Below are 70,059 nucleotides of genomic sequence, written 5' to 3' on the forward strand. Positions count from 1 at the left end.
AAAAGCACATCACTTTTGCCTTGAGCTTTTGCTGTGTAGACACTCTCTTTCAAAAGAAGTTTTACCGGAAGATCTTTTCCAGAAAAGCTTCTTCTGAAAGAAGCCTGCAGTCTAGACATAGCCAGAGAAAGCTCACACCTTAATGGGAGCACTGGGGTTCTGGCTCATCTCTGTGCTCTCTTCTGTTCTGCATTTTCTCTTTTGCCTCTTCTTCTTGTTATACAGTCTGGATTCCCAGGTTTCTCCACTCCAGCTCATCTGAAGAAGCAGGGTTTGCCCACAAGAGCTCATATTATATATATTTTTGTTAGTCTCTAAGGTGCAACAGGACTGCTCGTTGCTTTCTGCATTGAACGTAAAACTCATGGAAGGTTGGCTGCAGCTGCTTCCTTGTGCCAGTCCAGTTTTGTTTCGGGACGCGCCTGTGCTACCTTCTCCCCAAGGAGCCCTTCCCACTTCTCTGCTAGTATCCTCTAGTCCACAGAGATTATGACACCAGCAGTTCCTTCGCCGAGCCCTGAAATGATCAGCCTGCACTAACTCTTCGCTGTGAATTGCAATTCCCTTTGTGTCTCTTCCTTGCTCAAAGCAAGAGCTGCCTCTAGCGTCCACTGGACAGAACAACAGGTTCAAATCTCGGCACTTACACGGGGGCTCAGGAAATTGCTTCCAAGGTGCGTTGGTTGGTCTGGGTAACATCGATACAGACACATTAGACTGCAGCCTCTTTACTACACCTGCCTGGAGGAAGGTGCACTTAGGAGACGGCTTGGCTTCCATCGGCTCATACAGCCCCATAGGCTACTGTGCTGTCCATGTAGGCAAGCATCTCCCTCACCCTTCCCCTAATAGCTCTTGGCTGACTGCAGTACCTTTGCAGGTTTACTCACTGGCTTGCCAACGTTAAGCACAGCTTGAGCCTGGCTAAAACCTGCGCTCCAACCCACTCGGCACCTCAGTGACGTTTGGATCCAGGTTTTAGCATTTAAACCCCAGCTTGGGGTCGTAGACTAGAAAACAGACACCAGGCCAGCTCCGTGCTTGCCCAGTTCCAGGGTGTTTGGATTGGACGCAAAGCTCTGGCGCGGCAATGCGGTAACTCAGGCGAGATCAGCCGGGGTTCACGGGCAATGAACTGGCTACTGCAGAAGCACGGTGCCTCTCTCTGGGTCTGCACTGTCTGTCCATCGTCTGTAGGGACGTAACACACTAACCATCTAAACGGTTAACCAATAAGCATGAGCTTATCGGTTCCCGTAACAGTTACATGCCAGCTCCTGGCCCCACTCCCAGGGAGCCGGCTGCCACCCTGCGCTGCTGGCTCTATAGCAGAACCCGCAGGGTGGGGCAGCAGCCAGCTCCATGGGAGGAGGCCTAAGATCTGGTTTTCAGGCAGTAGTGCGGGGCGGCAGCTAGTTCCCCCAGGAATGGAGCTACAGGCGGGACCTGGTACATGCTGGGGAGCCGGCTGCTGCCCCGTACTGAAGGCTCTACAGCCGTGGTGTCCAACACACTAGCCTCTAGCCTCATGTGGCTATTTGGCCGGTTGAGCGTGGCTAGGCGGCTTGAACAATGTGGCTTTTTGGCCAGCTGAGTGTGGCTTGTTTGCTCTAGCAGTATTCCCCATAGTGGCTACTGCTTCAGAACCGGTTAGACACCACGGCTCTACAATATAAGCTTTATACTGCAGAGCCTGCAGCAGGTAACCGTTAAGATTTGCAGCGGCTACAGGGTTATTTAATTAACCACTTTTTAACATCCCTAGTCCCCTTTATATCAGCGTCTGAGGATAAACACAATCCTCTAATGATCGCGAGTCTCTAAAGGCCTGCTAAAAGCAGGGAAAGCAATTGTCCACCTCCATTCTGGAGCACAATATAATGCCAGCTGTAGCATAGCCACAGAACCCTGCCTGCAGTTAGGATCCAAGCTTCACTGAAAATGTGACGGTGTCATATTCCCTCCCGCTGAGCTCGGGGCATAGTTTGTGCCAGACTCCTGCAAACCGCGAGGCACTTGCTTAACTTGAAGCTAGTGAGTAGATCCATCAACTGCAATGGGACTAACTGATGTGCTTGAAGCGAGGCAGACACGCACCTGTCTGAGGGATAGCTAATGGGGGGGGGGGAGGGTCTCACGTTCAAGAGACTGAAAAGCTTCTGAAAAGGGCAACAGACAGGGAGGTCTAGCGAGCGCCAGCGACAAAATGCTGTGACGATCCAGTCTGGAAATGAGATTTGATTGAAGCCCAGTGAAAACATTTACCGCGGCTCGAGTACAAGCGCACAATGGAATGAAAAGGCATAGAAGAAACTCGATTTATCGCTAACCTCTCATTTGAGATTACAGCCAGATTGTTGGGGCCTTTTTTTTCCTAGAAGGAATTGATCTTTTTATGCTCACTAACGACATTTGCAGCTCTGCACTTTAGGGCAGGGATAAGGGTAATCAAGCTGTCATACCTTAACACAGACGAGAAGCCTGCAGGAGGCAGGCAGTAATCCCTCTTTCCCTTGTGCTGCATGTTACTAATATTTCTTTTAGTGCCGCCACACCTAAGCCCCACAATCAGGAAGCAGGGCCTCCTTGTGCGAGGGGCTGTACAGAGAAGGAACACACGGGACAGTCCTTGCCCAAGGGAATGAATTCCCAGGGTTGTATAACTGGCTGGGTGCATCCCATTGACTAGTTTGATTTGCCTACCTTCCTCTCCCGCGCCAGGTTTTGGACACTGCAGAAGACAGGATCCTGGGCAAGCTGGAGCCAGCGTGGCAACCCCTGTGCTATATCCCCCTAAGCCTAAGGCCGCTTCGTTAGTCATGAAGAGACAACAAAATAGGGATGCTAGATATGGTGCGTGTTAGTAATCGTGAAGCTGCAACAATTGTTAGCAGTTACACGGTTTCTACAATGCACTCCAGTGTGCTCCTGGCTCCGCCGGCCTCACTCCCAAGCAGCCCCCTGCCAGCCTGTGCTGCTGCCTATCACAAGGGCGCCAGCATCCTGCCCTTCCCCCCACCTGTGCTGCTGCCTCTGATACAGAGGCAGCAGCATGGGGAGGAGGGGGAAATGGCTCTGCGGGAACCTGTATGTGCAGCATGGCAGTTTAAAAGCCACCTCCCCCTGCTGCCTCTGATACAGAGGAAGAAGGGGAGGGGGGGTGTTGCAGGCAGTTGTTTGGATTAACCGATAAATCCAGGTTTATTGGTTAATTGTTTAAACGACTATACGGTATCATCCCTACTACAAAATATGAAAGATTTAAAAACCAGCCCACCAAAGGGGACAGACTGCAGCTGGCACAGGAGGAGGGAGGGAGGTTTAGGGAGATTTCTTAACAGGGCAGGGGGATGGTGAAATCTAGCCCTCTTCCTTGCTACACCAAGCCAAGCTGTCAGGCTCTGTGCAGAGAGCTGAGCGGAAGCATTGTACAAGTCATTGCATAGCTCGATGGGGGGGGAAGGGGCTACAGCTCAGCCCCTTTCTGGATGCCCACCCCAGAGCTGGTATGGTGGGTACTGTCTAAATATAGGCTGGATCCAGTTCATAGGGTTCCAGATCTCTGGGGTTTGTGTCTCTGGCCTCCCTCGGGGCGTTGACTCGCTCCAGGCTAAGGATGTTCATTACCATTAAAAAAGTGAACCGGCTAAATGCTGCGTGAAACTGGTTAACCCTGGAGATCCCCTCACCTGCGGCTGCTGTGGGCAGGAGCTGCTCCAGCCCAGTGGAGCCCACTGCATCGCTCTGCAGGAGGGGGTGCTCCAGCCAGGCTGGGTCTCCGGTTAATGGTAAGCATGCCGGTAAAGCTCATGCTGACTAGGTAACCGGTTAACCCTTGACATCCCTACTGGAGGCAGGTTGCTCTCCCTGTTGGGACACAGCATGCAGGCTGCTTATGGGGTGCTCTTTGCCACGGGTGCACACGCATCCCCGGTGGGATGGACTGGCTAGAGCAGACTGCCAAAGGCGGCCACTGTGAACTGATTTTTAACCGAGTTAGCCAAGTGTTTCGAGGGACTAATCACAGGCTACAAACGCGGGACAGATGGGTGGCTAGAGCCAGCTGGCCTCTTTCCTTTTCTGAAGGGCAGAGGCAATGCAAGGAGAATGCTTCCAAGCCGAAGAGCCACACTCTTATTCCTTTTAAATTAAGGACAAAAATAACCACCGAGAAGGAACATGGACTCAGTACCTACTCAGGGGGCTAGCCTGAGCCACGGCAGAAACAGCTATTTTGAGCATCCTAGCGTCTGTTCTCCCAGGCTGGGAAGCACCCGACATGCTGCCATGTAGCAACCCCTTTGTGCCTGTTCAGGGGGGTAACAGCACGGCTCTACCTCCCAGGTGGTGGCTCGCTGTGCTGAAGGCGGTGAGATGTTCAGGTACTGTGGCAATGAGACGCGCACTGGAAGCTTTTAGAACACGGATATTTGGTTCAGTCGCAATGCAGAGGATGAAAGGGACCTTTCAAGCCCTCCATTTCTATGACACTGGTCATGATGTTCTTCTGACCCACAGTTCATGGATTATTCTCCCCGCCTCCTGGTGCTAGCCACTGTCCATGCACACAACAAAAAAGAAAGTCTCTGCCCCAAAGAACTCCCAGTCTAAGAATACCAGCTCTCCTCTGGCCCATTCATGTCTCTCCCCCCGCTCCTCTCTTTAGACATCTTTGACTAGCTTCCTTTCCCCTGCTATCTGCTCCCCAGATAGCACTAGTGAGGCGCACAACCATGCCAACCTGCTGTGTCTTCTTCCATCCTTGTTTTCTTGGTGGTGCAAGGTCACCTTAATTAACCCAACCCAGTCTTTGTCCACAGCCATAACCTTTATTGCCCAGTGATGCTTTCTTAAGCTTCGAATGACAATAAAATCCCACCCATAAAAAAGCTCTAAGGGATCTGGCAGTTAATTAGGTTTATGATCAAAGAGCCACTGTCCAGTAGCAAAAGACAATCCTGCGCAAATAGTTAAACTTGGCTAGCCAAGAAATCCTAGCAGCAAAACGACCTCTTTGACCGGCAGGACCATATTTCCACCTTCCCCCAAGCCCATTAAATGACTTTTGCAGCATGCCTGAAAGGTCACCAAATAATAAAGCACTTCAGATCTTGTAAGGGAGCTGCACTGGCACCTGCTGTGAAAGACTGGCTGTCAAAACCAACTATCAGTCAAGGGGAGGTGATGCATGCAGTTCCCGTAAGAAACCGAGGTTCTAACCTCAGATGGCTGAATGAAGTATTTCCATCTGTTCTCGCAAACCCCCTCCCCGCATTTCTCATCCTTGAAAGTTAAGAAGACAAAAATAGGACACAATGGCCATGAGGAACATCCAAAATGCAGCTAATTGATGCAGCAATGTGCACTGCAGATGGCAAAGATGTGGTGACATATTGAATAGTAAGAGAACATGGTAGAACCCGGTTCTTTGGACACCCAGGTGGACGTTTTCCACCCCACAGAGAGGATTTTCAGACAAACAGAAGACATCTTTGCAGGGGAAATGCTGTGACCCATGGAGCTGCAGGACATGTTATGTTATTATTGGAGGAGACATTTTCTGAAGGCGAGACACACTGTAGATTCTAAACTAAAAGAAGCTGAGTGTCCAACAAGTTAGGTGGACAAATGCATGCCCAGTTTGCAGTCACCCAATTTACCTGTATAATCACCAGAGGTGGCGCTAGGCATAAGCAGGCTTAGCAACCGTGTAGGGCCTGAGTAGCTCAAATGGGTCCCCTATTAATTAGTAATATGTTGTATACAGGGCAATATCCCGCAATGGGCTCTCTCTCTCTGATGATCACAGTTGCTCCAATTTTGTGCTTGGACATAGCTGCTAGTTTCAGCTAACTTACTCTCTGGTCAGTTCAAGTAGCAGAAAGCCTATTTTGACTTTCCTTGCCGGTATAAAGTCCATAACAGAGCTTACATAAGAGGAGGATCAGACACAGCAGAACAAGGAGAGCTTCCCCCCAGCTATTTCTGGCTGTTCTAAGGCCAGATCATGTGTCATGAAGCATCCTTGTAGAACCAGAGAGTCTGGCCTGATATACATGAGGCTAACTTGTTTAAACATCAGGCCCAAAGTGTGAAAATGGTTTCAAAAGTGAGACTAAATCGCCCCCATTTGATCCCACTTTAATGGCTGTCTGACAGGCTGGATTTCACAGGCATGGCTGATGTGTGTATATTAAGAACCTAAGAATAGCCATACTGGGTCAGACCAAAGGTCCATCCAGCCCAGTACCTTCTCTGCTGACAGTGGCCAATGCCAGGTGCTCCAGAGGGAGTGAACTGAACAGGTAATGATCAAGTGATCTCTCTCCTGCCATCCATCTTCACCCTCTGACAAACAGAGGCTAGGGACACCATTCCTTACCCATACTGGCTAATAGCCATTTATGAACTTAAGCTCCATGAATTTATCTAGTTCTCATTTAAACCCTGTTATAGTCCTAGCTTTCACAACCTCCTTAGACAAGGAGTTCCACAGATTGACTATGCGCTGTGTGAAGAGGAACTTCCTTTTATTTGTTTTAAACCTGCTGTCCATTAGTTTCATTTGGTGGCCCCTAGTTCTTATATTATGGAAACAAGTAAATAACTTTTCCTTATTCACTTTCTCCACACCACTCATGATTTTATAGACCTCTATCATATCCCCCCTTAGTCTCCTCTTTTCCAAGCTGAAAAGTCCCAGTCTCATAAATAATTAAATTAAGTATTAATTAAATATTAACATTATGGTAGCTATTGTGCAGACCAGGCTCTAGCATATAAAAAAATCAAATTGGTAGACAGAGGCCCACTATGAAGAGCAGAAATGTTGGCTTTGATGGACACATCTATCCTTGGATTCCAGTTTAATGCTGTACTTGATTTGTGACGTGTGAGAGCTGCCTCACACAATGCTGTCCCGGCCTCTAAGTGCTACTACAATACAGTATACCAGTTGCTGTGAACATCTGCTGCTGAAGCAAACTGATCTCCCGGAGAAAGTATCCATTCTGCTTCCAGATCCTTGACAGCAGATAATACCCATACCAACACGAGTGAAAAATTCATTCCTACCCCTTGAAAAGGCAGCCAGCCGCCAGCTCGGATCCCGTCTGGAACCTGTAGGCAGATGGACGGACACACATATAATCTACATCTCTATCTGCTGACGTAAGTGTCCCAGGGCAAGCATTCGTGCTCAAGTACGTGGCTGGAATTTGGAACACCAGAGAATTTTTAGTCCATAAAATAAATAAATGTTAGTATCTTGAGATAAACATAAGCCTACGCATTTTCATGAAACTAATTAGTTGTTTGCACAGGGTTTTGAAAAGGGAAGCATCATTGCTCAGTGTTATGATAATCATCGTCAGACTAGACTCCGCAAAGCGCGGGCATCTCCTGACATTAATCCACTTTGATAGAGCAGACTTTTTCTTGACATTGCAAATATCTGGCACGAACCAAACAGTGATATTGTTTTTGAGCATAAATGAAGACTTTGTTGTGATGTGTGGGAGCAAGGGGCCATGTCACAGCAGCGAATCAAGGGCAGATTCTCGGTGGTGTCACCTACCATAGTTTAATGGAAGTAAATGGACTACTGTGAAACGCTCTTTCATTTTCAATTCCCTCTTGTTACCGTGTTCAAGGAATTTGTTTCTAATAGATAGACACATACAGGGCTACAAGTAAGTTATTGACTGAACACTGACCTAAGACCTAATTTGTGTGGATTTGATATACATTCAGATGCCAGATCCACCCAGTAAAATCCACACTGCAGGTGGGAAAGGATTACGATTGAATTCCACTGTTCTACATACATAGACATTGACAACTGGAACCTCACTTTTAGAACACTGATCAAAACAGACGGTCAAATACTGCTTTAATAAAGCTGCTCCAGTGTCCAGCAGTGACAGATGCTCTACAGATTGCATAAAACGTTGAGGATAGATCTGACCGCGCTTCTCAGTGCTGGACAGTTCCATTCACGCTACACTAGCCTACAGGCAACACCCAAAACTTCAGGCCCTGCAGAAATTGTGTGCGCGCTGCTACTCCACTTTATGGATGCAGACAACTTCCCACGTGCCACAATGGCCTGCAAATAGGGAGGGCGGAGTCACGGTCCCGTTTTTGCTGTGTCTCAAATGTAGGGAGGAAGCAGCCCATGCACTTCTCTGAGTGCAAGAGCTGGGAGTATGCCAGGCCCTGTGTGAGCTTTTTATGCCTCCCTACTCCTCACTGGCATAGCGAGGCAGAATCTGTCCCTTGAAGTTTTAATTACTCCAGCTGTAGATTTGTGTTGTATTAGTTACGTGTCTCCTTCTGTGGCAGGGAAGCTGTGTCAAACCCCAGGAAAAAGCCTCCCAAAATCTAAGAAGATTAGAATAAATACAGAACAGAACAATTGTCTCTATGGGTGTGGAACAGCAAATATAGGTTTGAGGAGGCAACGACTGTAATTTGTAACCACTGTTTTAGCTTGCTGTAAGAAGCAATAAAGAAACCAAAGACCTTATTGAAATAATTTCAGGGCGGCTGTTCTGTAGCCATCTGTTTACGCAGCTGGTAAGAATTGTTACAGATGGTCATGGGGACTCTAGGACATTATCAAATGACAAATCAAAGATGTTATGTCACAAATTGTCTTGCATATAATCAGATAGACAGGCAACCTTTACCAGTTTGCCTAACAGCTTTGCTGGCATTAGCTGAAGACAGCTGTTTATTAACTCTTTATAAAGAGCCACGGTTCCCCCCTTCCGATGCAAGAGAATTTAAATAGATCATAAAATGCATAAAATTTTGCTAAATTTATTCTGCCAATCTACCAAGTAATTTTATGAAAGTGTGAACCATATGTTGTTACATAACACAGTCACATTACAATAGAATACAAATAACCAGGACGTTACTTTTAGATACGATCTTGCCTAACAAGTACAATTTACAGTACAAAAAAATGAGGTTAGGAAGATAAAACAGCCTTGTGATTGTCAGAGATGTTAGTTTAAGACATGAAAAAACCTGTATGGTTTACAAGGAGTTTAACACTCCCCCCCTCCTCCAACTTGTTTGAGTAATCTTCAAAATAAACATTAGATGTATAAAAAATTTTTTTTTCAAGCAACAGCAGATACTCCCCATGTTTGCAATAAGTCACCAGCCTGTTTGGAAACTACCATGTCAGGGGGTTGTTATTTGGAAATTATGGGTTCTACACATCAGTGTTATCCTGCTTCCAGTGTCACAGCACTCATGAATATCATATTAGGGTTCCAACCCTGCTCTGATTAAGTTCAGTGGAAATAAGCGTGGGACATGCATGTCATAAATGCTACTTATGTACAGAAAAAACTACAAAGCAGCCTCCTTCCAGAAGTGAAATGACTTGTCACTATTACAAATTGACCACTTCATTTTGTATTTTTTTTTGGTCATCATTTCTGCATTTTCTGGCCTTGTGGAACAAGTCCTTTCTCTCTGCTACTCAGACACCAAATGAAACAGACACACACAGACGTGATTCAGCAAGAACACTGTGTTACCTACATGAACTGTACAAATGAAAGAACAGATTCGGTTAACGAGGGAGCTGTTCTCTTACATTGATCTCACATGGCTTGTGTCATTTTGTTGCATGCAAGCTGCCATTTTTGAGGAGACATCTGTCAATCATTATTGCACATCTGCTGGTTTGGAAGTATTTAAAAGGAGCCCTGATTTTACGGTTGTGTCTCCAAACTGCATTTACAACACGGGGACAAAAACAGCAAGGATGCTGCCACCGTCTGGAGGGTGACAGTTTGACAGAAGGGCACATCTAGCTTCTCTGAAAGACAGGCAGGGTGATGTGGAAACCTATGGCTTGGGGGATGCTTAAAGAAAGATCACACGGCCATTCCTTCCGGCCTGAACATCTTTGAGCTATGACATTCAAACTCGACCCAAGGAAATTGTCTCCCCCAGGATGCAGACTTAGCCAGAGGCCAGCAGCTTCGCAGGATTCCAAAGGATTGGCCATTTAGCTGAATAACAGGAACAACCAGAGTTACAACCAGGACTGTTAAAAAATAAATAAAGGGCTGAGGAAGGAATATAAACCTGTAAAACGAAGAGGGGCATAAACCAACCTCTAGTTATAGAAGGGTGAGGAAGAATCTATCACTAAGTGCAGCTTATTCTAGAAATACCTATTGCAGGACCTATTCTTCTGAAGCACAGCCCAGTGTCAGAAACAGGAGACTGGAGCAGATGGATGACCGGGCTGATCCAGTCAGAAACTCCTATGGTCCCAATAAACAAAGGCCTCTCAGCCAAGACAAGGTCTGCTAGACCTGCACTGCTTGTGATTGGCTTCTAAAGCTACTAAGCAAAGAACTTAAAAATGTTTCAGCTTCTAGTTGCCTAATACTGTCACATAAATATGATTCAGTCACTCTATTTGATACAAGGACGTCTTACCGTAGATGACCCTGCTTTGTAGAATGGCTCTTCTATGCCCGTGTGTCATCCACTTCCACTCCTGTAAACATAACCTTAAAACCTCTTAAGAATCTTAAATGTTCCTTCCAGAAACCACTTGTTCAAGTCACCTTTCAAAATGAGGAAGCAAAGAAAGAGATGCGGGAAGCTAAACAGTGCTGTTGTGGCCAAGCTGTTACTATTCTGTGGCACTATGCTTCCAGCAGGTGTAAGAAATTAATTTGTGGAGTGCTTACAAGCCTTACATAGATTTAAATCTCACCTCGAAATAAAATACTATTTAAGTGATACGCTATAAATGTAAAATAGAAAACAAACAAAAAAAGGAAAAGATCAGCACCAAAGAGTGAAAGTAGGGGTCAGAGTCTCTTCTATATTCCAGTTCCTAGAACTGGGTCTCTTCCACTGAGGCATCTTCTCGCATGGGAGAGTCCCTAACTAGCGCAGGGCAAGTACAGTCAGCTCTCGTACTATACCTCCTTGCAGCTCTCACCATGGGTCTTGCTGGAAATGGAAGGAGGCATGGCCAGAGAATTACCGCATTCCAGTAATCTCTGGCAAACAGCACAACCTGGGAGCCATAACTAGTTCCTTTGTGGCTTCCTTCCCTTGCTGCACACTAGCCACAGCTGAGAATCTGGCCTGAAGCCCCCATCTCTTTTCTTGTTAATATTGTTTAGAAACAATGGCCTGAGACATTTGACCTGTAGATTTATTTTAGGAGAAACAACTACCAACTAGTCATCTCTTGCTAATGGCAATGTAAAATAATTGTTTGGATTTTCTGCAGTGAGTAAAGTCAATCAAGTCCAGGAACAAATAAGACCAGCTGTGCTGCTTTCCTGTCTAGCCATGTAAACCAAACAGGGTAAGGCAACTGGCAATATCGGTCATTTAACTATGGTGTTGATTACGTCAAAATCAAGATGTAATTTTCCATATTTTACAACAGCATTTTGGTAAGTTTCTGCAAAATTTGAGAGCTCTGATTAGTCCATAAACTGCTTTGAAATGCTGGGAATTAACGTAATCTAGATGCACGGTCTGGCACTATTCCTTACTCTAACTAAAGTATGTTTTGAGGGCAACACAGAGCAAAATACACAAAGCAGACAAAGCCTACAGGTCTGATGGGCTGCACACATCAAGAAGCAATTCAAAAAGCGCACGTCTCAAATCGTCATCATCATAATAATGCAAGCACACTTGAATAAGAAATAATTTAGATTTCTGAGTGTATATGAAGAAACAGTTCACAAAGGAAAGAATTCTATGGCAGGTGTTTAGCTTAATTTAGCCACCTCTGAAACAGTAACTGAGGCAACCAAGAAGTTGAGTGTGAATCATCCCCTTTGTGAAATGTTTCCAGTTGAGTATGTTTGCTTAACAAAACTATTGCAAAAGAGTATTCCAAATGGCCTCATCTAAGCAGGCTTTAAATCTGCAGATCAACACCGAAAAACACAAATGAGGAAATACACTGATCACAGAGAATAGTTTTGACACCTCATATTCTGGAAAAAAAGCATTATTTCTTGTGCACATTTGATTATCGCTCGAGGGCCTAGTTCCTTTTCTCTTGATGGCCTACAGAAATCAGATGCAGCTGCAATAATTCCACCTAGCAGGATTCAGCAAACCTCTTCTTCGGAAGGTACAGAATTGCAGCTGTCATGGGAAACAGTGCCAATGCTTTGTATTTCTGACTGAAGGTGGACTGATACTTGGACTGCTATTTCTTGACCCTGCTCATTCACAGAGCCATCATCCGAGTCTCCTGCTGGTGAATTACTGCGCTTGAGCTCTGGATTGATGGGGTAGATTGCATCTTGGGTAGTAAGAGCTTGGGTCTGTTTGGTTTCCTCGCCAACTTCATCTGGATCATCAACTCGCACTGCTTCAAAGATCTCCTCCATGAATGCCCTACAGTTAAGGATTAGAGGTGGGAGGGGAATGCTTCTAGCAAGTTCTTCAATGTATCGAGCAAATTCCATGGTTTTAAACTGGGTGACTTTGGCCAGCTCCAAGGTTTTGGCAGAGGTGATGATAGGGATGCGCTTGGCGATCTCAAAGGCCTTCTGAAGCTTCTCAGCCCCTTCTGTCCTGAAGAACTCATTGATGGCCTTCTCTGTCTTGCGGAGGTGACTACTCATCATACACAGACGGGTTATGTTTAAAATGAGGATGATCGTAAAAGCAACCAGACACACAATCATGTAGTAGATGCTCATATCCCCCGATGTGAAGATAACCCTCAGGGTGACTGTGTAGTAGGAGGTGCCATTATGATTAGTGGCTGCACAGGTGTACCGTCCACGGTCACCAAACCTTACATCGGTAATGTTAAGGATATGGTCAGTGATCAACCATCTTCCACCTAAAGATCCAACAGAAACAAGTACAGTAATGAAACATAGGCTGTGTCTTTAAACAGCTAGTTCCTTGGGGCATGGATCCCAGGATAAGTTCAGCACTTTTTACCCACTGTACAGTGCTGTGTTTGTTTGCTGCTCTATATAACTACAAGGTCCAATTTTCCATGCGGGTTGACTAAGACAAAAGTTAAGTGACCCATGGAAAGAGTCACGGGACTCTGTTTCCAAGCCCAGGCTTGAGCGTTCACACTGCATTATAATCCTGGATTAACGACTACTGACCCGTGTCTCAAGACATACTAACGTCTCCATACCACACTGCACAGACCTTCTGACTTGATCTGCATTCACACTGCAAAATGACAGGCCTGGAATCTAAGTCACAGTGGCACTTATACTTGGCTCTGATTCCTCTCCCCTCCCCACATCTCCAGCAAGGTTGTAGCACCTGACAGCTTGCTGACCAGAGTCAGACTGAATCGCATCTGGACGGGAGAGGGGGTTGGACTCGAAACCCGAATCACAGTCCAGGTGGAGTGTGTAGAGTAGACACATCTAAGTGATTCAGCTGGCATTAAAACCCAGGATATCCCTGGAGACAGAGTCTTTTGCTTTAAGCACTACACAACTGTGCCTCTTCTACTGAGTGACAGAACTCTTGTAAAACAAACAAACAAATAATAAGAAGAATGCTGGCTTCATAGGCTATTTTCTACATTTACTATATTAGGGAAGAAACATTTGCTTTCATAATTCATTCTCTTCATATACTCTGCTTTCAATTAATTTCCAGATGACATCCAAAGATTATTTTAGTTGCACATAAGCTGGATAATACCCCAAATTAATATGCACCGCATTAACAGGATACTGTCAGGTAGCTCAGTTTACAATTTGACCTAACTTAAAACTTGTTCTCTATTGAATAATGTTCTCCAGATTCTGTAAAGAGTATTATTTAAAAAAATTAAACACTTAATGGCTAAGAAAGTGCATCTTCCTCTGTAGCGATGGTTAATTTGTAAAACCATTCCCTGAGCAGGTAAAAGTTGTAATTAATTAATGTATTTATTTATTTAAAATATTTTATCCCGCCTCTCTATTTAAAATATTCAAGGCGGTAAACTTCCTGTTGATTTCCATGAAGTTGCTGGTACCTAAACCAGGAAATAAATGTAATCAAATCACCTCTCCTTTAGAAAGGCCAAAAAGAAAGATTACTGTTTGCCAGCTAGAAAAGGTCACAATTTGAGAGAAGTTATTTTTTAATTCATGCCCCTAACATGTAAAGAGCAAGACAAAAATGAAAAATCAGTTATGTAGCTGATACGATATTTATTATGTACCTATGAAGCAAAACAGGTCAGCTGTATGAAATTATGCAGCACAGCAGAAAGAATGGGCCAGCGGTTAAGGCATTAGAATAATAGAATCCTAGGGCTGGAAGAGACCTCAGGAGGTTATCAAGTCCAGCTCCCTGTCCAAAGCAGGACCAATCCCAACTAAATCATCCCAGCCAGGGCTTTGTCATGCCCAAACTTAAAAACCTCTAGGGATGGAGATTCCACCCCTTCACTAGGTAACCCATTCCAATACTTCACCACCCTCCTAGGAAAATAGTTTTTCCTAGTTAGCCTGGGATGTAGATTCAATTCCCTGCTCTGCTGCAGATTTCCTGGGTGACCTTGGGCAAATCACTTTGCCTCTTTGCTCAGGTCCCCATGTGTAAAATAGGGATAAACATCTCATGAGAGTTATGAAGAAAAATATGTGAAAAGTGGTGAGGTGTTCAGACACTGCCTAAGACAGCAGCAGAGCTTACCTTCATCTCTTTGCTTGAGCAGCTGTGCTTTTGAATTGTACCAAAGGATAAATTCATACCGGCTGAGGTTCAGTTTACATTCAATTAACACACTGCTCCCTTCCTTTGCTATGATATCATGATGTGCTGGAGAATTTGCCATGACTCGGAAGACTGGATGAAGTGAAGCATTTGGAGAAACGGATCTTGACCCAGGTGTAATTGTCCTGTTAGAAGCTACATTTTCCAGTGCAAAAGCAGCAGGCAGAACAGCAGTAATAATCAAAGTTAACAGGCAACAACTGAGCTTCATGGAAGACTAGAGAAAATGTTTTTTTCATTTAAACATGGAGTAAGGAACAGGATGCGTAGTATCCAGGTATTTGCATTAAACTGAGATCAGTGAGGGTCTTGATTTGTTCAAAGATCAAGTTTTTCTTGGAAATATCGGAATCAAGATCATTGACGTCAACAGCAGAAATGGAAAATCCAACTAGAAAAAAAAAGAAGAAGAGAGAATTAGGTTTGTTATAATACCAAGCTTATGTGGTTTTCAAATCTCATTTCCAGTAAACAGATTTCAGACTAAATTAATTTAAACCGTTAGCTGAGAGGTTTGACATCAGAGATGAGCTCAGGGCATGCCAGCGGGGTAAGGGCAAGAAGGTTTTAGCATGATCACTACTCCCGTCACAAAGTTTAGATGTATGCTTGTCCTCCCATCCAAAACAACACATCTCAGCAAGGCGAGACATGGGCAAAAAGAATGTAAGAAAAGGGCCAAAATAGTCAACCTACTGGAAATGTGTAGCTCCCACTGGGACCAAAATGTGGATTGGGAATATGGCAGACAAAGAAAAACAGTTTTCACAACAGGGGAAAAGGAAGGATGAAAATGTAATTTTTTTAAAAATAGTAATTTCACATCCTGATTTTCCAAAAGTATCCACTCAGCCTCTTGCTCTGTAGCTACAGATAACTGTGGGTGCATTTTACAGCACTCAGGCAACTAATTACCTGATTTTCAGGTACAATTGGTAGTTAGCTCCCTAAGTACTATAAAACAAACCCTCAAACTGTATCTGCAATTATTTGTAGGCACAAAATGGAAGAGCACTTCTGAAATCTGGTCCTTAATGTCCAGATAGTCTTCCTCATGACAACTTTTCTTGCTGCCACATTATCAGACTCCACATTTTTACTGAAATCTGTTGCTGAAAATACTGCTAACCACTACTACTATTCAGCACTTACAGTATGTTTTTCATTTCTGAAGTGCTTTAAAAGCCATGAGTGCCAAATTCTGCTCTGCATCTCTTACTAATGTCAGGGGGTATTTTGACTAAGGACAAGACCCACAATTTTTAAAATGAAGATGTGTGCAAAATAATGGATGGCATTAGAATAAGAAACCAATAGCAATGCTTCTGGTATATATCAGTTATTTTCCCTACAACCAAGAGGCAAAACATTTCAGTAAATACACTGAACTTGAAGAATGAGTTGGCATGAGGAAGGTTCACATTTGTATATAATTTTCATGAAACCTGACATGATCGAGTACGTGCTTCTTGGACTCATACTTCCTTCCAGACTGTTCCACGGCAATGAAAACAAATTTCTGAAGGGAAGAGCACAAACTAAGACAAATTAGGGATGTTAAACGAATGTTTGTGTCTCAGAGGGGTAGCTGTGTTAATCTGTAACTGAAATTTTTTAAAAAACCACAAATAGTTCTGCAGCACCTTAGAGACTAACAAAAAACATAGATGCTTTCATGGGCACAACCCGCTTCTTGTGTAAATGTGTAACCGCTGGATTTTTTAGTGGTTACACATTTACACACAAGGGGGCAGGCAGGAGCCGGTTCTTGTAGTGAGGCAGCAGCAAGGGGGGCAGGTGGTTCCATGGGAGCTGGCTCCCCACGTGTACCAGCTCCCGTCTGCTGCCCCCACCCCGGGCACTTCTGCCTCTCTATCAGAGGCAGCAGCATGGGGGCGGGAGGACAGGCAGCTCAATGGGAGCCAATGCTCATGGGGAGCCGGATCCTGCCAGCCTCCCCACGCTGCTGCCTCTGTGGGAGACAGCAGGCGAGAGAGTGAGGGGGAAGCTCCGTGGGAGCTGGCACACACGAGGAACAAGCTTAAAAGCCAGCTCCTCTCAGGCACTGGCTCCCACTCTCCCCTGCTAACTCTGATACAGGCAGGGGTGCGTGTAACTGTTAGAATTAACCAATGAGCCCAGGTATACGCTATCATCCCTAGGACGAATATCTTACTTCACTCTGTTGAATATCTGACTTCAGACTTTATCTTTATCATCTGATCTTCTACCAATAACAAATGCCAATAGAGTTGTCCTTCATAACTAGGACAGCACAAAGGATTAAGTGATTCACAAATATATATTTTTATAAATAATGTAGCAGGCACTTGATACATTTCTCTCATTATCCCAACATTACTAAATAACACTGTTTATAAGACTTTAACACAGCAGTTCTCAACAAGGAAATTGAGGGTCCCCTGGGAGGGGACGGGGGCTGTGAGGAGGTTTCACAGGGTCCATCAAGCAGGATCACATTAGATCCACTGGGATCCATGGCAGAAAACCAAAGCCGCACCAACCCACATGTTGAGTTAGGAACAAAAGATTTCCATTTGTTTTCTACATAGGTATAATTAAAAAATAGCCACACTCTATGCGTGCTATGCCCTCCTTCCAGAGAAATAGTAACTAGGGCCCTGGTCTTGCACTAACTTACATGTGTTTATCTTTACACACTGTAGGCCAGATTCTGCATCACTAATGTCAGTGACAATTTTGAAATTTACTTAAATAGAGATAGGACAGGACCTTGTGAGCAACCCCAATGACTTCAACAGGATTACTCCCAGGCTGCGTCTACACTGGCAGCTTCTTGAGCAAGATCTCTTTTGTGGAAGAGTTCTTGTGCAAAAAATCTTCCACAAGAGTGTGCCCACACTGCCATGTGCTTTTGCGCAAGAGTATCCATGGCAGTATACAGGGGGAGTATATGGAGGGAGGGATAACTCAGTGGTTTGTGCATTGGTCTGCTAAACCCAGGGTTGTGAGTTCAATCCTTGCAGAGGCCATTTAGGGATTTGGGGCAAAAATTTGTCAGGGGTGGTACTTGGTCCTGCTGTGAAGGCAGGGGACTGGACTTGATGACCTTTCAAGGTCCCTTCCAGTTCTAGGAGATAGGCAATCTGCATTAATTTAGTGTAGACACTTTCTTGCACAAGAAAGCTCTGATGGCCATTTTAACCATAGGGGCTTCTTGCGCAAGAAATTCATGTTGCCTGTCTACACTGCCCTCTTGTGGAAGAGCTCTTGTGCAAGAGGGCTTATTCCTCGTGGGGAGAGGAATAACTCTTCCAGAAGAAACCCTACACGCTCGTGCAGTGTAGACAGCCGGCAAGTTTTTGCGCAAGAACAACTGTTCTTGCACAAGAAGCTGCCTGTATAGACATAGCCTCAGTGTACGAAGTTAAACATGTGCTGAATAAACTTCTGTATGACTGAAGCCCAGAAAGAAAAGTATAGGATAAGAAATGAAGAACAAATGTAGAGAACAGGATGAGGGGATGGACTGCACCCTCACCAAGTTTGCAGATGACACTAAGCTAGGGGGAGAGGTAGATACACTGGAGGGCAGGGGTAGGGTCCAGAGTGACCTAGACAGATTAGAGGACTGGGCCAAAATAAATCTGATGAGGTTCAACAAGGACAAGTGTAGAGTCCTGCACTTGGGATGGAAGAATCTCAAGCATTGTTACAGGCTGGGGACCAAATGGCTAAGTAGCAGTTCTGCAGAAAAGGACCTGGGGATTACAGAAGATGAGAAGCTGGACATGAGTCAACAGTGTGCCCTTGTAGCCAAGAAGGCAAATGGCATAGTAGGGTGCATTAGGAGGAACACTGCCAGCAGATCCAAAGAAGTGATTATTCTCCTTTATTCGGCTCTGGTGAAGCCACATTTGGAGTATTGTGTCCAGTTCTGGGCCCCCCACTATAGAAAGGATGTGGATGCATTGGAGAGGGTCCAGCAGAGGGCGACCAAAATGATTAGGGGGCTGGAGCGCATGACCTATGAGGAGAGACTGAGGGAGTTGGGTTTGTTTAATCTGCAGAAGAGAAGAGTGAAGGGGGATTTGATAGCAGCCTTCAACTTCCTGAAGGGAGGTTCCAAAGAAGATGGAGAAAGGCTTGTCACAGTGGTGAAGGATGACAGAACAAGGAGCAATGGTCTCAAGTTACAGTTGGAGAGGTCTAGGTTGGATATTAGGAAAAACTATTTCACTAGGAGGGTGGTGAAGCACTGGGATGAGTTACCTAGGGAGGTGGTGGAATCTCCATCCCTAGAGGTTTTTAAGACTCGGCTTGACAGGGCCCTGACTGGGTTGATTTAGTTGGGATTGGTCCTGCCTTAGGCAGGGGGTGGACATGATGACCTCCTGAGGTCTCTACCAGCTCTATGATTCTAGGTGTATGATGGAACAAGAATAGTATAAAATATTCCCATTAAGTTTTCAGTGCATATTATGTGACTATAGAATCACAAAATAAACACAAATGCAAATACAATTTGAACTCCTTATGTGTGGTTTTGGTTTTGGAGCTGCTATTTCTATGTTTCATTACAAAACTGACTAAGTGCTTGACTATGACACTGGAAATACACAGCAGAAGCTGTGGAGTGATTAATGTTTCACTGCTGAGTGAGGGGCAATGGGAACATGTTGCAATTATACTAAATGACTACCAAGTTCTACATTTCCTTATATTCTGAGGGTTTTAGGTCCCAACCATACAGATGCATGTGCAGGTCGACACCCTAATACCTGACAGATCAAAGCCTGAAATGATAATCCTAATGCAACATTAAAATGCATTTCTGCAATCTGTACGATATGTTCAGATAACAGATTTAGGCCATATCTTCACTCCAGAGTTACCTCCTCTTAAGTTAGCCTAGCTCGCGTGAGACCTGTCACTCTGAAATGACATTGGAGCTGCAGAGAGAGGTTGTGTCAGCAGCTGATGAGTTGTGCTAACTTGAGCTTTACCCTTGCTACAAACACTAGCACCCTTGGATTAGTGGTTTTATGTGGCTGAGATTTGAGTGAAGGACAACACATAGGTTATAACTCAGGTTAACTCAGCAGTGAACACAAATCTTTATCTTCCTTACTAAATCAGACACAAAAAGTAGTTTATTATATTGAATCACTGTAATCTCCTGACTAATGATGTTTTAGATTCAGTGGAAATAATTCCAGTATCTTCAATGGTTTTCTTGTGATATTTTTCCCCATTTTGAATGATTAAGTGTAAGTTATTAGATTTTCAAGCTTTTTCCACTCTATTTCTAAACTGACGTTAGGAACCTAACTCAATTATTTCAACTCCGGAAATATCTAGCAATATTTTTCCTCAGAAGAGTGAGATAATTATCTTTAGTAATTGCATATGCTCACCCCTATACATGCAACAAATCTGCATAATGTATAAAACATCAGGAGTGATGGATCATTGAATTTCACTATAAAATTCTTCAAAGTCTGATTTATTATAAATTGTTTGTCACATTTCCTTTTTTGTAAGCCCATTATTGTTAAGCAGACAATGATCTTTTATTGTCAACTGCTGGAAGAGAATGATTTACTAAATCCATATTATTCAACCATCACATTTATGAAAAACAGCTGCTAAAGCTGATAAAATAATCAAAAAGAGGATAAAACATGGAAAGTGCAATCACCCCAAATTCTTCAAGAATATATTAAACCCAAGGCAAGAGAAAGCATGCACAGTAGTAAGTGGAATTGTTTATGTCTGAACCTGAACTGAAGCGCAACATCTTTAACTATTACTGAGCCACACTTAATAACAAAGAGTTGTGGAAGGACAAATATTTAGGAGGATGCATACAGTTATGACTCAAGGCTTTGGCTATCATCCTGTGAAAGTCACATGTGTTTAGCTTTAATTGTCAATGAGACTACTCTTAGAACTTAGTTACATACATGCATAAGTCACTATAAGAATGGGACTGGAGATATAATAAGTTACACAGCTCTACATCATTGGATGTAACAATTTCATATGCTTAGATAAAATGGAATAAAAAAACCAAGATAAACTTCCCAAACATGCGGCCCACGGACTGGATGCAGTTCGCCAGGATTAGCCACTGTCGAGCCACCGCATGCTTTATTTACCTGCGTATCTGCAGGTACGGCTGCTTGCAGCTCCCGTTGGCCATGGATCATTGTTCCCAGACAACAGGAGCCGTGGGAAACGATGTCCCGGTCTGTGATACTTGCCACAGCTCCCATTGTCCGTGATGGCAATCTGTGGCTAACAGGAGGTGCAAGCGGCCATAACTGTGAATAAAATAAAGGTAAATAAAGAGTCTGGTGACCCACCAGGGGCTAATCCTGGCGAAATGGGTCCACTCTGTGGACCGCTTATTGCCCATCCCTGCCTTATAGTGTCCTTATTAATTGGTGATTCTGGCAAATGATTGGTGTGTGGATCAGTTTTAAAACATGTGAACTCCATAACAACCAGCATTAAAAGTATCAGACTGTAGCCCTGAATTCTGAATTTTCCTATCTTCAAAGAACCTTCTAGAATCATCTACAACAATAAATAATTCATCCTCACTTAAATTATAAAACTATTTTTCATGACTAGATATATTCAGAAAGAATATTTTCATCTTTGTGTAGCCTGTCAATTCATTATAATACACATTTGAAAAAAAATAAAGTTGGAATTACTGTATGACAATAGAATTTTTTCCCACATGATAAATGTGATAATATATTAGACTCTATAGCCATGGTGTCCAACCCGCTAGTTACCAGCCACATGTGGCTATTTGGCCAGTTGCATGTGGCTAGTTGGCTTGAACAATGTGGCTATTTGGCTGGTTGAGTATGGCTAGTTTGCTGGTTGGACCCCATAGCTCTGCAGTACATGGAATTTTAAACAGACTTTAAGTAAACTCTAAAGCCCCAGACCTGCATATATTTATAAATTTGTTTAATTCTACTCATGTGAGTAGTCCTACTGAAATCAATGTGACTTCTCATATGAATGCAGCACAGATGCATTATTACGCACAATTTGAAGTCTAAAATGCTGATCAGTGACCTGCTGATTTCGATGTGCTTTGAATTAGACCTGCGGTAGTAAAGCCCTGTTTCAGAAAAACCCTTCAATACATACTTAAATTCATCTCAATACAGGGAAACAATTACAGCTATGCTCAACTTTAAGCATGAGTTTAGTTGCTTTCCTGAATCAAAGATTAAGACTTCAGTTCAACATGCAGATTTATGCGGGTAGACCCTTACATCCCCATGAAGCACTCCTGATGGGGATAATATATTGAGATATACCTATCTCATAGAACTAGAAGGGACCTTGAAAGGTCATCGAATCCAGTCCCCTACCCAGATGAAAGGCCCAAGTACCATCCCTGACAGATTTGTCCCAGTTCCCTACATGGCCTCCTCAAGGGATTGAACTCACAACACTGGACTTAGCAGGCCAATGCTCAAACCACTGAACTATTCCTCCCTATTATACAGGATGACATGAGCCTGTTTGTACAGATACATTTACAGGCATGACGCCTACAACTTAACCATTATAGTTCTCCCCTTGCAGGTGTAAGAGAAACCACTCTAGAGACTGTACGCTAACTTGGTACCGATGTCACTCGTCACAACTATATAAAATATATATTTCACAATTTTTTAAAAATGATCACAATTTAAAACAAATGTTGTAGCTGCCACAACTTTCCCTCTGTTTTAAAAGCACGTCAATGGCTACAATGACATTTTAAAACATGATAAGAATGAAAAAAAAAAATCCTCAAATCAAAACATCATGGCCAGGGCATCCCAAAGTACCCTCACAGAACACGACACGGCCAGGCTATTTACAGCCCGCTGTGACGCCACGATGCTGAAGCGCCATCCTTATGGCGGACCGTGGAGTCTCCGGATCCAGAGCCTGAGGGGAACGGGTCGGGCTGGGATCCCCATTCTAGACCTACCCCCTGCAGGGCCCCCGCCAGAGGGCGCCCCTCGACCGACTCCTGCCTGCCCGCCGCAGACCTCGAGGGCGGCGGTTCCCGAACTGAGGCTCACGACCCCTTCCGCGGGCTGCACTGAGCGCGGCTGGGTCTGGGCCGGGGCCTCAGGCTTCGGGTTCAGCCCCGGGCAGAAGGGCTCAGGCTGGAGCCGCCCCCCCTGCAATGAAGCTCAGTGGCTTTGGGCCCGGTGGGGCTGGGATGGGCTCAGGCCCCACCCCCACGGTCTGTGCTCAACCCCTGCCCCAAGGCAACCCCCACGTCACAGCAGACCCCGCGTCAGGGCAGTGACGTCACTGGAGGCGTGACGTCATGCCGGCAGCCCCGCGGGAGCGCCCAGCCGCGGCGCCGCAGCCGCCCCTCTGACATCACGCCGCCGCTCTGCGGCGTCACCAGGGCGACACGCGGCGCCGTCACGGCGCGGCAACATACCCCTCGGCGGGAGGCGGGTCCGGCCGCAGCCCCGGGTCGCTCGCACCCCAACGCGCCTTCCCTGCCCGCCGCCGCCAACCCGGAAGTGCTTCTGAGGCAGGGCGCGGCGGCTTCCGGGTCAGCGAGCGCTTCCGGGGTCAGCGGGAGGGCTCCTGTGTGCGCCCTCGTCTCTATGGCGCGGGTCCTCCAGCGGAGTGTGTCACTGGCGGGCGTGGGGGGGCCCGGCTGAGACGTGGCGGGGCCGCCCGCAGGTGAGGGGCGGGGCGACGGGCGCTCCTGGGGGGGGGGGGGGCGCCAGGGAAACTCCTGGGGGGGCAGAGATGGGGGGGCGCTAGGGAAACTCCTGGGGGGGCAGAGATGGGGGGGCTGCTAGGGAAGCTCCTGGGGGGACAGAGATGGGGGGGCGCTAGGGAAACTCCTGGGGGGGCAGAGATGGGGGGGCGCCAGGGAAACTCCTGGGGGGGCAGAGATGGGGGGGCGCTAGGGAAAGTCCTGGGGGGCAGAGATGGGGGGGCGCCAGGGAAACTCCTGGGGGGGCAGAGATGGGGGGGCGCTAGGGAAGCTCCTGGGGGGGCAGAGATGGGGGGGCGCCAGGGAAACTCCTGGGGGGGCAGAGATGGGGGGGCGCCAGGGAAACTCCTGGGGGGGCAGAGATGGGGGGCGCTAGGGAAACTCCTGGGGGGGCAGAGATGGGGGGGCGCCAGGGAAGCTCCTGGGGGGGCAAAGATGGGGGGCGCCAGGGAAACTCCTGGGGGGGCAAAGAAGGGGGAGCGCCAGGGAAACTCCTGGGGGGGCAGAGATGGGGGAGCGCTAGGGAAACTCCTGGGGGGGCAGAGATGGGGGAGCGCTAGGGAAACTCCTGGGGGGGCAGAGAAGGGGGAGCGCTAGGGAAACTCCTGGGGGGACAGAGAAGGGGGAGCGCTAGGGAAACTCCTGGGGGGGCAGAGATGGGGGGGCGCTAGGGAAACTCCTGGGGGGGCAAAGATGGGGGGGCGCTAGGGAAGCTCCTGGGGGGGCAAAGATGGGGGGGCGCTAGGGAAGCTCCTGGGGGGGCAGAGATGGGGGAGCGCTAGGGAAACTCCTGGGGGGGCAGAGAAGGGGGAGCGCTAGGGAAACTCCTGGGGGGACAGAGAAGGGGGAGCGCTAGGGAAACTCCTGGGGGGGCAGAGATGGGGGGGCGCTAGGGAAACTCCTGGGGGGGCAAAGATGGGGGGCGCTAGGGAAGCTCCTGGGGGGGCAAAGATGGGGGGGCGCTAGGGAAGCTCCTGGGGGGGCAGAGATGGGGGGGCGCTAGGGAAACTCCTGGGGGGGCAGAGATGGGGGGGCGCTAGGGAAACTCCTGGGGGGGCAGAGATGGGGGGGCGCTAGGGAAACTCCTGGGGGGGCAGAGATGGGGGGGCGCTAGGGAAGCTCCTGGGGGGGCAGAGATGGGGGGGCGCTAGGGAAGCTCCTGGGGGGGCAGAGATGGGGGAGCGCTAGGGAAACTCCTGGGGGGGCAGAGATGGGGGGCGCTAGGGAAGCTCCTGGGGGGACAGAGAAGGGGGAGCGCTAGGGAAGCTCCTGGGGGGGCAGAGATGGGGGAGCGCTAGGGAAACTCTTGGGGGGCAGAGATGGAGGGGCGCTAGGGAAGCTCCTGGGGGGACAGAGATGGGGGGGGCGCTAGGGAAACTCCTGGGGGGGGCAGAGATGGGGGGCTGCTAGGGAAACTCCTGGGGGGGCAGCGATGGGGGGCTGCTAGGGAAACTCCTGGGGGAGGCAGCGATGGGGGGTGCAAGGGAGGGCAGACACAGGGAAGGCGGCTAGGTATGATCCTGGGGGGCCCTGGTGGAGATGATAGGGGAGATCCTGGAGGAATGGGAACTGTGGGGGGGGAGGGTCAGTGTTTCCTCTAATCGTTTCCATCCATGTGTGGAATAAATTCGTATGTGCTCCATCATTTGGAACACAAGACCTGGCTACAGGTGCTCTGCTAATCAATTGGGTGGCATTTTAATCTCTCCCTAGTGGCCACTCAAGCGCACAACTTCCAGGGAACAATACTGGGGGAGCAAGGGAAGATCCTGGGGGAACAGAGGTCGAGGTGCTAGGGAAGACAGTAGAAAGGGGTCAGGACAGATGCCCGGGGAGGGCTTTGAAGGAGGGGATAGCAGAGCCAGAGCAGGGGGTGTGAGGGAGGGCTTGGAGGGGTAGATATCTAGATAGCTAACACTAGTGAATATGATCTCTTGAACTAGTTCATGATCTCTCCACTAGTCACTTTGGGGTCATGCACCTTCACCTGGGCAGGGCAGATGACTGAGAACATGAACTTTGAGTCTTGAGAGTGAGTTGGAGCCTCACTGCACTAGTCAGGTGTTTTATAACCTGTGCGTGATGGAGAACATGGGTCTAAATCCCATGAGTTAAGGGCTTGAGGCTGTATGTGTGTTTGTAAAATATCAGGGGCATAAAAATGTCTCAGGGACATGTAGGTGGGGGATGAGACAAAGGGGGAAACAAGGCACATGTACCAAGGATTGTGGGAATTTCATGTTAAATAGACAGAGTTAGTGATTTATCTCTTGGTTTTTACTCAGAGAAAGATGACCAGTGCTTTACAGATTGATCTGATTGCATCACCAGCAGCCTTTTGGGGACTTATAGATAAATGTAAAATGCAATGTTAATTTCCTGGTTTATTGGAGATATTTTAGTACACCAGAGTCAGCTATTTAAAGTCTGATTCCCACAGCAGCCATAAGTTGGCATCTTTGTATAATAAGGTTCATTACAGTGTCTGGTGGTGTATTGATATCTAACTTTTGATTCTAAACTGACTTGGAGTTAAGGAAATTGTGACTGTTTGGACCATGTATGGCGCTCCTGGGGGGGTAGAGATGGGGGAGCGCTAGGGAAACTCCTGGGGGCAGAGATGGGGGGCTGCTAGGGAAGCTCTTGGGGGGGCAGAGATGGTGGGGCGCTAGGGAAGCTCTTGGGGGGGCAGAGATGGTGGGGCTGCTAGGGAAGCTCTTGGGGGGGCAGAGATGGTGGGGCGCTAGGGAAACTCCTGGGGGGCAGATATGGGGGGTGCTAGGGAAACTCCTGGGGGGGCAGAGATGGGAGGGTGCTAGGGAAACTCCTGGGGGGCAGAGATGGGAGGGCGCTAGGGAAACTCCTGGGGGGGCAGAGATGGGGGGGCGCTAGGGAAACTTCTGGGGGGGGCAGCGATGGGGGGGGGGGAGATCTCACTTCCAAGCAGTGGTCCTTAACAAGCAGTTGAATTTGCATGGCAACCTGGGTCTTCAAATGCAAATTGTCAGTTATGGTTGCCATGGCTTTGAACCCCCAGTTTGTTTGTACACTTTTAAAAAGCTTTGCCATAAATGCACAACACTCCAATGAACATGCTGCAACTTATTCAACTGCCCAAGTTTGACTCGTGCTATTCTTTCACATTTGGCAAATGCGTTTTGAAAACAGGCCACCAAAGCTGTCTGCATTAGTGAGACAAGCCATAGACTATCCACACACCCTTTGTACTTGTGTGCAGCACTTAGCGATATTGCCCGGTTCCTTTCCTATTGGGAGGGTGTCGCTGTTAGATAGTGAGCTATTGCATTTGGAAGTTTAAAGTCCTGTCGTCCAGTTTCCTGTCAGTCATGTATAGCTCAGACTGACTGAGGGAATTCTGCTTCCTTCTCCAGGCCAGAAGAAGTGCTTGGCGTAGCTTAAAAGCTTGTCCCGTCCGCTAACAGAAGCAGGTCTAATAAAAGATATTCCCTCACCCACCTTGTTTCCCAAAAAATTCATTGACATATGGAAAGTGATTGGGAGCATATATCTGTAGAGAGGAAGAGAATAACAACTCCTTCTCACTGAGTCAGGCAGGAGAGGACTGTAGCATTTTAAAGGAATATCAAAAATATCCATGGGGGGGATTGTTATTCTTGGAATCACTTGACTTTCTAGGAGATGTTCTAGCGATGTCTGACAAAGATGGCAGGGAAAGTCCGAAAGCAGGTGCCTCCCAGAGTGATGAGAATGGACAGAGCGTGGAAGGAGCTGGATCCGTGGAGAGCAGCCGTAGGGAAGAGGGTGAACCTGTGACTTTGACTCGGAAAAGACCTGAAGCCAAACCCTCCAGCGAGCCTCTTCCTGCAGAAGAGCCGGGGGATCACGTCCACAAAGTATGTCTCTGTACTGGTGCTTTGAACATGCAGATTGGCAAATTGCCCAAACTTTGAACACAGCAGAATCCTGGCTGTGTTGGAAACAATGATTGAAGTGCTTTCCCATTAGTTCGTAGCTAGCGTAGTGGTAGAATACCGTGTCAGACTGAGCGATGCTGAACATGCATGGTTTTAAATAGCATTCGGTTGAATTGGTTTTGCATGAAACTTGGCAGTTGGGTCTCTGAATGTACCCTGGCTTCTCCCCATATATACACCCCATGGCATTATAGTAGAACTCCAGAGATAGGCTAGCTAAGAACAGGCTTCTTCCCATAGGGGCTTAGATGAGGGTGGAAACACGAAATTAGAACACTGACTGTACTAGAAAGGTACGGCGTAGCTTGGGGAATGAGTTTTTTTATAGCCGTGAGCAGGAGCTACTGCTATAACAAACTAGACACACTCAGCTGGCCAAATAACCACATGTGGTTAGTAGCTAGCATGTTGGGCACCACGGTTTTAAAAGTTCAGAGATCAATTTCCTTTTTCCTGCCTTCCTTCCTGCTTCCATTCCTTAACCCCCTCGTATTTTGCAATCCCATTTCTTTTTTCCTTAAAGTAGAGTGAAGTTTAAAACAAACAAAAGGCAGTTTTTCTTCACGCAGTGCACAGTCAACCTGTGGAACTCCTTGCCAGAGGATGTGCTGAAGACCAGGACTTTAACAGGGTTCAAAAAAGAATTAGATAAATTCATGGAGGTTAGGACCATCGATACTTATTAGCCAGAATGGGTAGGAATGGTGTCCCTAGCCTCTGTCAGAAGCTGGGAATGAGCGACGGGAGAGGGATCACTTGATGATTATCTGTTCTGTTCACTCCCTCTGGGGCATCTGGCATTGGCCACTGTCGAGTGACCAGATACTGGGCTAGATGGAGCTTTGGTCTGACCCAGTATGGCCATTCTTATGTACTGTAAGGACAGATACACGTTGGATAGCTCGCTATTAAATGTGGGTATTGCACATACTTTCTGAGAGAGGGTGGTCTGCAGAAGAGGAAGATAACAGGGTACCAGCATTAATGCTTCCTGCTCTCCCTCTTTCTTTCTCCCTTTTTAACACTAGTACAGTAGTGTCCAAATTCCTGCCCTCCCAAATCTGAATTAATGCTCCACCTAGTGTTTAGGAAGAACCATTCATTGGAAAGGATTTTGCACTTTCCTCTGAAACATCTAATACTGGTCACTGTCTGAGACAGGATTCTGAATAAGATAGACCACGGGTCTGATAGTGTTGCAATTGCTGCGTTTACTTGTTATGGTCTTCTTGCAGGAGGGTGAGTTTAACCCTGCATAATTACATGATACATAAAGATCCAGGAGGTTGTCCTAGAGAGAGATGCTTTGTGTGTCCATGTTGGCTGACGTTCAGTGTGGTTATGGCTGCTGTTAAAGAAGAGGCTCACAAGAGCTGCAGTTCAGAGCACAATCAGTCACTTTGCCATCTTTCATCTTTGTTTCTCTAATTGAAGGGCTCTGACTCCACTGGCGCGTATCAGACAGGATGGAGATACTGGGGGAGCTGGGGGAAGACGTTTCTTTCCACGGCCTCTGCCACAGTAGCTACCGTAGGTAAGGGGTGCTGGCATTTGGCCAGTTGGATATAATTGTATCATTTGATGATTCCCTGTTCTGTTCATTCCCTCTGGAGCACTAGGAATTGGCCACTGTCGGTGGACAGGATACTGGGCTAGATGGACCTTTGGGCTGACCCGGTATGGCCGTTCTTATGTTAACTCTTTCTACAGACTTAAAGTTTCACAAATGTCTCCAGCTCATGCTGTCTGGCTTGTCTCTAAAGAACAGAGATTTCAAATTTAGAAGTGAGAGTTGACGAAAGTCAAACACTCTGTTCAAAATATCGGGGGAGGGCGGGAACCAAAAGGGGTAGGGAGCATAGGCGCCGACTCCATGGGTGCTTTAGGGTTGGAGCACCGATGGGGGGTAAATTAGTGAGTGCAGAATAGGGATGTAAGTGACTAATTGACTACCCAATAATCCTAGGTTTATCCGATAGTTGTGTCACTACTTGACTAGTTGCTTCCCCCCTTGCTTGCCTCTATATCAATTTGTGGAATTCCTTGCCAGAGGATGTTGTATCAGAGGCAGCAAGTGGGGAGGGAGGAGCTGGTTTAAAAGCCAAAGACGCAGCGGGGGAAATGGCATGAGCCCAGACTCAGCTGTCCCACCTTGTGCCAGGTCCCAGATGCTGCACCTCTGCTTTTTCAATGTAGTAAGAGCCTCCGGGTTCTTACTACATTGAAAAAGCAGAGGCGCAGTGAACCCCCTTATTGATCAATCGAGTAGTCGATGGAAATTCCATCGACTACTCGATTCGCTTCCTAACTGCTTTTTAACATCCCACTGGCAGCTAAGCTCCCCCTCTGCTTCCTTTCCCCCTGCACCTCTTTCCCGTTGATCGGCCCACTGACCAACTCCTCCCCTGCCCTCCCAGTGCTTCCAGAACACCATGAACAACTGGTTTGCGGCATTCTGGAAGCTTCAGGAGTGCAGGGGAGGAGTGGGGATGGGGTGCACTTGGGGGAGAAGGAGTGGGAGGGGACAGGAAGAAGTAGGATCATGCTGGGAGGGAGGGAGGAGCAGGGACAGGACTTGGGGGGGGGGCAAAGGGGTGGAATGAAAGCAGGGCTTGAGATGAAAGAGGGGTCCGATACTCCCTGGTTAGAGGGGGAGTTGGCGCCTATGCTAGGGAGACATGTACAACAGAATAACTTTCTGGCCTTTAACACGCTGGTGCAAACTGTGATCAGCTGAGGTATTAAAAGGTGGGACAAATTTCTGATACTTTCCCAGAAAATACCAGGAAGCTGCAATGTGGCATGAATTCTTCACGCTGGTCTGTAAGCACGCCAGACCGCGATGGCTTTTAGTATGGCCTGGCTAACGCGTTTTGTGTGTGTGTGGTTGGGGCTGCTAGCACTGTCTCCCCCCGGGTCCAGCCCCTGTGGTTAATCTTCCTTCTGATTCAATCACATCTTGCTCGCTGGCACAAGTGAATGCAGTTCTGTCTTAGGTCCGCAGTAATAGCATTGTTTTCCCTAGGACACGGCATTTCGAATGTCCTCGAAAAAGCAGAGACGTCCCTTGGGATCCCCAGCCCTAGTGAAATCACATCAGAGGGCAGAGTTGTGGCAGGAGGTCAGTTGCTATTATTGAAAATAAGAAATGTAATGTTTGCGTTTCTCCAAGCCTGGTATAAACAGAGCACCATCTCACACTCCCCAGATCTGCTCTGGGCGCAGTGAGACGGACATCTGCTTAGTAAAAGAATGTTTCAGGGCATACGTCTCTTAGCTCAGCAGAGTCTTAGAGTGATCTTCACTCTTTGACTCACATGAGGCAGCCCCCTCCTTTGTCGGAGATTTGTGCTTTTGCCTGCCTGAAACTGACGATAGCTGTTTATAGTCAGAACTTTTGTTGTTGTTGCTTTGAAAAAAAAATACCCCCCGCCCCCCCCCCCCCTTTTCTCTCTCTCCAATTCAGGGAGCCAGAGTTCTGAAGCAAGCAGTTCAGCCACAGTCGATGACGGCAGTTCCTCGCCCATCAGTGGAGCTTTTGGAGTTTTATCCACTCTCTCTACAGCTGTTCAAAGCACAGTGAGTGGGCGGGTGCAGAGGCAGGGTTAAAATAATTTATTTTTCTTGTATCAACACGCCTTGAGCCCACTCTTTATTTTCCCTGGCTTTTCTTCACAAAAATCTGAAGAGGTGATCTTGGCCTTCCGATCTGAAATTACAGATGTTTGCAAACACCCTTCTGCGCAATGGCGAATCCTTGTTTTCTCTAGCACTTACAGCCGAGCAGTGATCTGGAAGCGGTCTCAACTTTTATTAAATTTTGATGCTGCGATGACTCCGAACAAAGCCGCCTACGGCAGCATCGCATGTGTCACCCTGCTGCTCTGCTGTCTCTTCTGGTTCCCTGCAGAATAACAGGCGAAATTCAAGGGGAGCTTCATTCCTGAAGTTACTCCACTAATTTTAGTGGCGTTTCTCAGCATGGCTCCTGTCCTTCTTTTCATACGACTCTGTGGGATTGGTTCAAATTACTTGACTGGTCAGCTCATCCTACTGACTACAAAAGCTAGCTCCAGTGGGACTCTTTACATGCAAATTTAAAACTCCTGAGTGTGGGAAGCAGAGCTTTCCTGGCGACTAGTCCATAGATCTGGAAGAGAAGCTTCCATACCTACAGAGCAAAATGCAAACCCGCTTCCTTTTCTTTGTTTTCAGTAACCATCTAACAATATACTTTAAAAATGGATAAACGATCATAGTCTAGCTTCTTCTGGCGGAAGGAAGTGAGAGGCGAATTTTAATGTGTGCATTTTATAAATGCAGGATGGTGTGAATGTTAAGGTTGTGAAATGGTAAACTGGTAATCATACCAGTCAGTACAAAGCTTACCGGTATGCTAACTGGTTTAAATAGCCTTTGCTGGTGAACTCCAGCTGTGCCACATGGGAGCAACCTCGGCTGTGGAGGGGTTGGTGAGCCAGGTGGTGGGACCCAATACTGCAGCAGGGCCAGGTGGTGGGCCAGGCAACAGGCCCTAAGCTAAATGGTTAACAGGCCCTAAGCTAAATGTTAAGTGCTAGCATTTAATCAGTTAACCATTTGAACAGCCCTAGTGTATGTGTTGAGGGGGTTGTCATATGCACCGGCTGAGCATTCCCATTAAGACATTGTGTGTTCGTGTTTTTTCTTATTTCTCATGTTCTTTCCTGTACATACTTACTGGGGATGGTGGCGTCCGGTATGGGCTTGAAACACAAGCACTTGGCCCATATGTCTTCCTCTGGTATAAATCCTGTTGAAACCATAAAATTAACCAACAGTAGCTAGACAAATAAAGTTTTCTTTACCTGCATTCTCTCGATTTGCAAATCTGCTCTCTAGGGGAAGAGTGTTATTAGTGGAGGTTTGGATGCCTTGGAATTCATTGGGAAGAAGACAATGGATGTGATAGCTGAAGGGGACCCTGGATTCAAGAAAACAAAGGGTTTCATGAGCAGGAATTCCACACTATCACAGGTATTTGTTCCTCTCAAACCCCTATAGGGCGACTCTCATCAGTTTCTCTCATTTTTTTTCTTCCCTCTGCTTTTCTTCCAAGAAACCTTCAGTAGGAGCATCAAGTGAATGCTTCCTACATTGTTCTCTGGGGCCTTTGTCTGCCTAATCCAGGCTCGGTTATTCTCTGTGTGCTGGTTTGACGCCTCTGCTTTTCCTTTTCAGGTCCTGCGAGAGGCAAAGGAGAAAGAAGAGCAGCGGACAGCTACCGAGGTTACCATGGCTACTGAGAAGAAAGCCCATTATGGGTTACTCTTTGATGAGTTTCAGGGTCTTTCACATCTGGAAGCTTTGGAGATGCTTTCCAGAGAGAGTGATTCAAAGGTAATGGCTTTGAGCAGTTTTCTATTTCTTGTGTGCAGCTGAGGAGGAAAGAGATGATATCTGGGCACTAAAACCTGTTGAAACAACATTCTTATGGTTGCAATGTCAAGCTTTCAAACCTTAGGACATGCCAGAATTAAGGTTGCCGGTGCAACCTAACTTGTCCCCCTTGTGTGGGTACACATTATGATATTGTCTGATTGCATGCGTAGATGTAATTAACTCCTCAGATCCATCTCCTCTCCCTCTCCCCCCATCTCCTAGGCTCAATGGGCTTGCCCAGCCAGTACCATTTTCAGCACCCTTCAAATTCCTTTCTCCAAACTGCTCTGTCTCCCCTTACACCGAGAGCACAGAGGAGAGAGGCTTCCTCCTTTCAGTACACATGCCCAGGTCCAGCCCAGCCTTGCAATTGCAAGGCAAGTCCTGCTTAGCCGTGGGGCTACATCATGCTTCGGGAGACATAATCTTCAGCTAGAACTGAGCTGCTAATATCCAAGAAGTCTCCAGTGAGCATTTACAAACTGCAGTAACAGCCAAAGGCTTATAATTGTCCAAATTGGGGTGGATTTTCACAGGGGGTGGGGCCAGGGTTACACTCTGAATACTCCTGACCCTGGCCAAATTTCAAGTCTCTGCTCTATATAGAATTGATGTGCTAGAGCATTTTTTAAAAAAAAAAAAGTGTCACCAGAAATTAGTGAACGTGGGCTGCATGAATTTTTCCCTAGAATGGCTGATATCTTCCTGGAAAATTCTTTTTGAGGCACACATGTTGGCATGGAAAACTTGAGGCCAAGTGGCGAAGCAGCTGAAAACAGGGCCTCCTTTCGGGGGAGCCTTGGGCAATCTGTATAATAGTGCCACTGGCCTGTTACTGCATAAATAAGTCTGAGGCCTGGTGCCTGTGGGCCGAGCAGAAAGTATGGGCGGGAAATGGGAAATAGGAAGTAAGCACAAAAGCACATACAGGCCAAATTCTAACCATACTGTACCAAAGTGTGTTGTTTTCTTTACATATGAATTTTCCCCAGCTGTCATTTTTCCTCTGGCCAGCAAGCCGACTCTGCTTCATTCGCAGCAAATGCCTGTGCTCAAGTGGTTAGCAGTAGGCACAGCTCTTGATGTTCACTTCCACGCCAATTCCGTAAACCTGACGCTTGATTGGCTAGTGGGTCACATGATCACTTGCCTGCATGCGCAGTTCTGTTCTTCCTTGCTCTCCCCACATAGGACTAGGGTGATATTTTCAACCTTGGTGATCCTATCAGGTTAACACACATTGTATCCCAGCTATTCAGTTTTTGACACTATCAACTGAAACATGACATATCAGGAAGTAAAGAATCAATTTTCTCCTTAGTGGGGCCTGGCTGAGAATTTTCTGTCCTGAAGGGACAGCTACCTTTGGTATCAGTATATCATGAATCCTGCTGCACTGTACCCTTTCCATCTTGTTTCTTGTTCCTTTTTGCATGTATGACACTTTTTAATGGTTGTCTCACTCTTAACTAGGTGAAGTCAGTTATAAACGCTCTCTCCGGAGAAGAGTTAGAGGTGTTAAAAGGGGAGCTGGAGCAGCTCAAAGAAGCATTTTCACTAGCTGAATTTTATGATGATGAAGAGGAAGAAAAGAAGGGTAATTAAGAGGCTCGGTGTTTACAGGCGGGGAAGCTGTTTTTTAAATACCAATTTAGGGATATAATAGTGTCGTTGATTAACTGGTAAGCAAAAGCTTGTAAGTTAATGCTATAGATGCCATGCATTTCCCCCGCTCCCATTAGTACACTTTTTAGCAGGCTGGCCCACAGCACAGCTCAGTCCTGGCTTGCGCCGTGTCTGGAACCTCCCCCTGCTGTGGCTCTGCATTTAAAGTGTGTTAGGAGCTGGGTGGACTGGCAGACCAGTTCAGTCCTGACTTGCACCGAGTCTGGGAGCTCGGATTCCTCCCTGGGGCTGTGCCAGAGGTAGCAGCGCGGGGTGACAGGCAGCCAGTCTGCAAAGGGAGCTGGTTTTTAAACTGGCTCCCCTCGTGGACCAGCTCCCACCTGGAGCCCCATGCTGCTGCCTCTGATCAGAGTGGCAAGGGGTTCCTTGAGAGTGGGGCTGGATTGCACTGGCTGCTGGCCCCGCCCCCGGGGACTATAGAATAGTCAATTAACCGATAAGTTAACATTCATGAAGTTAATCGACTATTCAATTAACTGATATTTAATATCCATATTTCAATGTTAAAGCAGGGAGCCTTTCGTGGCTATGTGCGAAAAACTTTGGCTCAGTTATTATTCAGCTGGTCCCTTGATCCTCAAACTGTCAGTAGTTGAGAGGCAGTGCCCTTAATCTCACGAAGGATGGGGAGAACTCCTATTCAGGGACCCATTGAGTGTGCAGGAGTAGAACTGATTGGTACTCTGGGCATAAGAAAAGATGCCCCTTTAATGCAGGACCTTCTGAAAGAGAAGAGCAATGAATGGAGGGACTGCGAGGGGAAGTGAAGGGAGAGACTAGGAAATCCTGAGAATAACTTCTTCCCAACGCCCTCCTTTCCCGGAGCTAAGGGAAACCTCTAGGAAACTTCTCTGACTTTGAACAAGGACCTTTCTTTAAAGATGGTTTCTACTAGTGTCAGGCACAATTTGGAGGGACACCGTAAAACTCTGAAACAACTTGCACAGCAGGGAGCCTCCAGCTGTTGACGCTCGTGCTAATTTGAACACCAATGACTTTCTTGTTCCAAATTTACCCGAATGGCCGAGCAGAGAGGGCAGGTGTGCTCTCGCTTGTCTTCAGATCTGGGCCCTCGAGAGTTGTCTTTGTCATTTTGATCTTTGCACCAGATGGCTCCAGCAGCTTTTGGAGTGTTTTGTCCACATCTGGCCCTGCATACTTAACAGGAAAGCCATTGGGTTTAAAAGGCCTTAATGCTTCTCTAAGGTGCTGTGAAAGCAAATGTCTTCTGAAATGCAGGAGTTGTGTTGTCTGTGGCTGGATGCTAGCTGTCAACATAGAATTATCTTGGCCAAAGGCTAGTCAGTCCTATAAACATAGCAGTAGGTTCTCAAAAGCAAATAACGTCTAATACATTGCATGCAGAACAAGTCTGAGGGGTTAGACGCCTTTGTTGACTGTGATTTAAAAATGAATTATAAGCAGCCATGGGCTGTCAGCAGTCGCTGCCCTCTTGAAGCTCGTGTGTGGAAACAAGTTGTATGGTTGAACTACACTGTATGTTTCCTGATTATTGTGTATTTGGGTAGTAAAGACTCAAACTTTGCGGCAGCGAGTCTTGCAAACAGGCTTTGTTTCCTTCAGGAGATGAAGATTTCACAAAGGAAATAACTGCACTGTTCTCCGAGCTGCACGTCTCCACGAAGCCGGACAAACTAGCCACGGTGAGTTAGCTTTATGGCCTCTGATGGGTCCTGAACTCCTGCTGAAAGTGTTAAGTCTGAAGCACTCTTCTCCCTTCTCCTCCCCCCTGTGGATTACAAAGCGATAAGGAGCATTTAACTAATGGAGTGCTTGGTAAGATTAATTTTCTTGGTCTCATAAGAACAGTCACCTGGGTCAGGCCGATGGCCCATCTCGTCCGGTCTTCGGACAGTGGCCAGTGAACTAAACTTGTAATCATCAAATGATCCGTCTCCTGTTGCCCATTCCCAAGCTTTAGCTTTAAAACCATCTCCTAGCTTTAAAAATGTACCGTCCTAGGATGATTACATCTGTTACACTGCCCTATTCTAGGAGCAAGGGCTGTCTTTATAGAAATAAAATATATACAAACATTACCACTGTACTGTTCTCAAGTAGTTCTCAGTGCTGGAATTATCAAGTATCTTCCATAAGCTTCACACCCAGGTTTATTGCTGATCTGTTTCATGATCCCAGAACCCAGTGTCCAAACTTCTCATTAGGCAACTTCCTTCGTTAATAAAAGTAGAGGAAATGTCTCCTTTTCGTACCCTCTTACAATACCATTGTGATCCACTGAGTGGCACTAGCATCTACTGGAAGCACTAAAGAACCCCACAGTCATGCTGGTAAGGCAGTATGTTCACGGTACAGCTCATAAGAAAGAAAAACAAAGTGCCAACGTATGTATGCAGTAGCCAGGGTACGTATATTTCACTCAACCCAAAGTTCAGCAGGTAATTGGCTTGCTTGCCCAATTTCTTTCTACCAGTGCAGGGGTAGTAACTCTTTCTTACAAAGAGATCCAGTCTTCCACCTTCTGCAGAGCGCAGGAGGGTCTCATTCCAGTCATTAAGTGCCTTTCTGATGTGTCCATGCCTCTGTTACCCAGGCAAGGAAATCTGCCCATGAATGGATTGAAAAACTCAACAGCAGAGCTCCAAGAGAGGAGGAAAAGAGTGAAGAAAACCCACCGTTGGATTCCGGGGATGCTGAGCAGGACGTTAAAATATCAGTAGAGGTAACTGGGCAAAGGAAAGAGAGAAAATTAATCTACTTGGGGAGAGGCTGGTGCATTATCCTATATTGAACTCTAGTTGCTGATGGGTTTCAACCTACAGTTACAAAAGCGGCAAGGAGTCCTATGGCACCCTATAGACTAACCGACGTGTTGGAGCATAAAATGCATGCATCTGACGAAGTGGGTCTTTGCCCACGAAAGCTTATGCTCCAACACGTCGGTTAGTCTATAAGGTGCCACAGGACTCCTCGCCGCTTTTGCAGATTCAGACTAACACGGCTACCTCTCTGAAACTCAACCTACAGTTACAGGCTTTCCATTAACTCCTAGATATTGGGGGGAGGGGAGAAAGCAGAGTGGAGAGGGTTTTATTTTAAAAGGATAGAACACCTATTGAAATGAGTGCTCTACCTCCTGCAGGATATTCATGCGTTTGCCATTAGAAGTCTGGCTGAACTGACCGCCTACGCCATTGAAATGTTCCACAAAACTGCAGCCTTGGTCCTCCATGGTCAGCAGCAAGAGGTGTCAGCCCCTGGCCGAGCCAAAGCCCTTTCCCAGTAAGTCCTTTTAATTCCTCTGCTACCTGGCTAGGTTTGCATGCTACTGTTGGGGTAGGCAGGACTGCGAGGCTTTTCTCCTCAGTTCTCAGCCAGCCGTTTGTGTCTGATTGCATTTATGTCAGAAATTGCTCCGGGCAGTCTTGCCTTCACGCAACAGAACTTGCCTGTCTTTCATGCATCCAGACACTTCTCAACGTCAACACATGGAGAAAGGAAAATGTTATCCGACAGCTACTGTGCACCTCCGAAAAGGGAATTGTGCCTGACACCTGTGCTAGTCTAGTAAACAGGCATTTAAAAAGAAAAACATGGTTTAAAATAGCGTAAAGAGAGCCCTCCTCTTAGGCAAAATGATTATTTAGAACTGTTTTGCTAACCTGTTGGCACATTAAATGCCTAATATTAAAATCACCCGAAGCAGGCTTATTTCACCAATAGTGCTTAAGACAAGCAGCGACTTGTTTTATTACGAGACGATTGGTGTGCATATAAAATAACTATTTCTCTCTTACAAGCAGGAAGTATCGTCTTGTTTGTAACTAAAACAAGCAAGTTAGTAGCACTGCTTTTGGAGCAGGCATTCCTGTTCTCTGAAATCTGCTTCCAGCTGCCAGCTTTGTTCTCTTTTCCGATATAACTTGGAACGTCTCCTGCTTCTCACACTGTGACCCTGAAGCATGTATATAAATCTTTGTTTTCAAAGAAAAAATGTACCTATGAAAGCGGGGGATGTGTGTTAGTGTTGATAATAGCGAAGTAAAAGAGAACTTTTTTTTGTGAAGTGCTTTACTGCATCATTTTTCCTGTTTCCTTTCCCAGAATGACTATTGTGCTGTGTAAGGAATTGTCTTGTCTAGCTAAGGAGTTCACTACGTGCTTAACGACGGCTGGGGTAAGACCTACTTCCAATGAGATCGGTTGGTCCCACTTAACCTCATGCTGCACTCAGACCATCCTGTAGTGTCCTTGAAATGCATCTTGTGCCCTTTTGTCCAGCCACACAGCTTCTCATGGGGTCTCCTCTGTGTTGTCAAAGTGCACGGGTGTGTAATCAGCGACCTTCACTGCACCCTAGTTCCTAGCAACCTTCAGATGGGTCACAGTGTCAGGCTGGAAAGCGAGTAGCGAGAAAAAGGGGCAGTTGCTGTGTGGCCCAGCGATTCAGAAGAGCCTGAGCTTCTGGCCAACGCCCCTACCTCAGGAATAGCAGTGGCCAGAGCCCCGGGCCCTTTAAATCGCTGCTGGAGTGGCATGCTCTGGGTGGCTCTGAGGGCTGGCTAAGGGGGAGGAGCCATGGGGGTGGTGAGGGCTGGCTGTCCTCAGCCCCGCCCCTTCTGCCCAAGGCCCCGCCCCTTCCAGGAGCCTGGAGCTGACCCCTCCGCCCACCTAGCCGAGAAGCCCAGCAAGTCTGTCGGCTCCCCGCCCCCCCCCCCCATGTCCATCTCTCAGGGTTAACTTCATGATGTTCACTGCAGAGACTTAGGGCTGTCTCGGAGAGGAACCCGCTGCTTGCCTACATACTGCCCTTTGCACAGGCAGTGCTTCTGCACAAGACCCCTTCTTCCTCTAGACCCTGCCATTGTCTTAGATGTAGCTCACGCCAGCCAGCTGGAAGGTGGGTACCCGTGAGTGTACAGAACCTGTTTTGGTCTATGCTGGGAGGTGTGCAAGTCCATGTTTTCATCCCATGGCCCCTACCCCCAGCTGGCGTAAATCAGTACAGCAAGAGGGCTGTGCCGTTTTCTAATACGACTGAGGGTCTGGCCCTGTGCTTTGCTTCAAGGAAACGCAATCAGATTGTCAAGCAGCATGATCTCTCTCTCTCTCTCCTCTTTTCAGGTCAAAGAGAAGGCTGATGTGCTTAACCCCTTAATCACCGGAGTGTTTTTGGAGGTCAGTTACATGACACTTATGACTACAAATCCAAACTACTGGTGGAATGTGGACATGCCTGTCAATCCCCACTTCATTATCCCTCCTCTGGTCCAATTTTCTAAACCACCAGGACTCTGTTTCCTCAACTTGTAATTTACAAGGCTTAATAGACAGCGGAGGGCGCATTGCTACTATCTTCTGGGCCAGATGGGCGAGGTATTCAGTAAAGTATAAATCGATCCCTTCTGAAGCATGTAGAGAAAATGCAGCAGAGGGGATGTCCTTGTGTAAAAGGTCTGCCTCTTCTGTCAGCTAATTGGCTCTTCTCCTTCGAACAGCTCCCGATTGTCGGCTGTTCCATGCAAGACGTTCTGCAGATTGAGACAAAACAAATTAGCGTTTCTTTCTAACCATTGTAATTTGATGAGAGTTGCAGTGTTCATCAAGCCAGCAAAACTTGATTTCTGTGGATTTCCCCCTGCCCCCCGACATGTTTTCCTCTAGGTAAATAAACAGTAACAATGCCTCAGCTAGAAGCAAGGTAGAATTACAGACGACCAACAAACAAACAAATGTGCAAAAATATTCTACCCTGTCCTTACTTGTTAACCATGGTCTGCTAATGAGACTGTCTTGAAAATTTTCATAAGAATCTGTGACGCGGTTGGGGAAGATCACGCCTAGTGCAGGGCGGGTGAGCCTGTCTCCCTTCTGGCGTGCCCGTATCATTCTCTCCAACCTGTGTCTGTAGGTCCACCCCACGGGTCTGCGGCTGGGTGGCCTGCTCACCAAAGTCAGCAAATCTACCCTGATCCATAGGGCAGTGTGACCCACTGGCCCAAGTCAGTAACTCGCCCCTATTCACTGGGCAGTGTGGCCCACGGGCCTGAGTCAATAAGTTCGCCCTAGCTCACAGGGTTATGTAGCACCTTGGTAAGGGACAGGTGATAGGGGAGGGGTTTACATTCCCTAGAAAGGGGCCCGGCCCCCCCCTCTCCACTGGACCTCAACCCAGAGGCCTATTAGTGGTTGTAGCTCCAACCACTGAGTCAGTGGGGAAAAGCTCCTACCACACATGCTGACACCTGGCATCGGCTCACTCACCAGTTAGCTGTTGCCTTCCCTTGGGCTACGTCCTCCTGCAGCCACCTCACTCAGGTGCAGATCTCTGTCTTCCCCTCCCTGGTCTGGGGTTTGTCTGCCCTGGGTTGCCTCCAGGCCCTTTGAAACCTCTGGCCGTCAGCCTGGGTTTGCACTGTGGCTTGCCTGGAGCAAGCATGGCACATCCTCTCCCTCCAGCCATCAGCCCCAACTGAGCTGAGCGGCTCTCTTTTATATCTGTGCAGCTGGAGCATGCCCAGTAAGACAGAAGGGGTGGGGCTCTCTTAGCCCTCAGAACAAGGTTAACCCTCTCCTGCCCAGTGCAGGGCAAACGCACCCCATCACAGGATCATATTGTGTTTAAATTCTTTTGAGCGAGAACTCCTTCCTAATTGATGTGAAAAATCCACATCCGTTGTGTGGCTGGGGAAGGGGCTGCATCTTTCCGATCACATGTGGGGTGAAATGTTGCAGCAGAAATTTCAAACTTCCCCATGGAAAGTCTAGCTCTGAATAGCCATTCTCCATTTATCTCGAGGAGATAAGTGGGGGTCTTACACTTTAAAGCAAAGGATTTTATTAGAAGTAGAAACTGCTGGTGTCTGTTTCTGCAGCTCGCTTTTCCCTCAGGATCTGAAGATGTCCACATGTCCAGAGGTATCACCTGAATGCACCTCAGATTTCAGGCTGGGAGGTGGGGGAGTCCCTTGGAACCACTAGAGCTGTGCAGACCTGCCTATAGGAAACGCATCCTGTGTTTTATTAGAAACTCAGCCAGAGTGCATTGAAAGCCTGTTAAGCTGCAAACTGGACCACAGCTGACTTGTGTGATTTGCCGTGGAACTTTGTTTCACTGGATGGTTGATAACTTAGAGGGTGAGCATCCAACCTGAGATGCTGTGTGAAGCCCTGCCGTGCAAAATGTTAGACTTTGCCACAGCTGTAGTGGTTACCTAAAAACTGCTGTGTAGGAACCTAAAAACTGCTGTGTTCCTACCATGGACAAGCCAGGCCCTTCAGTGTGTGGCAATCCGTACGCTTCGCTACTGAACTGAGTCCCAAGTGAGTAACTTCTGATTGAGAGAGTTGGGAAGCCGTGTTCTCTGTTGGTGCATTCTTCCTTTCTGCAGCAGGGTTTCTTATGGCTTCCCCTGGTACAGCTGGTATTGAGTATTCTCAGAGACAGGATACGTACCAGATGGGTTAGTTCTGAAATGGCCTGGCCAGTCTTACAAGTCAATTGGCCACCTTTTGCCCAGTAGGATAAACTGGAGTTTAGTAGACAAAACTGAAAGCAAGCGCTGCTTCTGAGACTAGTATCCTGATACTGCATTTGTGTATTAATGATCAGTAACCATCTAGTATACACCTGTCACACAGTAAGGAAGACTGGTAGCGTGAATGTCTCCCGTGTAATTTTGTTTTGTTTTGTAGGCTTCGAACAGCGCGTCATATATCCAAGATGCTTTTCAACTACTCCTGCCGGTGCTACAGATCTCTCTTATCCAGGCTCGAACTGAATTATCACAGCAGTAACTGAATCCCGCTAATCGAGCAGAAACCAGATCTGCCCGCTCAGTCGTTCTCTTGCCTGGGAATGGGGTTGGGACAGAAAATAAACAAAGCTTTGGTCACTGTCACTACACGGTTGGGATGATAAAATACTGACTGGCCAGGTCTTAGCTGTACAATTTGTCAAAAGACGTGAGGATGCTGTTCTCGTAGTCTGGGCAATCTGTCAGGTTAAAAGTGCAGGTGGTTTCTTAGGGTATGTCTGCATTTAAACCGCTACAGCAGTGTATCTCCAGCTTTGTAATACATGAGCATAGCTACTTCCTACGCTGATAGTAGGGCTTTTCCCATCAGTCTCCTCCCCAAGAGGCACTAGCTAGGTCGATGAAGAATTCTTCCATCAACCTAGCTACGTTTCTAGGGGTGTGAAAAATCTACACTCCCAAGAGCCATAGCTGTGCTGATGTAAATTCCCAGTATAGACCAACCCTTAGTTTGGCTGACTAACCAGTCACTTTTCTCTCTACACTGAGTATGTTAATGAGCTCTTTCAGGAAGGGCTATTTTGAAGAAAAGTGAAGATAAATCACTCCAGAGGAAAGATTAGGATAGCTGCTTAAGGGATAACTCCAGGAGAGTTTGAATTTCGAGACACATGCTTATATTCCTGCTAAGTGTGTGCTGGATATGGGATACAACAAGGATCAGGGTCTCAAGAATGATTTTGGCTTTGAAAAAACAGAATCTAAGGCCTTGAAGCTCTGTATATATAAAAGCAGCTGGTTGGTGAAGGGTGCTAATCTCTTACTTACACCTCCTGTGCCTTGTACTGAGTGCTTGGATGGGACCTGGGAATATTGTCTAAGACTATCTTGCAAGATGTTTGCTTGGGGAAAAGAGTTGCAGAAAGGGGGTTACAGGTAGGCCTATGAGTGAGAAGAGAGCTGTAACGGAGCTGGTTTGTCCAGAAAAACAGGGTGCATGGCCCTGTAGAAATACGTGAAAAGCAATCAGATGGGATGGGTTCCTTTTCAAATGATTAAGTGAGCAGAGCATTTCGTGTTCCCTGTCAGTGCAACGTGACACGTTTGTCACTGTGTGTGTGAATTGTCATTTGTCACGTACCACTGAAGGGCTTGCTCAGGCAATTGTGTAAAATGACACACTGCCCTGTTTCCTGTCACAGTCAGAGGCTATTAGACCACGCCAGAGAAAACAGTTTGGCATTGGCCCTGGGACGCCTTGTCTGCCCCAGTAGTGGCTATTCTACACAAAGTGTCGTTTTTGTTGTGCTTTCATAGACCTTTCTTATTCTGTTAGTTTTTTGCACTCCTTGCTGGATGGAAACTGCCTCTTCTGCACCAAGCGGGAAAGAGAGAGGTGGCTTAAATGGAATAAGAAAGGAGGCTAAGGAGAGGAGATTGTCAGACCTGCCTTCCTCAACGTTGGCTTCTCACGAACGATGCATCTCTAGTCCCAGCCGTAGATTTCTCCAGGTTTTAGCAGGTCTTGCAAATCTCTGCTTGTGGGGTTTGTGCTTCCCTGGTCTCTGTTCCTCTGATGGTTGGAGATGGTTGGTTGGTGTGTTAACTCTGGAATCAGCCGTTTGCTACGAGCTTCTCCTATTTTGTATAGTTGGACAAGCCCTTGCTTCAGCTTTGATTGAACGATCAAATCTGTGGATGGATTGACTTGTCTAATAATAAAGCCCTCTATAGAATAAGTGTTCAATCTTTGCCTTGTCTCCTGCATCATCTTTGGGGAAAAGAGGGGATGGGTCAGAGGGATGGGAAGGAAAGAATGCCTCCCCTCCCCGACAATCACACGTTCCATATGATCTTATCTTGTACTGTGCTCATCACCAGATTGGTCTGAACACCTGAGGGTCATTTGTTTTGTGGCCAGTGCTGTTTCCTGTGTCATGAACTCATCTGGCGGGCTTGCTCTATCTTCCTTCTCCTCTGTCCTGTGGCTGGGCAGCGTTTATCTATGTAGACTAGAGGATTTATTCAGTGTTGCTCTGGTCCTTAACTGAAATAAGTTTTGCTTTTCTTCATTTCAATCGTTGCTCAGGGGTGGGGCTGGGGATGAGGGGTTCAGTAGTAGGCTGCACCGGGGAGAAAGAACAGACCCAGCCCACTCTCACTGCAGCAGCTTGGGGACAAGTGAGAAGTGTTCCTTCATGGCTGCTGCCGCTACAGCTGGGGGATGGGTGCATGACCCCCAGCTGGGGCAGGTCCAGGTTCATCTGCCCCCTGTGCTCCCCAGCCAGAGTGAGGAATTAGGCAAACTGTGCACTTTGCCCTCCCTGATGAAGGGGAACAGCCAGCAATGTTCCTGTACAAATCAGGAGGAGGGGGAGAATTTCAGCCTCTCTGCCCTCTCTAAGGGGTGCCTGGGGAGGGGGAGGCTTGGGGCTGGAGCATCCTCTATGGGGGGTGGTAAGGGCCCTCAGCCAGCCCTTTTCAGCTACCTGGTGCTTCTGTCCCTTTTCTGTCTGGTTTTCTGAGAAGCAGTCCCATTCCAGGCACATCCCATTGTCCTGGCACAACCAAATCCTGACCTTGCTTTACGTGATGAAACGAGGAAGCTGTATCCCGAAGTGGACGGTTGTAGCTCTTACCGTTTAGGAGGAGTTCTTGAACAGACAGACGGATACACAGACAAACTCTCAAATAGCAGCTAGGCGAGGCCGGAGCTCCATTTGCAATCTGAGGCTACACCTGCGATCAAGGAAAGTATGGATGCTGAAAGTATGCAGTTTGATATTTTGCTCCCTTTGGCACCCTTGGCTGTGGTTTTCAACCCCATATTTACCAGGTCTTACGTCGTATCCCCCATAGTTACCCAGAGAGATTGGCTCCTTGGCGGATGTTGTAAATTCTCTGTGATGTGATCCTCTCAATGATTCAGACTTGATAAGCTTCTGATTAAAAGGAGGTTTCTGTGCTCACTGACTGAACACTGGTTTTGTTCTCATGTTGCTGTTTGAAAACCACCGAACACTGACCCGGGATTCGGTCCTGGCTTAGTACCATGAAACTGAGTAGCTCCTACTAGGGATGTGAACGGTTAACCAGTTAATTGGTATGTATCACCCTTAATGGGTGATGCTTACCAGTTCCGCTTAACTGGTGTTTTTCTGGAGCAGCTCCCTGCCTGCCATGGGTAGGAGCTGTTCCAGCCCCCCGGGGCCCGCTGCAGACGGGTGCTCCAGCCTGGCCAGAGCAGCCCCTGTCCACGGCAGGTTCAGGTGCGCCGCAACGGGTTGTTCTGTCTGGGCTAATCGACTAACTGCTTAAACATCACATGTAACTGATTAATCAATTAAACAGGATTTTTCATCCCTAGTTCCTACCGCAGTAAGAGAAATGCAAGACGACAGAATCATATTGCTGTCCCTGCTCGGGGTTAACTGCCCCAGTTCCCAGGGTGTAAGGTGTTAGAAGTCATCTGATTTCAATGGGAACGCCTATGGAGAAAGGCACTTGACGTGCACGCGGGTGGCAGAATCAATCTCTGGATTAGCTGGACTCAGGTTGCTAGTGCTAGTGAAATGGCACGTGATCATTTCTGTCGAGTGGGAAATAAGCAATGATAGCAAACCAGGTATTAAGGAGCAGTCCTTGAGCCTCTGCAAAATCCCAGCCTCCCGGATCAAGCCGAAAGGTTGAGAAATACAGGAAATGAGAGGCAAGCAGAAAGAATGAAGGAGAATAGGCTTTGAGGCATCAGCAGCTTTTAAAACCCAGACAACGTTCTAGTGAGAAACACCCCAAACAGCTAAACGTCTTTAAGGATTAAGGTGGCAAGACCGTCTGGCTAGATACTCTACAGGAACAAAGAGCCAACGGTCCAATAACGTGTTACTAGCTCATAAAAGTGGTCGATCGAGTTTCCCAAAGAAAACAGCTATAGACTGAATGTCAGGGCGTACTCGAAGGTTTTGTCAGACTGTCCTCTGTTGCAATGAATCGTGATCCTATTACTCAGCCTTGGCTAGTGCCTGAACTTGATGAGAGCCGGAAGTAACGTGAGAGCGCTTGGTGCTTGTTCTCTGGGGAGGCGAGAGGCTTGCTAGACGAGATAACGGTTGGATAAGATGCAGGCAACGAGCATGCAGTGGGGAAAATGTAATTATTTTCTTTCATTCAATGAGATTCTGCTACCCTGGGGGCATGGGAAACGGCTTTCTGCCAGCTGCTGTGCTAATATTAAAAAAAAATCTATATTTTGCACTGGCTGGGATTCTGGATTGTTCCTCCCGACACTTGCCCAGCTGTATCCTGCGCGTGGATGGTTTTCTGATTTAAGATACAAATGTGGCTCATGGGCGCATAAAATATTTTTCCAGAGAAGCGCAGTCAGCTTCCAGCTGGCTTGCAAAGGAAGATACAAAGCGCTGCCACCAGCAAGTGGTGGCAGGGTTGCCAACCATGTACCAAATGCTCCAGTGACGAGCTGGGCTGTCTTGAGTGTCTGAGATAAACAATTAAATGCCATGACTCAGGACTAAGGAGAGAAGATCAACCAGCAGCCACAGGGGACAGTGATGTTGAAAGCTTTCTCGGAGGTACCCAGGTGCTACATAAACCAGATTGTATACACAGCATGGCTGTGTCTTGGGTTTGGCTGTAGCATTGGTCTTTTCCATGGAAGGATGCGCTCCCCAAGCATGAGCAACAGTATCCTGTTTGTGGGCATTACTCAAAATGGAGACTCAGATCTTGTCCAGGTGGGAAAATTTTTTGTCTGGAATAAATTTAGGGCAGGGATGGGTATTGGAGAGGGTGTGTGGGAGTGGGGGACTCTATCTTGAATCCACACACTGGAAGTTCTGTTTTTGAATTATTTGGCATCTTACTCTGCACTAATGACCCCCATTTGGAAATGTTAGTGGCCTGCTTAAATGGAAACCTCCATGCTCCATCTTCTGCTGGTAGAGGTTCAAGGCAACAGATTGTATCAAGGTGCACCTGGCATTTGGGAGATGGCCAGTGGCTTGTACACATCACCTATGCATGACGTTGCTTCAAGTCACCAATCACAGTTTCCCAGAAGGAGGGTTATGTCTATAATAACTCCTGTTATTCCAAAATAACATAGTACAGCGCCTCTCTGAGTTACGAACGAGTTACGGACCAAACACTTGGCCGTAACTCGGACCCCATTGAGTTACACACGACCGCCCTGTTCGTAAGCGCAGGTTGCGTTCGTAACTCGGGGACCGCCTTTACGACCGCTCCATGGGAGCTTTGGTCGTAAGTGCAAATGGTTGTAACTCGACCATTTGCAACTTGGGGAGCGGCTGTACACATCTACCTACAAGCAGTTATTTCAACATAATGTCAAAATAATGTTGAGCTGGAGGACTGCTTACTCCGACTCCTGTGAATCTCACTGTACAGGGAGTAAAGGCAATTGGGGGAAAAGTGCTCTGTCTCGAAATCAGTGCTGTGTAGACAGAGCCAAAAGTCAAAATAAGCTATTTTGATTTATGCTACACAATTAGCATAGTTCAAGTTGCCTAGCTTATTTCGAGTTTGTGTAGACATGCCCCGGCTGAGCCAAACTAGACATTCCACCTGGTTTAAATGTCACTTTAGAGGCGATATGTGACTCCCACTAGGAATAAGTACGTTGGCTGTGTGACTACCTTCCCCTCTTGGGTCTTCTGTGCTTTGTGGAGTTCAGCACATGCTACAGTGATGAGTATCACGCTGAGCAAAGTCAAGCATAGCTCAACCCTAGGAGCAAACTAGCAAGAAAGTCTTGCAGCCAATTGGACTGCTATAGTCTGGCCTAGATAGAGAGACCATCTCTGATGCAGTCTGCTCACAGGCCTTCTACGGCTTCCTGAGCAACCGCTGTCACATTGAATTATCCCCAAAAGATGTGAGAAATGTCTTGTGCTCATGATGACCAATGCGGCAGCGGCAAGGACTGATTTTCTGCACTGGCTGAGGCTTCTGAGTGGACCTCACGGGTAAGCCCAAATTGAACAGTTTTAGCCCCCAGCCTGGAGCTGGCAAAGGCTTGGATCACCATGAGGAGGTCACCAGCAGAAAGGCAAAGTCGCAATCTGTGTGTCCCTGGAAGATGACAGAGTGCAGACTAAGCCACTTTTGACACCTGGGAATTGCAATGTACAAGGTTGGATCCCATGGGAAGCTGAGACTGCAGACGGGGTCCCCAGCTTCTCGTCTTCCAGCTGAGAAATGTTAGGTGCACCTCTGGGACCCACCAGCTCCTTGTCCTAAATACTCACGCTGGGTTGCTTCATTTTTCTGTGGCTGCCTTAGTCCCCTTCTAAAGACTCAGTTGGGCTTGCAACACTCCAAGTTCCCTCAAGCCCAGGTCTTGGGTCCCCGCTTGGTCTGGAGCATTGACAGTGTGGGCTTTCTTTACGTGTCACATCTAAACGGTGCTAGTCGTCGTAAGAGAGGCTCCGGGTCAATGATCAGGAATAACCAAAAGCAAAGCAGAGTTAATTACGTTCTAAGGATTCATTCTTTACGATACCTTGGAGAGTGATTCCTGCAGAGCAGGGAGTGTTGGAGGGAGTTTGCCTGGAGGGTGGGCATTTCAAATCCAGATGTGTGTCTGGAGTTGCTGGGCTTCGTCGTTAGGAGAATAAACTTTGGAAATTAGAGTGGAGTTCCGCAGGGGCAGCACAGCCAGCCATCTGGGGAGTATCATCAGCAGAAGAGCAGCGCCCCGGAATTGAAAGGCCAGCTGACCGGCTCTACTCTGCAGGGACATGCTGGAGAGGGATTGGACTGGAATGCGGCGTGGTCTGACTAGAGGGGGTGCTGCTGCCTGCAGGCTCCAGGAGGTGCACGGACATGCCATAGCTCCTCACCCCTTCGCTGCCTGCACTTCACTGTGAACTGGGGCTACCACTGGCAATTATTAATCGGGGAATTGAATCATCTGTGCAAATTCCAGGGCAGCAGTAGGGGGAAAGAACCTAACGTGTTTTAAGACTGAGCTTGATAAGGTTACGAAGGGGACAACCTGATGAGATTGCCTGCAATGGCTTATGGTTCATCCGCAAGTGCTATTAGCAGATATCTCCAGCGGCTGGATTTGTGACACTCGAGGGGAGGGCTCTGAGTTACTAGAAAGAATTATTTCCCATGTGTCTAGCTGGTGAGTCTTCCTCAAGTGCTCAGCATCTAACTCGGTGGGCAACCTGCAGCCTATTGGGGTTCTAGGTGTGGCCCAAAACACACTTTGACCTTGTGATGGATAGGAGGAGGGTCAGCCAGCACCCGGTGACTAAAGGATAAAACTCAGGTAGCTAAGGGCGTTGTTGGGAGGGAGCCAGAAAAACCAATGGGATACCGTGCTGAAATTTAAATTGTGACTATATACCTGCTGCCATTTCTCTTTGTGTGAGTTTTAAGCCAGGAGTTGGGAGAAAGAGAATGATTTAAACCCAGGCAGGACTACCATGCCTCCAAGGAATTCGGGGCGTGGAAGTGGACTGGACCATGAAGGGATTGTGAGTAAATAAGGGGGAAATGTATATTTAGTCATGGTCAGGGTAATTTTTCGTTGTTTGGTTAAACGTCTCAGTGTGAATCCATGCCTTCCGTCCCCCACTCATCATATTTGAGCTGCTGCCCAGACATATCATTATTCTTTTCACAGTTGCTCTGGAACACCTAGCAACCAAGCGCCTAGCCTGGGAGGTCAGCCATCAGGGAAACAGTTTTCCTGTGGGTTTTTGTTCGTTTGTCTCTTTTTCAAGTTTTCCTGTGGCTAAAGAGCTTGGGGTACCCCTGTGGAAGAATTTCAAGTGTGTCTTCCTGGTTTTTTTAGGGATTAAATCACTTGATGGTGGCAGCTACCCCCTAAAGTCAGTGAATCTGTGACTGGGGAGTTTTTGTAAGCAGAGCCTATAGAGGTGAGGTATTTAAGGTCTTTTGTGGGCTCCCACTTTCTTACTCCTCCACTGTGGGAGATTGACGGGAGACTCATTGACTTCTCTTAGTCTTCGGGACCCTGTGGAGTACTGAGTCGACGGGGGCACCGTCAGCAGGCGATTTAGTAGATCCTTACTGGAGATTGATGTTTTGGAGATCGATCCATTGGGATTCGATTTAGTGGGTCTAGTAAGGACTCGCTAAATCGCCTGCTGATGGTGCCCCCATCGACTCAGTACCCCACAGGGTCCCGAAGACTAAGAGAAGTCAATGAGTCTCCCGTCAATCTCCCACAGTGGGGGATGCCGCATAAATTCGACCTAAGGTACATCAACTCCAGTTGCTGCAGTTGCATATCTTAAGTTGACTTTCTCCCCTGGTGTAGACCTGGCCTTACTTTACCTTGCCTGTGTGCGGGGTGGCCAAATTTGTCTGGTTTCCATCCTGGTTTCCTCTGGGCCCCTAACTCACAGAAATATCTGTTGGGGGCCATGCAAAAGTGAGAAATGACCCCCCCAAAAAAACCCCAAACACCTCACTGGGACATGACCCCCAACTGAGAAGCAGAAAGACACTCCCCACATTCCCCTCACACACCAGAGCCTAGGGGGGCCTGGGTTAGTAGATTTCATGGGCCCCCTTAGGCTCTGGGAAGGTACCAACAATAAGGGGTTCAGTGTGTGCCAGGAAGTGAGCTTTGGGTGTGGAGGGTTGGTGGATCTGGGGGGATGGTAGGGTGCAGGAGCCGGCTGGGAGTCTGGGGGGGTGGTAGGGTGCAGGAGCTGGCTGGGAGTCTGGGGGGGTGGTAGGTTGCAGGAGCTGGCTAGTGGTCTGGGGGGTGGTAGGGTGCAGGAGCTGGCTGAGGGCCTGGGGGGGTAGTAGGGTGCAGGAGCCAGCTGGGAGCCTGGGGGGGTGGTAGGGTGCAGGAGCCGGCTGGGGGTCTGGGGGAGTGGTAGGGTGCAGGAGCCAGCTGGAAGTGGAAGGACTGGGTGGGAAGTGGGGTGCAGGAACTGAGAGGGGGTGCAGCTGCAGGCTGGAAGGGCAGGGCAGGAGTGCTAGTGCCGTCTCCCTGATGCTGGAGGGAGAGCCCTGAGCCACAGGGGCCAGATCCAGGCAAACGTCTGTGTTTAGACTGAGTCTTGGGAGTCTGTTCCCGCTTCCTCTGAAGCCAATGGCACGGAGCGCTCCGGGTGGCAGGATAGAACAGCCCGTGTCCATGTGGCGGCTGTTCTTCGACCTCCAGCGCAGCCCTGACCTGCCGAGGATGGGTCAGAGGTTCTTGACTGAGTCAGTGTTAGGCTGGTTGTGATGCACTTAGGTGGGCCGCTTGTGTTTCCTGGGATTGTGTGATGCTGGAGGTGGAACGTGGAACCAGTTTTTCTGCTCTGGCAGTGGAGCTGGGGAGGAGCCGGTACAAAATGCCAAGACGGGAACTGCAGAATTACCTGCCAAGGAGACGCTTGGGAGGCCGCTGCCTTTGCCCCGGCCAGGTAAGGCCACTTTCGTCTCCGCCTTGGAGTCTTTCTGGGGGACTTGTGCAGGGGAGCTCTGAGCCGTGGGGAACGGAGGCGAGCGATCGAATGCCGAGAATAGACAGTTGTGCTCGGGGATAGCCCTGAGTAGCAGGCCCCCTGCTGTATGAGTCCCAGGCATTTTTGCTAGAATCCTGTTCCGAGGGACTCCCGGAGAGGGGAATTGCAGTAAAACAAGGAGTCCTCCTGGGCGAAGTGATAGCAGGCGTGGCTGGTAAGCTCCTTGTGCCCACGGAAATGAGGTGCACACACATTCCCACTTGCTTAGGCTGGAGAACTTGGGTGTATTTGCTCTACAGAGCTATCCAGTGTGAGGTTACCTTTGGTTCAGTCAACACTGCGATTTGCCAGGGACTCGTCTGTTGTTGCTGTCCGCTCGCCCTCTGTATAATCCAGGGCTGGGGAACCTTTTTTGGGTCGGGGGCTGTTGACCCACGGAAAAATCAGTTGGGGGCTGCACAAATGTGAGAAGCAAAAAAAAAAAAAAAAAAAAAAAAACCCCTGATTCAAAACACTCTACTGTTGTGACCCCCAAGGGAGAAGCAGAAAGACATTTCCCACATTTCCTTCATACTGCAGAGCCTAGGGCCCCCGGCTAGTAGATTTTGTCCCCCCAGGCTCTTGGGTGGGGCCCAAAATGAGGGTTCAGTGTGTGGGAGGGGACGCTGCCAGGAAGCAGACTTGGGGTGCAGGATCTGGGCAGGGGAGAGGGTGCAGGAGTGGGTTGGGGGTTGGTGGGTCTGGAAGGATGGTAGGGGGCAGGAGCAAAGTGGGGCTGAGGGGGTCTGGATGGGAGAGAGATGCAGGAGCCGTTTCCTCCCCGACCTGCGGGTTGGATCCGGACCTGGCTTGCCTGAGTCTGGCCCGTGAAGCTCAGGGCTTCTCCCCCCAGTAGCAGGGAGCTGGCACTGATTCTCCAGCCCTGTATGGGGAACTGCAGAGGGGCTGCAGGGCTGGGGTGCCAGCTCCAGCTCCCCAGTGCTTGGGGAGGGAGGGAGCCGGGAGCCTTGGGGCTGGATCCAGGCAAGCCAAGGCCCAGATCTGGCCAGGCCTTAGGTTCCCCACCCTTGGTATAATCTGGCCATGTGACTACTGCCTTTTTAAAAGTAATTTTGCAGACCATGGGGTGAGCCCAGGCTAGAGCTGGTCAAGGCTTTGCAAGGGGGTGAGAACGTCTGTTGCTTTCAGCTCAGCCTCCACCCACCCAGGCAAATGCGCGGCAGTTGAGCCTTAAGCTACCCCAAGCATGGCTACATGCACGACACTGAGATTGGCTCACATTCACCAGGGCGGGAGCCACCCACGCCTCTCTCCTAATGAGAAACCTTCCCCAAGCGAGTCAAGACCCGTGAGACTCCCAATTGCCGTGAGCAGCGTTTGGCCTTTCCTTTTTGCTCCTCAATAGCAATTTCCATTCACTATTGACAGAATGTATGGGAGTTCCGTGACAGAATGTATGGGAGTTCCGTGACAGAATGTACGGGAGTTCCGTGACAGAATGTATGGGAGTTCCGTGACAGAATGTACGGGAAGTGCGGGAAAGGGCAGACTGGGACTGATTCCCTCTGCTCCCTGCACCTGCTACCTGGCAACAGACCTGTGGGTAACTCAAACACACAGTGACGTCGTAACGCTGTAACCGTGGGAGACTTCCAAACAGCCTCGCCCCTAACACTCAGAGACTCGTTGACTTTACGGCAGCACTAACGGACCGTTCTGATCTGACGTCCTGCATAACACAGGCCAGACAGCCTCCCCGACTGCTCATTCCTGCCTTAAGTCCATGACTTCTGACTGGGCTAGAGCAGATCTGTTAGAAGGCCCTCCAGGGTTGACGTAAAGACTTTGGGTGACGGAGACCCCCCCGCAGCCCGAGGTACGTTGGGTTGAAACAGGAATGGCTTCAGTAACGCTGTAGGCCAGCGGTTTTCAAACTAGGGGTCATGACCCAGGGTTAGGCGGTAGAATGTCAGGCGCTGGGTCTCGTTGCTGCAGGGGGACCAGGTGACCAGTGGGGGCTATGGCAGCTTCTGCCTGGCCTGGCACTGCAGACTGCGCTGCGCCCCAGAAGTGGCCGGCAGCAGGCCTGGCTCCTAGGTGTGAGGGAGAGTGCACAGGGCTCCCCGCACTGCCTCAGCCCTGCTGCCCAGGAGCTACTGGAGGTAAACCCTTCCCACCCAGCCCTGCCCTCCTACACCTGCCCCTCTGGCCCAAGCCTCCTCTTACACCCCAAAGCTCCTCCTCAGCCCCACCCCGGAGCTAGTCAAATTATGGTGGGTCGCAGTATCAACAATTTTCTTCAGCGGAGTCATGAGAAAAAAAAGTCTGAAACCCACTGGGGTATGCAGATGGTTTCCATTAACCCCGGAGACTAACCATCCTGGAAGGTGTAAAACCGTTCAAGGCTCTTCCTTCGCCGGCAGGTTAAAAGAACGCAGAGCTGAGTTTCTGGGACCCAGACACCATTGTTTTAATGTTGCAGAGCGCAGCTCCATCCTGAAAATCCTGGAGTATCACAACGTCTCCCCTTACCCCGCCCTGGCTGGGGGAATATCTCTTTTCTAGGTCCTCTGAATCTCCGTGCGAGAGCCAGGGAACGGCTGCAGGATGTCTTCAATCTTGAAGAGTGAGTGGCCTCGCGCCCGGGCAGGGAAACCGCAGCGGAACAGAGGCCTGAGCACGATGTGGGATGGAGGGGGGCGTGGTGGAAGTTAACTCTCTCTCCGTCCCACCCCATCCCAGCCCCTGTGCCCCATCCCCCCTTGCAAACACATGTCACTCCTCACATTGCTAACTGCACGGAACCCTTTGCTGGAGTCGCGGGTGGGGTCAGCGAGGAGCCGGTCTGGACTGTCCTTTGGGATGTGCTGCTGCCAACTGTGGGGACAGGAAGGAATTTCCCCCTTGGTCAGATTGGCAGTGATGTTGGAGGTTTTCCTCCTTCCTCAGCAGCTTGCGGGTGCGGGGATCGTTTGCCAGGGTTCCCCAGGTTTATCTCGTTTGTTTATTCCCCAGCCATGGTGCGGGCCATCGGCACTGGTGCACCTTGTCTCACCTCCTGTGGCCTGACACACGCTGGCCTCATTCTGGTTGTTGGGGGTGTGTGTTCTGTATTGCTCAACTCACTGACATTCTTCAGTACAAACCCTCCTCATGGGAGTAGGCCTAGTTCCTCTCTTGGGCTTTCCTGGGTGGGCATCACAGGGAAGCTATGCCCTGTGCTTTCTCAGTGGCAGAGGACTGGACGGACCCACACGCTCCTTGTCCTTTCACTCCGTTCTGCCTCGTACTTGGGTGCATAATGCTTGGCACACAGACCGTGTGAGATGAGAACTGACCTGTCCTCTTGTTCTCCTCAGTGTTCGGAAGAGAAGACAAGAAGGAGGAGAAGAAGGAGAAAGACAAGAAGGAGGAGAAGGAGAAAGACAAGAAGGAAGAGAAGGAGAAAGACAAGAAAGAGGGAGACAAGAAAGACAAGAAGAAGAAGAAGAAAGAGAAAAGGGTGAGGAAATGGTGGTGAATTTGCTCTTTCCACGTGGTGTCCGGGCACGCTGGGGGTGTAACTGATTTCACCATTTCAGTGTCTCAGCACCACAAAGGAAAAACCAATTCCGACCTCGTTGACCGAATAGGGAATGTTTTGGCCCTGCAAAAGACAGCCGAGTGTAAGCTCCGCATACCATTGGCTTTGGGACCTTTGCAGGTTCCTCCAGCCTGGTGCTCAGCCTGGCTGCCCGTCCCTGGTGTTCGTCGGGCGATTGGATGCTCTGATAGTCCTGGGTAGAATTCTGTGGGGCAAATTGTAGAGTCTCATCGGGCCGTCGCTTCTCCGAGTCTCTGTGTGTGTTTGATTTTGCTCCTCCTGGGATGGTAGCACAGTGTGTGTGACAGCTGGCAAACAGCCCTGGAGCTAGCACTGAGCCTGAAAACCGTTTCCCGGGGAGGGGAAGGCCGGGTCAGACAGGTTGTCTGCTCGCTGCACTGTCTCCTCCCTGTCGATGGGCTAACTGGGAACAGAGGAAGTGAGTTACCACTGGGTCTCTGCTGTGAGAGCAACAAAACAATACACCAGTGATCTCTCTTCCTCCATCCACCCTGTGAGCCAAGAGGTCTCTGGATAGACATTGACACCAGCTGGGCAGCTTTGTTCCTGCTACAGTGATCCTGTCGCCAGTAAGTTATGAATATGGGCAGTGGGGGAAGGTAGGGCTGAGGGAGGCAAGCCCCCAGCCCTGCCTCATCTTCCCCATGGGAGTCACGCCCCCCACTCCCAGCACCACAGGGAGGTGGGATGGTGTGCAGCACCAGCCTCCTCAGTCCCGGAGCCCGGGGACGGTGGGCACTCAAGGCAGCCACACTCCGCCTACAGTAGGCATTCTGGAGGCAGAGTCTGGGTGGGGCCAGGCTGGTGGTTTGGGAAGGCAACTGCTGCTGATTATGAACCTTCTCCTCTTTGCCCCTTAGGGGGAAGGAGATGAGAGCAGCAGCAGCAGCAGCTCCTCGGACAGCGAATCTGAAGAGGTGAGTGCGAACGGCGCGGGACCTAACCCATCAATGGCGCCCGTTTGCTTTTCCCTTGCTTTAAAACATCCTTATCCAGCCTGGGTCTGGTCCCTGCTGGGGCAGAATAAACTCTTTCCTTTCTTCCTCACGCCTCCTGGGAGATCAGCATCCATTGGAGTGACACATCACATAGGATCCTGAAACCCTGCTGCTGCCAGTTAGCGCTACAGCAGCAGTTTGCGGGGGGAGTTGTGGGGACTTTTCTTCTCCCCTTTCCTGGATGTGCAGTGTGCAGGGCGTGGCCACTAACAGGCATGAGAAGAGCTCAGAGTGGGGTGTTTTCAAAGTCCCCCCATGGGTAAGTCAGATCTGCTAGGGGAGCTGCTGAAATCAGCTATGAGCTTAGCATGCAAGCCCCATTCTACCTCCTTGGGCCCATGCAGATGCACAAGAACAAAGCACCAAAGGGCCCCCAGGCCCTGCACCTCACCCCAAACTCACACGCTTGCGCCTGATGGATGCTAGCCTGGGTTCCAGGAAGCCAGCAGGTTCCCATTGTGAATGCTCACAACCCATCTGTAAGCTCAGAATTTTGTGAGAGGCCAGGAGAATGAGGAAGAGAGAGAGGCAAGGAAACACACAGCCGCTGCCCGGGCCCTGATATGCCCTCTTGTTTCTCTTTGGCTTATCCCTAGGGTCAACACGGTGACAAGAAGAAAAAGGAGAAGGATAAAGAATAACTTCTTAGGAGCCAGTGGGGGCCACCTTTGTGTTTCCTGCCTTAGCGAAGGAGAAGAGGATCAGTTGTGCAAAAAATGCATCTGGAGTTGAGGTTGTTCCATCCAAATAAAGTAGTTTTGAGCATTACAAAGACTGATTCTGTTTATTGGCTACAGTCAAACTACCTTCACGTGCACTGAATTGTCATGTCTCTCCTGATAATTAGCTGATAACCTTCTCCAAGCTCTTTACTAATAGTGGAGCCAACTTAATGTAGGCCATTGACGTGCCGCCTGGATGATCTGTGTTCTATCCCTGGCTCTGATCTACTGTGTGCCCTTGGTCATGTCACTTCACCTCCACCTTGGTTCCCCCTCCACTCTGCTTGTTATCTCTTCAGAGCTGGGATTGTCTATTGCTATGAGCAAGTACAGCGCCAAGAACTGGGGCCCTGATCTCAGCCGGGCCTCTGCCATCACACAAATAATCATGGAGTAAACTCCATCAGCACCAACGAGGGTATCACCAATTACACCAAGATTGAATTTAGCCTTTGGACTTGTGCAGCACAGGCCTTCCCTGGTTCTTAGGCAGGTGAAGTGACTGTGCCCTGTCCCCCCGAAAAGCTGTGGGATGGCTGAATATTGTGATCCCCAGTTTTTAGCTGGGGGCTGTGAACTACAGAGTGATTAAGTAACATGACTGAGACCATGGAAGGAGCCCGGCACACACCCATGTGATCCTGCAGTGGCTGCCTTTGATGTCTTCCCTTTCTTCCTGCTAACGGTTCCTCCCCGTTCTGTTACTCACACAGCTCCTAAGGAACCAGCCAGCATGGGCAGCCCCTTTGGAAATCTAGACAACATGGCCTGCTACGGATTGGTCATCAGAGACACCAAAGTGCAAGGCAGGTATTTCAAAAGGCTACTGGACATTCTGGGCGACGAGGCTGTGAAAACCGGACCTGGTTTGAAATTTGCTATTTTATTTGAACCAGGAAAAAATGTTTGCACCTTTTGTGCTTTCAGAACTGAGACATGGCTCGGCCCCGGAGTGTTTAGATGATAGAACCATCTTCAGCCCAAAGTGACAGCTGCTCCTGACAGCATAAAGCCATAGTCTTATAACCACCCCCCCAAAGAGGGGGGAGGAATGGAGCTGCCATTAAAAATGAGACATCAGCTCCATCTACTGGTGAAATTGGTTCCTCGCGGCTAATCTAAATGTTCCATAACCATTCCCCAGGGCTGTTTTGTAAGGCGTCTCTGGCAAGCGACATGGCCACACAGAGAGAGAGAGAGAGAATATGAAGAAAACATTAAAGAGGCCGAGCAGACTGCTGGCAGTGGAGGAGTTTTTCGGTGCTATAACTATAGTCTTTGGTGCCAAGCAATATATTTTAATATCTCGCCAGGCACACACTGTATGTAGCCGGTTATATAAATGCCATGTGAGGTGATGAATATGCAGTACAAGCTATTGCAAAGATCTTACCCAACACACCACGGACGGTTTCAAATGGGGAACACTGGTCCAGATTTTTGCTGACTTGGCAATTTAGCAGCAGGCACGTTCCATCACATGCAGCAGGAGGAAGGATCCTCAGCAGCAGCCGGACCCTTTGATATTGAAACCTCCCTTCTACAAAATCTTACTCTGCACCTGCTTAACTGACTACAGGCTTGTCTACCTGGTGAAACTGACAAGGAAACTAGAAACTGCTCTGGCTACTGCAGAATAAGAGTCCACATGATCAGTGAACCCACATTTGCAACTGTTCCTTGAGGAGCAAATGCCTCAGATCCCTTTCTTCCCCCTCTCCATTCCCAGTACTGAGGGGATACAGTGTAGCACCATTGTGCCATCACTATGCTAAGTTGGGATCTTCTCCATGGCCTGGTCTACACTGGAGGGGAATGTTGACCTAAGATACACAACTTCAGCTCCGTTAATTGCGTCGCTGGGGCTGACGTAGCTTAAATCCTTGTCCGTGCTCAGGGAAGCTGGCGGGAGCACACGCTCCTGTTGGCTTCCCTTACTCCTTGCAGATTGGGGGCTGCCCTCAGCATTCGATTTAGTGGTCTGCTCTAGACCTGCTAAATCAAATGCTTGAATATTAACCTCCGGAGGGTTGATCCTCTCTGTAGTGTAGACATGTCCCGTGAGACTGCCTTTCCAGTCTTATAAAGAGGCCTAACAGAAAGAACTCTAAGCCCTAGATTTTAACACCAGTTGCAGTTTTTAGACTGCAAAGTCTTATGGGAAGAGAGCATCTTTTGGTCATGCCTTTGTACAGCGCCCAGCACAATGTGGATTCCTGACTTATCTGTGTCCATAGGCGCTCCTGTGATATAAAGACCTAGTTCTAATATAATGACTTGAAGACGTACCTTTCCTGGAAAACCAAGCAAGCGCTCTACACGCTTGGAATACCGGTTTGCTTCTTTTACAGGGAGAAGTCTATTTTATGTTTACTTTAGCAACAAATCCATTTTGTGCTGAGCGGTTCGGGTTTCAGACAAACAAGTGTGTAAAAGCCAGGCTCACTCAGGTTTTATTTAAACCTGTTGTGTGGTTTGATTTATTTTAGATCCAAGGGAAATCAGTACGCTCCAGGGCTACTTAACCACTTTCTTATTTAGTGCAAGCTTTAAACAGTTAATACAGTTGTTTAAGTTTTACAAGCCTTAAGAACAATGACTATACAATTTAAACCTTAAATACTATACAGTCTAAAGCAATTAATACAGCGCAAAGCAATGCAAAAGCAATTACTAATAGATCTATTATATATAATAATAATAAAGCACAATTCACTTACACTTCACCCGTATGCTACCTACAGTGCCAGGCAGGAGGTTGTGGTTCTTACTAAACCCAATTTATAGCAAAGCGAGATTCGGTCGTTCTAATAATATTTACCAATTGATTATGTGTTGGGTAGGAGACGTAAAACACCCAATGCCCCTATTTAGCGTACATCCTTAACCAGGATGTTACCTAAACTATGTGCGTAGTTGACCGTTTCATGGCTGCATCTGTACTTTTTGCTGATCAGAAACAAGTACCCGTACAAGGTTGCTTGTGGTGTGTTCTTGACGTGGTCTTGCGTCCCATGGTTAATCTGCATTGTTATGTAAAACAATTCCTGACTCTCGGCCCTGCCTGCGTGCTTTGGCGCACCAGACTTGAGACAGGCCAAAAATCCACACTTTGGACAAGAGGGACATCACCATTTATTGCCAAGGCAGGGTAGTCCAGGCTCCCCTATAAAACCAAAGAACACCGCTTCCAATATTGTTTCCATGCAACCTATACAGCAAGATCTTAAATAGTCCCCACAAAAGCAGGAAGTAAGTTTAAAAAAAAGACTGCACTTTTATAGACTTTGATTAAAAAATCCCAACAATATTATAGGACGAGAAAAAGGATCTAAACGGCTTTCTCAATGCGTTTGCAAGCAACTGTGGTTTACTCGGCAAACACCAATTTTAAACGTTGTGCTTTAGTTCTATTTAGACTGGAAGGGATTCGATTTTTTTTCTTTTTTATTGGTAAACCTCAATTTCGCCGTATGCACAGGAATGGCTAGAAAAATATTTCCATTGATAACGATCAAAGCATACTGAGAGGCAAAGTAAGTAACATGCTGCCTGACAATTTGTGGTTTGCTGGTTATAAAACTTTACTTTTGAACAGCAGCAGCTGTCATTAAATAATGCTTATCCCGCCACTGTCTGGTACCGCCATAATGCTGTGGAACAATGAACATTTCAATTGACATAAATAAAAACACATGCTGAAAAATAGGCAGATGTTATTTGTCGATATGATTACAAAACCACTCGCCTTTGCCTCGTTACATTTTTTTCAGATGAGCAGGAAACCCACAGCAGAGATGTTCCGTGCCATTCCCTGATTCCACGGCAGCATTCACGTCTAGTGTGGAGGACGGGTGGCAGAGGGCTGGCCTGAAGCCAAAGAGCTGATACATCCATCGGGCCCGTATGCAGGAATTTCTGGGGGGGTAGGTGCTTTTTTTGTAAATGCAGACAGCAAGGGTGTGAATGCACCCCCCCCCCCCCCCGAACTCCCAAAGTAAGCGGGAGATCAGCCCCAGCCTTCCCCGGACTGGCCGAAGCATGCTTTCTTGGGGAATTAGGGAGGGTGCTTTTGCACCCCACCCCCCACCTCTGTGTACAGGCCTGTCCATTCATCTTATGCACAGCTAAGCCCATACTCAAGGTCAATGGGATTGTGTGGGAATACTTTTTGTGCAGCCTAAAGAATTAGGGCTTTGGCATGCTTTAAGCAAGCAGGAGTATGCCCATCCCCCCACTCCACCGAGTAAAGCAGGAGTATGCCCATCCTCCCACTCCACTGAGTAAAGCAGGAGTATGCCCATCCCCCCCACTCCACTGAGTAAAGCAGGAGTATGCCCATCCTCCCACTCCACTGAGTAAAGCAGGAGTATGCCCATCCCCCCCACTCCATTGAGTAAAGCAGAAGTATGCCCATCCCCCGCCCCACTGAGTAGATGGTGATGGATTATCCAGAATCCTAGACCCTATACTCAAGAGAGTCCAGGAGCTGTTCTCTCTGGGTGTGAAAGGGGTGGGGCGTGGGCATCAGGTTGTCCCATGGTTCTGTACCCCCATCTCCTACCCGGCAGCTGCAAACTCTTCTCCCTTGTCCCACAGTGCAATGTGGCTAAGGACAGAGCTTCTCCTTGCCCCTCCTCGCCCTTGGGGCTGTGCTGATTCTCTGCCTCCCCCCCCTTTAATTCTAGCAATGCTTAATTTTTGCCCAAATCCACTGTCACACGTGTACAAACATCACTGCTGTGAGGAAAGTCCTGGCCGCCGGGGCCCTTTGTTGAACTTGGTTTGACAAACCCAGCCCCATTCAATGGCTGCTCATGCTCAGTACGCTATATAATTTTTCATATTAAAGGCAGGCAGTGTAAGTTCTGTCACCTCACGACTGGCATGGAGAAAGTAAATTAGGAAAAGTTATTTACTTATTCCCATAACACAAGAATTAGGGGGCACGAAATGAAATTGATAGGTTTAAAACAAACAAAAGGAAGTTTTTTTTTCCACACAATGTACAGTCAACCTGTGGAACTCCTTGCCAATGGATGTTGTGAAGGCCAGGATTCCAACAGTGTTCAAAAAAGAGCTAGATAAATTCATAGATAATCGATCCATCAATGGCTATTAGCAAGAAGGATCACTTGATGATTCCCTGTTGTGTTAATTCCCGGTAGGGCCCTGGCGTTGGCCACCGTCAGCAGACAAGGTACTGGGCTAAACGGACCTTTGGTCTGACCCAGTGTGGCTGTTCTTAAGGTTCTCATTGTGAAAGTCTCTAGTGCCATCATTTCCACGCCCCCTGGATTACCGCGGCGTGGCACGTGCAGGCAGATTCAATCAGAACGCTTTCTTCAGTGCTTTGCAAACAAGAGGAATCAGATTTAAAATTAATTGAAGGCCCCGTTCACCTCTGTGAGTAAATCCAGGCTTGAATCCAGCTAAAGCCAATGGGATTTACACACTTGCTTAGTTAATTATGAGCAGCGGGGTCGTACTGGATAAAGAAGCTTAACTGAACTGGGGCCTGAATATGCAAAAACAAAACCAAAAAAGCCAAACATTTTGCTCTTGCAAAACCTCGCTCACCTTGATGATTTTGTTAAATGAGTCTTGTAGCTTTGAATGATCAAACTGCAGTTTGTGGATTAACCCCCGACCCCCCACCCCAACCATTTGGCAAACTCAACTAGTGAATGCCCTGTAGATCTCTGATCAAGAAATCTAACTATTTATTGCAACCCTCATGTAATGCCCAGCTCTTCTCTAGTATTTTGGAAAGAAAGTCAATATCGTTATCCCCTTTGGACAGATGGAAAAATTTAGGTAGGGAGAGGGCAGTGACACCCCCCTTTCCTCCAAAGACCAGGTTTGAACTCACTCCTCCTGGGTCATGATGCAGGGATCCATCCACTAGGCAACACTGCCTCATTCATCAGTGCACTTAGTTCTGGTCTACACTGGGAATTTAGGTCGAACTTGGCCGCATTAGGTCAATTTTCTAAACAATGACTCCACCCCACCAATCCCGTGCCATTGATTTTAACGACTGTTAAAGTCGATTTCAGTACATCTGCTTTTACCAGGAGTAACACTAAATTCGACCTTGCCTGGTCGATTTTAGGGTAGTGCAGACACAGCACTGTGAATGTCAACATTCTTGGCCTCCAGGAGGTGTCCCACACTCCCCACTGTGACCACTCTGGCCAGGACTTTCAACTCTATTGCTCTCCAGGAAAAGCCCCTGGAAAATTTGAATTTCATTCCCCGTGTGGCCAGCAGACCTCAGAGCAGGCAGCACACCGGACCATGAGTTCCAGCATGAGCGTGCTGGAGATCCTGGATCTCATCGCTGGGTGTGGAAAGGAATCTCTTCTTGCAGCGCTACGAACCAGCAAAAGAAACGCAGATCTCTATGGCAAAATCGCACAGGGCATGGAGGGGACAGGGTACGCCAGGGACGCCCAGCAGTACCGAGTGAAAATAAAGGAGCTGAGGCAGTCGTACCAGAAGACAAAGGAGGCAAACGGACAGTCTAGACTCTAGAGCAGGGGTGTCCAAACTTTTTTTAAAGAGGGCCAGATTTGATGAAGTGAACATGCATGAGGGCCGACCATTTTACCTGACATTCTTTGAACCATTAAAATTAAATGCAAATTAACTATTTTATGCAAAGTTTATTGCAAACGGCATACTTTTCATTTCGTCACATGGATGACAAATCTAAACAGGTGTTAAATCACTCTGCCTTTCATATCTGAAGGCCAGATGGAAAAAAAAATCCAGGAAGCTGAAATATATGTCAGGAACATTGTAAAGTACATTGCATATTATTGGTAATAAAGGTTGTCTGTCAACTTTTAAGTTCAAAAAATATGAACAGGAACATAACACCAAGTATACATGTTGTGTCCAAATATATTTATAACTGATTTAGACCAACTGACATTAACTGAGATTTTACAATGTATTCATCTCAATACATATGGATTCGTTGGGGGCCATAAAAGATAGATATTGCCAAATTACCCGGGGGGCCGTATTAAACCGGAACACGGGCCGCAATTGGCCCGTGGGCCGGACTTTGGACATGCCTGCTCTAGAGCATCACCGCACACATGCTGCTTCTCCAAGCAGCGACATGTGATTCTTGGGGGCGGACGTGACCAGTTTCCCTAGCCAGTTCATGGATTCCTTCCAAGACACCCCTCAGGTGTCCTCCTTGCAATTGTGATCGACCTCCCTTCCTTGAAGCTCCCACCCTGGACTCCTTTTCTGTCCCTGCCGCGTTCCCTAAATAAAAAGGCATGATTTCTGAACGCCAGTCTCTTTATTGCTTGTGTCGACAGGTGGGGTGGGGGTTGTTACAGGGTTTACAGGCAAGCGCACTGAATACAGGAGCCCTTCATTGAGAGCAACGGGCATCATTCTTAAATCTGGCCATTCATAAAGCTGTCTTTCAAAGGGTCTCTGATTTGCAGTGCTCCTTGCTGTGCCCTCCTTATTGTCCTGCTGTCTGTTCATAATTACTGGCTAGGCGCTGTGCCTCAGTTCCCCACCCCCGGCCAGATAACTTTCCCTCTAACGCTCACTAATATTGTGGAGCACACAGCAGGCTGCCTCAGCAATGGGACTGTTACTTGTGCTGAGGTGTAACCTAGTCATTAGACTCCAAAGCCCTCCCTGTAAATGCCCCCAAAGCACATTCAACCACCGTTGTCCACTTGCTCAGCCTGTAGTTGAACTGCTCCTTCCTGTGGTCCAGGCTGCCTGTGTACAGCTAGGGGTAGGCTGGGTCTCCAAGGATCACTATTGGCATTTCAATGCCTCTGATGGTAATTTTCCAGCTGGGAAGAAAGTTCTACTTTGTGGCTTTTTGAAGGGACAAGAGTTCCTACAGGTGTTATGAGGAGGAGGGAGAAAAATTGTTCTCCTTGGCCTCTGAGGATAGAAGCAAAGGGCTTACATTGCAGCAAGGGAGGTTTAGGTTGGACATCAGGAAAAACTTCTTGCTTGTCAGGGTGGTTAAACACTGGAATAAATTGTCTAAGGTGGTTGCGGAATTTCCATCACTGGAGATATTGAAGAGCAGGTTAGACAGACACCTGTCAGGGGTGATCTGGATGGTACTTGGTCCTGCCGTGGGAGCAGGGGACTGGACTCTGACCTCTCAAGGTCCCTTCCTGTTCTATGATCCTGTGTGTGCGTCGTGCACCTTTCCTGACCATTCTACACTGGAGTCCGTAAAATGATCCACCAGCGCCTGTAGTACTATCGAAAAGTACCCCTTGTGCTTGATGTGCTCCTTGGCAAGGGGGCCAGGTGCCAAGATGGGGATGTGCATTCCGTCTTTCGCCCCGCCAGTTAGGGAACCTCACCATGGCAAATCCCTCCCCTAGGTCCTCCACGTTTCCCAGAGTCACCCCCCTCTGTAGCAGAAAGGCATTGACTGCCTTGGCCTCTTGGATCACAACAGCCTCCGTCCTAGATTTCCCCACAGCAAATTGATTCCCAGCTGTCTGGTGTGACAAGCTGCCAGAGGGCAATCGCCATGCACTTCTCCACGGTCAGAGCAGGTCTCATTGTGGGATTGCTGCACTTCAGGGCGAGAGGAAAGCAATTCGCAAACACCCATGAAAGTGGCCTTATGCACAGGAAAGCTTTGCAGCCCCTGCTGATCGTCCCATAGCTGTATCACAATGAGGTTCCCCCCAGTCTGCTTGTCTCACGGCCCCGGAACCGGTGCTCTGCTGTGTCCAGAAGATCGAAGGCCGGTGGCATTTGCCAGTCGCCCAACTCAAGTGCTTCACAGAAAAGTCTGTTCGTGGCCTCCCGAGATGCGTCCTCGTTCTGGCGCACCCGAGAGAGGCTGTGGACAGGCTCCAGCATTTGGCGCACCGTGGCGAAGGTCGTTAGCATAATGCTTTGATGCCTCCAAGTCAAGCGTGGGCCGCAGAGCGCAGGAACTTGGTGGAAAAGGATGACGATAGCAACCACAGAGCCACGTTACGTAAGGCTCCCGGGGCGCGTGTAGGAAGGAGAACAAGAGAAACCGGTGGAGCCGTCGTTACTTAAGTCCCATCTTGATTACATATGTTTACTCATATTTATATAACACCCGTGTTATCACACAGGGCTCTCTGCAGGACGTGGGCCTGTCACCGGGCCAGGCCTCTCTCCAGCCTGGCTGCATGTGCTGCCACACCCAGCCGCAGCCACGCAGCTTCTCTCTTTAACCCAGGTTGTTGCACACACAGAAATCCGTCTGAGCTCTCCCCTCAGCCCCAGCTTCACGGCCACCCCGCCCAGGGGCCTCTGGCACCCGCTTCTGGCAGCTTCTCAGAGCCCCGGTGTGACTCATCACAGGAATGAGCGCCACCTCAGCAGGCCTTTCCTGCCCCGGGGCCCAGCCTGTGGCAGGCCTCCCTCCTCCAGCTGTCTACCAGCAGCCCATTATAGGCCCCGGGGTAGCCGTGCCCGCTTTAGCTGGTTCGTCCCCGTTCAGGGGACACTGGGTTTAGTCAAGCCACAGCCAGCAGCTACTCTGTGACATGACCCCAGCTGGGAAGGGCTAGAGGGCTTCAGGGTGGCAGTATGTGTTGAAGTTGCCCTGCAGGAAAGTCACCCGCACAGTCCATGTGTTCTTATTCTTGTGCTACTGGCGTGTGTGTAAAGTGCAGTCAGGGCTAATTTAACAGAGTGATCGCCCCATCTCTGCTTCTCAGCTTTCTCTCTTCAGGGTACTTAAATAGCCCATTACCAGAGCTTCTAAGCACCTAAGACTCGCTAATATATTTCGCCTCACAGCACCCCTTTGCATAAGGCACAGCTACCAACTCCATAAGGTAGCTGGGGAACCGAAGTCCACAGATGCTAAGAGACATGCCCAAGGTGGCAGGAAGTCTGTGGCAGAGATCTCCTGTGTCCTTGCCATAGACCAACACTCTATAGGGTCCAGGTGCCCTCAGCCCAGGGCTGAGGCTGGTTCCAGCCGATGAGCAACTAGCGAACGACTGCGACTGCAAGGTGGTGAAAGTGCGAAGGAATTGGGGCTTCCAAATCCAGCGCCAGCCATAGGAGCGTCTGGAGGTGGCTAGAGAGTTTGGGGTTCAGTGTGGAGATGAGGCTACGTGTCCTCTCCCCCTTCTGTGGCAGTGGAGTCTGAGAGTTCTTTTCTGCGTGGACTAGCCCATGATTAGCAGAGGAGCCTTTGTGGTTTCTGCTAAACACAGGAACCTCTCAGCCACTGGAGGTACAGGTTGGACTTCTCCAGCCTGGCACCCTCGGAATCTGACCGGTCCTGAACCAGGGAGAGGGCAGGTTTGACTCCTTTGTTGAAATAGCCAGGTAGGCCCATGTTCTGTTCCAGGGGGTTCACGTGGGAGAGGTTTCACGCCGACAGATCCGGATGGAAAAAACCATCCGGGTTCCCTTTAAAAGGCGACTCTTCGGTGTGTTATGCAAACCAGCCTGCTGGCGAGCGATCTGGTTGTAGAGAGCCATGAGTCATTTCTGCAAGCGCGATTCACGTGAAGTCTAAAGTACAGGGAGAAGAACATGCAAATTAAATGGGCACAAAAAAAAAAAAATCACCACCACAAATGAAAAAGAGACACTAGAGCTGCAGCAGCTGCCTTGTGTTGCTCAGGCACCTCCTGGCTCCACCAGTGGGGACTCCACCCTGGTCACCTCTGCCATTGCTAGCCACAGCCTCACAGGTGGGTATTGAGCAGGGACACAGAAGCAGCCTGGCTTGTCCACTCAGGATTTTAGGACTAAAGCTGTGATGCTGGGGGCGGGGAGTCACCAGGCCCTGCACCCCCGTCCACAGCCGGACGCGACTGTCAGCCGGCAGGGTGAATGGACGGGTTATTAGTGTACAGCGTGCAACGGACTTGTCAGCACAGCAACCAGAAGTAGCCAGTACCATCCATCCTGGTGAGAGGGGGCTCAGAAACCAGCATCCCTGACCCCCAGTTCTGCTCCCCAAGCCTCACACACTCAGCAGCCCCTCTCCCCTTGCAGCCAGCCCTGCCTCCACCCTTTGTCCTGCTTCCTCAGCAAAAGTCACACTTGGTCACACACCAGGCTCAGGTTATGGAGCACCTCCGCTATTTTGTATGGGCTGGGCTGGGGCGGCCTCCCTCAGTGGGAGTCACACCCAGAGCTCCCATCCCCATCTAGGTAAACTGAGGCACGCCCATAAGGTTACCACAGTACAGCAGAAATGACATGCAACATAACAAAACAAGCAGAGCGAATCCAGTCCCCACTGCATCACAAGCTGGGAGAGCACGGATGGGTCTGGGGTATTTTTTCATGCCTTGTCAAGCAAATCACGTCTCCAGTCACCCTCTGGAAATGTTGCTTGTCCATTCTCTGCCCCTCCCTCCCGCTACTGAATTGTGCGAAAGCACCAGAAACCGCCTGCGTGTGGAATTCTGCCCGGGGACAGGAGTGCGACAGCAGCCACCGTCGGAACGTCTCCTTGGCACGGGGCGTCTGTGCGAGGGAGGGCGCAAAACCGCCGGGCAGGACAGTGAGGCACTCATGCTAGTGAGCACTTGCTGCCCCGTGGGGCCTGGATGAAGTGAGGCCTCTGGGGTGAGTCAGGACCCACCAGCGGGCAATCTATGGACTCCAACAGGTGAGAACATAAGAACATAAGAACGGCCGTACTGGGTCAGACCAAAGGTCCTTCTAGCCCAGTATCCTGTCTGCCGACAGTGGCCAGCACCAGGTGCCCCAGAGCGGGTGGACCGAAGACGATGATCAAGCGATTTGTCTCCTGCCATCTCTCTCCAGTCTCTGACAAACAGAGGCCAGAGACACCATTTCTAATAGCCTTTTATGGACCTAACCTCCATGAAATTATCCAGCTTCTCTTTAAACTCTGTTATAGTCCTAGCCTTCACAGCCTCCTCTGGCAAGGAGTTCCACAGGTTGACTACACGCTGTGTGAAGAAGAATTTACACCTGAGGGAACTAAGCGCCACACTTGGCCCATTATAGCCACATGCCTCTGACCACACGCACACGTTCGGTAGGTGACGGACACGAATGGGATTCCGGGGACCACATGCTCCTGTCAGAGGGAACCACAGAGGTGGCTTACAGATGCTTTTCTCCCCCACTCCGTCCTGCCCGCTGCATCGCTCAGCAGGACCAAAGGCACCGGCCCTTGTGTGTGGAATGGCAAATGAGCTGTCCCTTCATAATAGATGCTCATGGTTTTCATGGAGAAGTCACTCCAGCTGCCGCCGTGGCCTATCTCTTCCGCCTCCCAGCGACACCCTCCACCGACAATGTCACTACCCCAAGGCAAAGGGGCCGTGGCTAGAGGGAGTCCATGTGGAAGCTGCCGACGTGCACCCCGCAATCGTGAGGCCTTTGTTGGGTGAGCGGGGGTGCAGTGGACACAGAGGCACGGAACAGCAAGGAATGTCTCCTCGGGGACGGCGAGGAGTGGAGAGAAAGCGACTGACTGAAATGCGGCATTGCACGCTGGATTTTCTGCAAGCGGCACTCCCTGGCCTTTCCCGCGACGGAGGGGCCGGGTTGTGTGTCTGACTAATACTTGATTTGCTGCCTAGCTCTGAAAGGCAACGGAGCTTCGTTTGTTCTCTTCTCACTTGTGCGTGGCCCCCGACTGATTTTCTGTGGGCGAGCGGCTCCCAATCCAAAGAAGGTTCCTCACCTCTGGTCTGTTCAGTCATCTGTGGTAAGGTCGTCACCCAGCCAAACCCCAGCCTAGCATATGAATGCAGCCCATGAGGCATTGCTGGGCACCCACAGCACCCCACTCCTTCCCTGGACTTCCCAGACAGATTAGTCCTGTGAAAGTAATCAGCACAGGTGTGTGTGTGGAGGGGTCATTGCCCTTGCTAGCCATCTATGCACACCCAGATTTATCACGGCCTGGTCCCCCGGCCCATG

General features: G+C 48.6%; 2 protein-coding genes and 1 long non-coding RNA gene across 10 annotated transcripts; 2 read left to right on the plus strand and 1 right to left on the minus strand.

Moving 5' to 3' along the window:
- Positions 1–8,803: 8,803 nt before the first annotated feature.
- Positions 8,804–23,375, minus strand: MFAP3 (microfibril associated protein 3). Of its 4 annotated transcripts, XM_075900592.2 has the most exons (4): positions 23,237–23,321; positions 20,916–21,080; positions 14,692–15,163; positions 8,804–12,871 (listed from the first exon to the last, which is right to left on the minus strand). In XM_075900592.2, the coding sequence occupies exons 3-4, from the start codon at positions 14,981–14,983 to the stop codon at positions 12,126–12,128; spliced, it is 1,038 nt and encodes a 345-aa protein (XP_075756707.1). In that variant the 5' UTR covers positions 14,984–15,163; positions 20,916–21,080; positions 23,237–23,321; the 3' UTR covers positions 8,804–12,125. The 4 variants fall into 4 exon arrangements, with proteins under 4 accessions (XP_075756707.1, XP_075756706.1, XP_014436643.1 ...); XM_075900591.2 differs by lacking the exon at positions 20,916–21,080 and having other exon boundaries at positions 23,237–23,375; XM_014581157.4 differs by lacking the exons at positions 20,916–21,080; positions 23,237–23,321 and adding an exon at positions 22,769–23,037.
- Positions 23,216–44,078, plus strand: FAM114A2 (family with sequence similarity 114 member A2). 3 transcript variants are annotated; one of them, XM_089769449.1, is made up of 14 exons: positions 23,216–23,353; positions 27,185–27,402; positions 28,918–29,017; positions 30,509–30,604; positions 30,950–31,062; positions 32,365–32,499; positions 32,704–32,862; positions 34,378–34,501; positions 36,175–36,254; positions 37,166–37,294; positions 37,715–37,854; positions 38,677–38,749; positions 39,697–39,750; positions 42,268–44,078. In XM_089769449.1, the coding sequence occupies exons 2-14, from the start codon at positions 27,199–27,201 to the stop codon at positions 42,367–42,369; spliced, it is 1,509 nt and encodes a 502-aa protein (XP_089625575.1). In that variant the 5' UTR covers positions 23,216–23,353; positions 27,185–27,198; the 3' UTR covers positions 42,370–44,078. The 3 variants fall into 3 exon arrangements, with proteins under 3 accessions (XP_089625575.1, XP_075756705.2, XP_089625576.1); XM_075900590.2 differs by having other exon boundaries at positions 23,349–23,487; XM_089769450.1 differs by lacking the exon at positions 23,216–23,353 and adding an exon at positions 25,432–25,559.
- A 7,553-nt stretch (positions 44,079–51,631) lies between these two features.
- Positions 51,632–57,182, plus strand: LOC149523498 (uncharacterized). 3 transcript variants are annotated; one of them, XR_016346936.1, is made up of 5 exons: positions 51,632–51,766; positions 54,374–54,434; positions 55,168–55,310; positions 56,273–56,329; positions 57,007–57,182. It is a non-coding gene; the product is annotated as an uncharacterized LOC149523498 (long non-coding RNA). The 3 variants fall into 3 exon arrangements; XR_016346938.1 differs by having other exon boundaries at positions 51,700–51,766; positions 54,291–54,434; XR_016346937.1 differs by lacking the exon at positions 51,632–51,766 and adding an exon at positions 53,463–53,684.
- Positions 57,183–70,059: the final 12,877 nt, after the last annotated feature.

Source organism: Pelodiscus sinensis, chromosome 16, assembly GCF_052426305.1.
Source record: "Pelodiscus sinensis isolate ZL-2025 chromosome 16, ASM5242630v1, whole genome shotgun sequence".
Classification (NCBI taxonomy): Eukaryota; Metazoa; Chordata; order Testudines; family Trionychidae; genus Pelodiscus; species Pelodiscus sinensis.

What these genes read in the sequence shown, in the direction of transcription:
- MFAP3 (XM_075900591.2), bottom strand. Translation starts at nt 14,983, where the DNA reads ATGAAGCTCAGTTGTTGCCTGTTAACTTTGATTATTACTGCTGTTCTG. An exon ending in GCTCAAGCAAAGAGATGAAG is followed by an intron (nt 12,872 to 14,691) that starts GTAAGCTCTGCT and finishes TTGGATCTTTAG; the next exon opens with GTGGAAGATGGTTGATCACT.
- FAM114A2 (XM_089769449.1), top strand. Translation starts at nt 27,199, where the DNA reads ATGTCTGACAAAGATGGCAGGGAAAGTCCGAAAGCAGGTGCCTCCCAG. An exon ending in CCAGAGAGAGTGATTCAAAG is followed by an intron (nt 32,863 to 34,377) that starts GTAATGGCTTTG and finishes ACTCTTAACTAG; the next exon opens with GTGAAGTCAGTTATAAACGC. An exon ending in ACGTTAAAATATCAGTAGAG is followed by an intron (nt 37,295 to 37,714) that starts GTAACTGGGCAA and finishes TACCTCCTGCAG; the next exon opens with GATATTCATGCGTTTGCCAT.